The sequence below is a fragment of the Desmodus rotundus genome, chromosome 5, assembly GCF_022682495.2.
Source record: "Desmodus rotundus isolate HL8 chromosome 5, HLdesRot8A.1, whole genome shotgun sequence".
Classification (NCBI taxonomy): domain Eukaryota; kingdom Metazoa; phylum Chordata; class Mammalia; order Chiroptera; family Phyllostomidae; genus Desmodus; species Desmodus rotundus.
Window position 1 is genome coordinate 102,793,680 of NC_071391.1, and position 71,266 is coordinate 102,864,945.

At 47.3% G+C, this 71,266-nt stretch overlaps 1 protein-coding gene and 2 pseudogenes across 5 annotated transcripts; all 3 read left to right on the top strand.

Moving 5' to 3' along the window:
• Nucleotides 1-17,687: 17,687 nt before the first annotated feature.
• On the top strand, nucleotides 17,688-43,787 carry LOC112319424 (MAL-like protein). Of its 5 annotated transcripts, XM_045184909.2 has the most exons (6): nucleotides 17,732-17,882; nucleotides 18,995-19,108; nucleotides 37,343-37,510; nucleotides 40,071-40,193; nucleotides 40,464-40,558; nucleotides 41,091-42,366. In XM_045184909.2, exons 2-6 carry the CDS (start codon nucleotides 19,067-19,069, stop codon nucleotides 41,224-41,226), a joined length of 564 nt encoding a protein of 187 aa, XP_045040844.2. In that variant the 5' UTR covers nucleotides 17,732-17,882; nucleotides 18,995-19,066; the 3' UTR covers nucleotides 41,227-42,366. The 5 variants fall into 5 exon arrangements, 4 of the variants coding, with proteins under 4 accessions (XP_045040843.2, XP_045040845.1, XP_024432494.1 ...); XM_045184908.3 differs by lacking the exon at nucleotides 18,995-19,108 and having other exon boundaries at nucleotides 17,688-17,882; nucleotides 41,091-42,363; XM_045184910.2 differs by lacking the exons at nucleotides 18,995-19,108; nucleotides 41,091-42,366 and adding an exon at nucleotides 42,374-43,787 and having other exon boundaries at nucleotides 17,700-17,882.
• LOC128781063 (myb/SANT-like DNA-binding domain-containing protein 3 pseudogene) lies at nucleotides 33,193-34,533 on the top strand (annotated as a pseudogene).
• Nucleotides 43,788-70,873: 27,086 nt separating the features above from the next.
• Nucleotides 70,874-71,266, top strand: part of LOC112319408 (calponin-2-like) — an 855-nt pseudogene continuing 462 nt past the window's right edge.

A 71,266-nucleotide genomic window follows, 5' to 3' on the forward strand; every position in this document is an offset into this window, starting at 1 on the left:
GCCTGCTGCATACACCGTGGCAATCTCTTATCTCTTGTCTGTTCCTTGACGTATGATGGCCACCAATTGTGGCCCAAGGGCAACAATCCAAAAACGGTTTGTCAGATAAATGAACTGAACTCTCAGGGGAAGGTCAGGGCATGCCTGTCATTTTTGTTTAATTTGATACGTACCATCTGCTGCATAAATAGCAGTTATTTGAACCAGATGAAATCTCCAATTTTCAGCCACTTTTTCATCTTCAAAATGTGAGTTTTATAAAAAGTTCCACTTGCTATATCAAGGTCAACAACTATTAGAAAACCTCTATGCCTACCAGGCAGATGCTCAGATAGCCTAGTAGCGGGTTCAGGGGAAGTAGGACCCAGGTCCTTGGAGACATGAAGAAGGCAGCAAATGAGGACCAGGAATTGTTCCATTAAAGAGGTGCTGGCTGATACCCGGCTGGGGCCATGTTGGATTTTGACAGGCTGAGATGGGAGTGGAAGACACTACAGGTGGAGGGCTCAGCATGAACAAACATTTTGTGGACAGAAGGACAACAGAGTGTTCTTGAGCAGAGCAGTGACCCCGTGGGGCAGGCTGAGTGTTGCCAGTAGATGGGCACGGCCTGTGTGAGTCTCGTGTCCAGGTGCGGAGTGTGGGAGGGGTGGGTGACCCGTGAAGGTTTTGTCAGGAAAACTCCCGACAGCACAGAGAGGTAGAGGAGCACGCTTGCAGGAGGAAGGTGAGCTGTGTTGGGAGGCGACTCCTGTTGATAAAGAAGGAGGTCAGATGAGCCTGACAGAGACATGGAGATTTTTATGAGACTTTGAAACTGATTTCATGTGCTGGTTTGGCTGGTGTGGGGGTGTCAACAGTAACAATGAAGTTTTCAACAAAATCACTTCAAATGTTCAAGGCATATGATTCCCCATAATTTCAGACAAATTCATTTGGCACTGTAGTTAGATAATGCAGAATTTCTCCTTCCCTTATAAAGTCAGTAGTATCATAATGTGTATTCGTTATACAGAACATACATACATTGATTCATTTGATAAAGATTTCACGAGAGCCCACTGTGGCTGAGGCACTGTGCTGGGCACTGGGAGGTTTCTCTAGGTGTGTAACAGTCACAGAATCTGGGCGTTGGTGTTAGCAGGGGCCAAAGGGCTGGTCTAGTCTAAATTCTGCACTTCCTGATGAGCAGACAGCTCAGAGAAGGGCCATGACCTGGCTGGCCAAGCAGCACAGCTCCGGGTGCGTCCAGATGTGCCACGGGCTTTTCAAGTTGGGCGAAGTTGTTCATATATACTATTATGTGGAAAACAATAAAGTCCATTTGTTGTATAAGTCTATTTAAGTATATACATTTATGTTTATATAGCTGCCTGTGAACAGGTCAGGGAGAATAGACTCTCCCTGACTACCTCTGCATTTTCTTAATTTTCCGCAGCAAATTATTTGTATAATAAATGATAACACAAAAGAGTAGTTTGTTCCTACAGTCATTCTTGTGCCTTCTCTTGGTGGCACCTTGTATGACTTGGGAGAAGCTAGGCTGTGTGTGATTGCTAGCTCAGGTTTTTCTCCCACTCATGGTGCCTTCCAGCATGGATCTGTGGAAGGTCCTGCACACAGTCACCCAAGGGTTCAGGCTAATAGCATCATGTGCACGAGTGGCTCCCTGTGTTCCCAGCTGCCCCTCAGGAAGAGAGAATGGGGACTTGTCCATGGGCTTCCCTCTGCCTGTGCCCCATGGTGGCATGAGCAGCTCTGCTGGCATTTTATTGACCAGAACCAATCACACGGCCCCACTGAGCTGGAAGGGAGCTGGGAGGTGGTCTCCTGTTTGCTCCAGAGGAGGGGGGAGCAATCCTTCCCTCCCCCATGCTTTCTCTGTTCCTGCTGAGTTACAGTAGGTGAAACACCAGCTGCTTGCTGGTAACTCAGTGAAAAGTGAGCTGGGACCTTGACACTTAACTAACAAATAATAGGCAAATGTCACCAGCTGGTAATAAGTCTAAAGTTGCTGAGTGCTATTCGTGTTAAGTCAGATTCCTCACAAAGTTCATGCTATGCTATGTGTGAGCTTCCTACTGTTAACTCAGCAAAGTCCAGTTTGTGGTTGGCGCTTGGACGCTGATGATGGCACCTGGCTTGTTGAGTGAAGCACTCTGGGCTCTAAGATCCTCTCCACACTCTCCAGGCCCCCTGGGTGCAGCATCAGCAGGTTTAGGAGAATACCCCTGAAGGTGGCTCCGGTAGGGAGTCACAGAACTTTCTAGGGAAGGCCTCCCTACTGAGGAGGGGCTGATGCATCCATGGAACCCATGTAATCAGGCGCCAGTGGGAGGACACATGCCATGAGCCCAGGATCCAGCAGCTAGAAGCCAGGCACCGCCTTGCTCACAGTGTGTGGGGCCGGCACCGGGAAGCTCGATCCCGACTTCTGTGGGACTAATGGAACTCTGGGATTTCATTTCTTAAAAAAGCATTGATGAAGCCTTGTGGACAGATTGAAAGTATTTGCTTGCAAAGCTGTGCTGCATTTATGTCACCTGAACGTTGTCATCCTCCCAGCAGACACAATTGTAGACAAATGAATTTTCTACCATCTTTACTGTCTCACCTTCAAAACTTGCTAGTGTTTAATTGTTTAGGTGCTGTGTTTGTGCAGTTTTAATACATGTGTTAGTCTTACACTGATTCTGCTCTTAAACTAGTTTTAACTTGTAAGAAGCATGCACTTCTGAGGCATCTCTCCCTCCCTGGCCAGTCTGGTTTCAAGTTGTTAGCAATAGATACTCACAGATTCAGTTTTTTGTTTTTGTTTTTGTTTTAATTTTCACCCAAGGATATTTTTAGAGAGAGGGTGGGGAGAGAGAGAATGAGAGAGAGGCATGGATGTGTGAGAGAAACATTGATCAATTGCCACCCGTACATGCCCTGTCCTGGGACCCAACCTGCAACCTACATATGTTCCCTGACTGGGAATTGAGCCCTCCACCTATCAGTGCATGAGATGATGCTCCAACCAGCTGAGCCACCCATCCAGGGCCACAGATTCGGTTCTGATGTGTGTCAGTTCTCTACAACACTTTAAGCCCCATCCATAGGTTCACTTACAGTAAAGTTTCAGGTGTGTGGCAGACTTGTGAATCCTCAGATTAATATAATATTTCTATTTTTTTAGAGTCCATGGGCTAAGAAAGAAAGTACATTAAACAGATCAGAGAAAGTAATATGCTTTTCCATGAGAATATCATATATGCAGTGTCAGTTTGTGCTTGCACAGTCTAATAATGGCTCTTTTTTTAAAGCAAAAGTAACTGTAGTCACAATCCCTCTTAATCTGTTAAAACTGTGTCATTATGCTCACAAAGACAAATTCCAGAAAGGTCTGGGTGATGGATTCCTAATGTGAAAAGCCACTTGATCAGGTGACATTGCAGATCACTGAGTTCATTTAGCTGACGGGAAGTTTGTAAACCAGTCTCCCAGTTGGCCATCACATTTTTCTTATTTTTAAAAAGTTCCTCTGGCTTTTAAAGTCTATATCAGAAGGAGAAGGAAAAAGAAAATTGGCCCCAGCTATGTCATACATTGAAAAAAACACATGTTAGAGACCCAAGATGGTAGAGGAGTAAGTAGAAGCTATACTAACCTCCTCCCAGGACTAAATTGGAATTACAACTAAATTATAGAAAAATCATCCTTAATAATCAACTGAACACCAGCTGGAGAGAAGCCCTATATAACCACAGACAGATGGAACAAGCCACATCACCACAATGAGACTGGTAGGGAGTGCAGAAGAAGCAAGAGGGCTGATTGGGCTCCCATGGGTGGCTGCTGAAGTCCTGGGCTCCCATAGGTGGCTGGAGGGTTCCCCCTGAGAAGTGTGGGGTCTAAACCCAAGCTGGGCTCCCCAGCCTATAACACCAGATCCAGGAAAGTAAAACAGATAACATCCAGCAGCAAGGTTTCTGTGAAAAGCAGCAAGGTTTCTGTCCAGGGAGAGACAGTTGGGGACACAGAGAGCCTCCTAAAGGGCCAACACAAAAAATTTTGTTTGCAGTCACTTAGCTTGGGCTCTGCAAGAGGGAGGGCAGAGTGGACTAGAGACACATGAGGAGAGTCTGGGGCTGGTGGCTCTGGGGAGAGAACTGAAGGAACAGCTGCCAGAATCCCTGTGCTGAGTCATTCCCCATACTGCAGGAACCATCTTTTCTGGCAAAACACTCCTCTCCAAGTGCTATCATCCTGAGGGGAAGCAATAGCCCCCCACAGGAATTACTCTGACCCACCCAGTGGTTCTTAAGCCCTGTTGCTGAGGAGCACCACTAGAAGAATTTCACTCTTTGAGCCTAACAGAAACCCTGCAGGCAGAGGAGGATCTTTGGGAGCTCTGAGGCTTTAGCTCAGCCTCCCTTGGCTGTGGTGTTGGTAAAAGCCAGCCCTGGTGCACAGTCTGGTTCTTTCTGCACACAAACAGGCCCAGCAGAGGGAACCACAAGCCGTGGATTGCTGATAGCTCCAAACAAGTTGTCCAGGGTCAGTCACAGACAGCATTTGACATAGGGCTGAACCAGAGTTTTTGCAGATCTACCTAATACATAAAAACAAACACAAAGAGGCAGCCAAAATGGAAAGAAAAAGAAACAGGTCCCAAATGAAAGAACAAGAGAATTCTCCAGAAGAAAAACTAAATGAAATGGAGGCAAGCAATTAATCAGAAAGAGAGTTTAGAATAATGATTACAAGGGTACTCAACAGCAAGAAAAAGGACGTAGAAACCATAAAAAAGGACCAGTCAGAACTAAAGAATGCAGTATCTGAAATAAATAATACACTGGAAGAAACAAACAGTAGAGTAGATGAAGCAGAGAATCAAATCAGTGATTCGGAAGACAAGGTAGAAAAAAATATTTAAGCAGAGCAGCAAAAATAAAAAAGAATTTTAAAAAATGAGAGCTTAAGAAATCTTGGGAACAGCATGAAGTCTAACAATATCCACATCATGGAAATACCAGAAGAGAGTCAGAGTGTGACCAAAGGGTCAAGAACCTACTTGAAGAAATAATGACCAAAAACTTCCCTAATCTGGTAAAGGAAGAAGACACACAAGTGCAGGAAGCACAGAGAATCCCAAACAAGTTGGACCGAAAGAGGCCTACGCTAAGACACATCATAATTAAAATGGCAAGACTTAAAGACAAAGAAAGAGTCCTAAAAGCCACAAGAGAAAAGCAAGTAGTTACACACAAGGGAGCACCAATTAAACTGTCATTTTATTTCTTAACAGAAACATTTCAGGTGAGAAGGGAGTGGCATGAAATATTCAAGGTGATGAAAAGCAAGGACGTACAACCAAGGCTACTTTATCCAGCAAGGCTATCATTGAAAATCAAAGGAGAGATAACGAGCTTTGCAGACAAGATAAAAGTGAAAGAGTTTGTTAAACCAAACCAGTATTGCAACAAATGTTAAAGGGCTTGCTAGAAGAAGAAGAAGGACAAGAAGAAAGAGGAGGAGGAGAAGGAAAAGGAGAAGGAGAAGAAAATGAAAAAAAACAGAGGAAAATAGTCTCACAATAAAATGGCACTAAAAATGTATCTATCAGTAATCACCTTAAGTTTAAATGGTTTAATGCTCAAACCAAAAAACACAGGGTAGATGAATGGATTAGAAAACAAGACCCATATATATGCTGCCTCCAAGAGACCTGAAGAAAGAAATTGAGGAAGACTCAAATAACTGGAGCACACACCATGTTCATAGTTAGGAAGAATTAAGATCATTGAAATGTCCGTACTGCCCAAAGCAATCTGTAGATTCAATGCAATTCCTATAAATTATTCCAAAGACGTATTTCACAGAAATAGAAAAAATATTTCAAAAATTTTCACAAAAGGCCTCACATAGCAACAGTGATCCTGAGAAAGAAGAACAAAGTTGGGGGACTCGTGCTACCTAATAACAAACTATAATATGAGGCCATAGTAATCACAACAGCATGGTACTGGCATAGAAACAGACACATAGATCAATGAAACAGAATAGAGAGCCCAGAAATAAACCCACACAATTATAGTCATTTAGTATTTGACAGAAGAAGCAAACACATACAATGAGCTAAAGATAGTCTATTCAATAAGTGGTGTTGGGAAAATTGGACAGATACGTACAGAAAAATGAAACTAGACCACCTTCTTACAACACACACAAGAATAAATTCAAAATGGATGAAAGACTTAAATGTCAGACCTGAAATCACAAAAATCATAGGAGAAAAGATAGGCAGCAAAATCTTGGACATTGCTTGTAGCAATATTTTATCATATATATCTCCCCAGGCAAGAGAAACAAAGAAAAAAAAAAAAAACAAATGGGACTACATCAAACTAAATAGTTTTTGCACAGCAAAGGAAAATATCAACAAAATAAAAAGACAACCCACAGAGTGGGAGAACATACTAGCTGATACATCTGGTGAGGGGTAAATATCTAAAATTTATAAAGAACTTACACCAAAAAAATCGCTGAACAACCCAATTGAAAAATGGGAAAAAGGCATGAATAGACATTTCTCCAAAGGGGACACACAGATGGCCAATAGACATATGAAAAGATGCTCAATGTCACTAATCATCAGAGAAATGCAAATTAAAACCACAATGAGGTATCATCTCACACCTGTCAGAATGGCTGTCATTTATAAATCAACAAACAATAAATACTGGTGAGAATGTGAAGAAAGGGAAACACTGTGCACTGATGGTGGGAATGAAGATTTGTTGTAGCCACTGTGGAAAGCGGTATGGAGATACCTCCGAAAATTAGAAATGGATCAGCCTTTTGACCCAGAGATCCCACTTCTGGGAATATATCCAAAGCAACCAACACTAATTTGAAAGAACATAAGCACCCCTATGTTCATTGCAGTGTTATTTACAATTGCCAAGATATGAAAGCAGCCCAAGTGTCCATCAATAGATGAATGGTTAGTAGATGAGACATTTACACAATGGAATACTTCTCAGCCATAAAAAAAGAAGAAAATTTTACCCTTTGCAACAGTATGGATGGGCCTGGAGAACATTATGCTAAGTGAAATAAGCCAGTGAGAGAAAGACAAATCCCATATGATTTCACTCATGTAGAACCTAATGAACAAACTGAACAAGGAAAATGGGGACAGATTCATAGACAGCAGGATGACAGCTAATGGGTAGGAGAGGGTAGGAGGTGGAGGGAATGAGCAAAAAGGAAAAAGGACTCATGGACATAAACAATAGCGTGGTGATTGAGGGAGGAAAGAGGGTATAGGAGACTAAATGGTAATGGGAAAAATACAATTAAAAAGAGAAAAAAGAATAAAAAGAAAAAAGCGAATGGCTCGTGCTCACATTCCGCAGGAGCACGGTCATTGCAAACCTGCAGCACCTGCCCTCGTCAGTGAGCGGCGGCTCGTCTGCTCCAATCTAGGGTTCAACAAACGTTTTCGTGAAGGGCCACATAGTAAGTATTTTTGGCTTTGCAGGCCCTGTGGTCTCTGTCACAGTGACTCAACATTGCCATCGTAACCCAGAAGCAGTTATAGGCAGTGTGTGAACATTTGCGCATGGCATCTCTATAGAACGTTGTTTATAAAAAGAGGCAGTGGACCACAATGGACCCTCGGCCCATGGTTTTTGGACTTCTAATCTAAAGTGTTAATTGTCTACAAACTAAAAACCCTGAAAGTTAAATATATATATATATACACACATAAGAGGGGGGACCCAAAAAAACCCAGCTTTTATTTATAAAAAAGTGTATGTTTATTCTTACATGTTTAAACTTCAGTCACCTTCAAAGTACTCTCCATCTGATGCAATACACCTATTGAGATTTTTTTTCCACTGCTCAAAACAATTTTTTATCTTGTCAATTTTGATGCCTTTTAGTGCTTCTGCCATTTTTTGTTTTACCTCTTCCACATCAGCAAAACATTTCCCTTTGAGGACTTTTTTTCATCCAGGGAAACAAAAAAAACATCGCTCAAGGTGAGATCTGGTCAATAGGGAGGATGGGGGATGGGGGTCATGCTATTTTGGGTCAAAAACTGCCAAACACTCAGCACAGTGTGGGCAGGTGTGTTGGTAAATCACCCATCATGAAATGGGCAAATAAGTTGAAAGAGTCTTCCAAAAGCATTCACCAAAGCCTAATGCATCTTCTCACAACAACGCCAGCTGGTACACTGATACGAATGGGTTCCTAGAACACTCACTAGCAGGGGAAGACTGTACTACAAGCGGCCCACCCTCCAGAAGATAATTCTGGTTTTCGGGGGATACCCCCTTGTACTGTACCCTTATTTGAGCTTCCCTCTGACCAGCACTTCTACATTGACCTTTGCTAGAATTGGCAGATTTGAGGCTGTCCTGGTACAGCTGTGAATAAGTTGTGGGGCCCGAGCCTGTGGAAATTGCCCTCTACACACAGGTGTGCTGGGAGGGGCGGCATCTGTGTGCAGACTCCGCTGTGTTTGGATGCCTCGTCCTTCGGGCTGCGTGCTCTGTGATTCCCTCTCAGCCTGTCGGTGTCAGGGGCTGAGCGACAGTGTCTACACTGCAGACTCTTGTTATCTGGGGAGAGTCTCACGGCAAATCTTACTCCTGGGGTCTGCTTTCTCTGAATTGCATGCGGACCACTTGCTGCCCTTCCCTTACAAAAGCGTGACAATTCTCTGATGTGCTGTAATCGAGTTACGCGGTTACAGACAACGTCACATTGTTGCATTTACTTGGATGCACAGCCCTGACATCAGGATTAGACATCAGCACCCCATTCTCCTTGATGGCAGTTGTGACACGCCCTCAGGGGGGCTCAGGAGAGCCCGGGCCTTGAGGAGTCCCCTGTAGACCTAGGGAGAACTGCTCCTCTCTGCTCCACCCTGACTTGGGGTCTCGTTTCCTGACTGAGTCCCTGGTGTGGAGCCCATGACCTGCCAGGCACTGTCACCTCCACCCCACCCCTAATGGCTTTTAGTTAACAGAGCTCATCGATTTAACAATTAACAAATAATGATGCTGATCTATTCACAATTATTTGTGGTGGTGTTTTTCCAGAGTTCCTGAAGACTGTTTCTCCTGGTTTACCACAACTACTGGCCCCCATTTCCTCTGCCCAAGGCCCTCCGTGGCTCCTGCTCCTGCTGGGCAGGAGGCAGCGAAAGTGTACAAAGGACTTTAACCCTCCCTGTCACTGAGTCCCTGAGTTGCTTCCACTTAAGCCCCTGCAGTCCTGTCTAAAGGGAAGTGAAACCACGTCATCCCCACTGTGAAGTCATTTTTCTGTAGAATCTTTAATTTCTAAGTTCCATCTTTTTAAAAAACCTTATTTAGCTTATTCTTAGCATTAAGCCAGAGTTGGGCACTTCGAATGAAAGAAACTATTGCTGGTGAAGGCCTTTTAATGAGTGAAGGGGGAGAGCTTTCTTGGATGTGTTTTTACAGACTGTCTTCCCTGTTCGTCTGAAGGTGTCATGATTGACAAGTGTGGGCCAAAAAAATGAGGCACCTCGGCAGTTAGTGTAAAAGAAGGGGACAGACACAGGGGTGAAAGTTGCTCTTTCAAGACTCATGTTCTCTCCTCAGTCAGTGAAATCATTCTTTTTAAACAAGGAAAACTCTCTGGCTTTGAAATGCTATGTTTTAGCTTCCAAAACAGGAAGAGGTTGTCAAGAGCCAAAAACATCCTGGAAATGAGTCCTGGGGGCTGTGTCAAGGAGCGTGACTCACTGACACCAAATTAATCAAGACAGCCATGCTGGGGACAGCAGCAGGGAGCCCAGGCACACAGGGCCCACCTGCAAGGTCTGGGACTCCCCATGTCAGAACCACGTGGGGTGGTCAGGGCAGGGATTCTAACAGTAAATGATGTGGCCCACTCTCCCCAAACTCCCAGCCTCTTCTTACTGCTTGAGTGTTGTATCCATCAGGCCTGGAGGTGAAAATGTTGCCATAATACAGCCATTCCCTCACCTGGGTGCTTGGATGGCAAAGGGACAGGCATGTACCACAGATCAGGGACAATCTCTATCTTTAACAGTTTTATGGTCTAAGGTGTGGGTGTGGCAGAACAACTCACAAGAAACCAGTTGAGGTACATAATACACCACATACACACAGAGCAGGTATGACCCACAAACCCAGTAGCACTTGGGAGACCCGTCGTGTAACAAGGGAGGGAGTGGGAAGTCATCCGCTGGCTGAGGTCTTTGTCAGTCTGCAGCGCCACGGGTGACCCTTAGCCGTGGACTGGCTCTGCTTCCTCTAGGGAAGTATTCAGGAAGGGTGGGCAGATGGGCTAGGTGTCTGTCACCTAGCTGCTATGTGAGGCTTCCTCAAAAAAAGAGAGTCCTAGGCAGAACCCGACTTCCTAAGGCACTGATTATCAGAGCTTTGTAGATGTCCCCCACTCATTCTCCTAGTCAATGTGTATTCATGGAGCCCCTGGCACAGCATCAGGCCCAGGGAATATGGTGGGAATGCATGAGGTGGTTGGTAATCCCACAAGGGAACCGTAAAGGGAGGGTACAGACTGCTAGAGAGCATGTCATTGTGTCTGTTTATTGCCGCTATCGTATTTAAATCTGGAATGTTCCTAGCACTGAGCCAGCACAAAGTAAGCCGTCATATACTAAATATGGACATTCCTTCCTGTCCACACTCTCCCTCTCTGCACCTTGCTACCTGTCTTTGGGGACCTAATCATAGAGAACGGTTTTTGGATGGGTCCCTCATTGTCTGAACTCCCAGCACTTGCTGTCTCTGAAACGTGGATGGAGTAGATAACATGGTACCTCTCAACCCCAGACTTGCTGTCTGAACTATCAGTGTTTAAATGCAGGAATCAATAGATTTGGAGAGAGAGGGAGGGCTGGGTGGAGTCATAGGTGAGGGCCAGTGAAGGGCTGTGCCTCTCAGGTAGGAAACTGGGGCCTCAGGCGCTGTGACTCAGTGATGACTGACACTGAACGAGGCCTGCGGGACTGTTGGCAGCAATATAAAACGGAAATCATTAATGGAATACGGCTCAATCTCAGGACTTCGGTCGTGTGGCTGTCATGTAGTCCATTTTTCAGGCTCTAGAGGCAGGCTGGACCTTAACCTGCTCATTTGTGCCTGGCTTTGCCAGCAAAGATAAATTTGCAGAACTTTGTCCTTTTGAAGAGGCCACCTTGGGGGAAACAGAAAAGGCCCCTAGCTTTCTGAGCTCTTCTCCAGGTAGGTATCTCTGGATGGCCTTACCCATTGAGTCTTCCTTCTTTCTAAGCAGCTCTGTGTGCATTGGGGTAGTGCTGAGCGAGGTTAAGAATGAAGCCAACTGCGGTAACAGTGACAAGCAGAGCTGACGAACACAAAGGGTCAAGGTCCTCAGTAGCATTGTTTGAGTTGCTGGATCAAGTCTCACATGAATCCACTATTCCTCTGAACTCCAGACTTCCCTGAGGTAGTAAACTCCCTCCATGGTTAAAGCTGGAATCGGTCTTTCTAACTGTTCAATGGGAAGACTCCTAATGGACACGTGTCTTTCTTTCCCCAAGCGTCTCAGGATTTCTCTTGATTTGCCCCTTATTTGACAGGAGACTAATAAATTTTTCTGAAAAAAGGTATAAAGCAATTTATGGCAGGGAGAGAGTTTGAAGAGGAGGAGTCAGAAAAGAGAGAAGCAATTGTCCACAAATCTCTGTGATTGAGAGGGTAGATTCAATTGTTTGAAAACATGTATTGAGGGTGGGAGGTGGGGATGGGTGGGGTGGCAGGGAGGGGAGGGGCGAAAATGGAGACAACTGTACTTGAACAACAACAACAAATAGTAATAAAAAAGAAAAAGACAACACGTGTTGAGTGCCTACTGTGTGCCAGGTAGTATTCACTATGCACCAAGTTACTGTTCTCCCAAAGCCAGCACCCTGGAAGGGGCAGGGTTGGGAGACACAATATACAAATGAATCAATAAACACAGGGATTGGGTAGTGACAGCGCTGCACAGAGAATCACAACAGGCTGGTGGCGTTTCTGTTCTAGTCAATAGGGGTGGATCTACCACACTTGCCGCCCACTCACTGAGGGCAGCCAGAAGGCACAGGCAGCTATCTGAGGACTGGAGCAATAAATGGGAGCAGGGAGATTTGCGAAGGGAACCAGCATTCAAAATACTACTGAACTGCTAGAGTATCTCATTTTCCTTCCTCTGGTGTCTCTGGGCCTAGCCTCAGAGACAACATGGAACCGGAAACTGCACAGAAGACAGACAAAAACGTCTCCAGAAGAAGCCCTCGATTGCTCGTCTGAGGAATGGGAAAGAGCCCTGACAGTCAGAGAGAGTATAGAAAACCCGGGTTTATTTCTGTGTTTCCCATCTTTCCTGCCCAGGTCCCAGGCAGTCAGTGACCATAGTGATAGCAATGGCAGTGGCAGCCAGACCAATGACCAGAGCACTGGGGGAGGGGACCCTTCGCTCTGCCCAAGGAACTGCAGAGCGAAGAACACAGGGGAATTCCTGTAGCTTTTTTTCCCTCTCCCTCTCTATACATCTCATGTTGCTTTTTGACAGAGCAGGGAAACAAAAACCCTGACTTTTTAGCCAAAAGATCAAGGTGAGGTTGGAGGGGACAGTGTCCCCTAGAACTAGAAAGTGTTGGGGACCTCACGGAGGAGAAGGGCTAAAGAAAGTGACCCCATAATGTGGTATATGAATGTCTGAACTCACCCCAAAGCTGACCCAGTGTGGCATAGCAAAGGATTTAGAACTGAGCTTCCAGATCCAAGATTAGCACACAAACCAAATGAATTGGAATAGCTCTGTGAATTCCTTAAGAAGACATTGTTTAGTGGTTATAGCCCAGAGAAGGCAGACAGAAACTTGCAGCCTAAACTTAACCAAGCTCATTGCCTGATTTTTAAAAAAAATCAACATTTCCATAGGATTTAAACAAGACCCTCAGTCCCATAACAATGTGCAAAATGCCCAGGGTACAAAACAAAATTATGTGATATCTGGAGACCCAGGAAAATCTCAGTGTTTGTCAAGGAAAAAGACAAAAGGACAATCAAGAGACAACATGTTTGAGATGACGTAGTTGGAACTGAGACATTAAAGCAGCTAAAATAATCCTAATCCAGGAAGTAAGGGCAAATATCCTTGGAATGAGTAGAGGGATAGTCTAATCAGAAAGACAGGTGATACAAAAAGAAACAAATTTAAGTTTTAGAAGTAAAAATATATAACCAAATGAAAACAGTCATTGGATGGACTCAATAACAGAATGTAAAAGACAGTCAATAAACTTTAAAATAATTAAATAGATCCATATAGGTAGATCGATATAAATTGATCTATGGGTCAACATAAATTATCGAGCTGAAAAACAGAAAGGAAACAGATTGAAAAATAAATCCTCAGGCACCCGTGGGACCATGCCAAAAGGTCTTTCTTGTCATCAGTCTCAGTAGGGGAGGAGAAAGAGTATAGTACAGAAATTTCTTTTTTAAGAAATAATGGTTAAAAACTGCTTACATTTGATGCAAGACATAAAGTTACAGATTCAAGAAGCTCAGTGGGCACCAAACAAGATAAGCTCAGGGAATTCCAAGCCCACCCATATCATAACCTACTCAATGGAAAGACAAAGAATCCTGAAAGCCAGAGAAAAACAATGCATCAAGTATAAGGGACTCTATTTTAGTGACTGTGAGTTTCTCATGAGAAACCAAAGGCCAGAAGACAGTAGAACATTTCTAAAGTGCTGGGAGAAAGGGGGAATAAAACCTGTTAACCCAGAATTCTATATTCTATAAAAATATCCTTGAGGAATAAAAGTGAAATAAAGACAGTATCAGATTGTGCTTGCTAGGCAGCACATACACTAAAATTGGGGTGATGCTGGGAAGGGCAGCCGGCCCCTGCAGAAGCGTGACGAATTTGTGAAGCGTCCCACAGTTTACAGTATACAGCATGGAAACTATAGTTAATAATACTGCATTGCATATTTGACGGTTGCTAAGGGTGGTCTTAAAAGTCCTCGTGACAAAAATTTCTGTAACTGTGCAGTGGCCATTTCACAATATATACCAGTCTTGAATAATTATGTCGTACACATGAAATTAATACAATGTTGTAAGTCAATTATACCTCAACAAAAATAGAAGACACTCTCAGATGAAAACACAGAATTCATTGTCAGCAGACTTGCTCTAAAAGAAGCGCTTAGGGAAGTTCTTCAGACAGAAGGGCTATGGTCCTGGAGGGGACGCTGGAACACTAGGAATGAAGGAACAGCAGCAGCGGTGATAAAAATCTGGGTTAATGAAATAGATTATTTCTTCTCTTAAGTTATGCAAAATAGATATGATGGCTGAAAGCAAAAATTATTACATTGTTTGTTGGGTTTTCAATTTATGTATATTTAACATATATGACAATTACACTTGGAAAGCAGGAAGGTAAAGGGACCCATATGTCTGTAAGTTTTCTACCTTCCATTTGAAGTGGCAAAACATTAATTCTGATAGACTGAAAAGTTAAGTATGTATACTGTAACTCCTAAAGCAGCTTTACACGTCTAAACAATGCAAAGAAACATAGTCAAAAACTCAATACATGAATTAAAATGGAACACTAAATATATTCAAAAAATTCAAAAGAATGAGGAAAGAAAGACAAAGAAATGAAAAAGCTAATAAACAAAAACAAAAAATGGTAGACCTAGATCCCAACATATCAATAATTACATTACAAGTAAATGGTGTGAATATGCCAATTAAAGGCAGCAAATTTCAGGAAGATTTGAGGGGGTAGAGAGACCCAACTATATCATAACAACAAAAATAACTTTATAAATATAGCTACATTGGTAAGTTAAAAGTAAAAGGGTTGAAAAATATGTACTCTGTGAACACCAAGTGTGATAATATACGCGCAAACACCAACCATAAGCAATGGGATTTGACTATGTTTTTGCTGGGACTATAAATGATTTAACCACTTTGTAAACATGATTGACATTATCTGTGAAGAACACATACCGTGTCACCGGCAGTCCCCCTCCTAAGGTATCCCCAGTAGAAATGTACACACAGGTGTACCAAAGGACTTGTTCCAGAATGTTCACGTCCATGTTATAACACCAAACCGACAGAACTCAAGTGTCTATAAACAACTGAATGGATGAAGTGTAGTTCATCCACCACTGAATATACTCTGCAGCGGTCTGTAACTGAAGCACCCACAACGACATGGATGAGTTTTGCGGCCATCTCGTTGGGGGACAGAAGCCAGACACAAAGGGGTCCACTCAGACAGAGACAAAACCAGCCTATAGGGTTGGACATCAGGAGAGCAAGTGTTTGGGGAGGAAGGTAGGAGAGATGACTGGAAGGAGACTGGATATGTTCCACTTCTTGCTCTGGGTGGTAGTTTTATGGTCTGTATGTCTTACGCACTTTTCTGTAAGTGTATTATAAATCAATAAAATTTTGAAAAAAACTTTGAAATTTAAAAATTAGCATGGAAGATTTAACAGAAGAGGTGCTGATCTTGCTGCAGGAAGAAAGAAATCCAGAAGAGAAGTGATTTGAGGATTAGAATTAGGTAAACAAGTACTTATGAAGCATTTGCCATAAGCCAGAAAAGTCCCACCCGGTTTTTATACCTATCATCTTATTGAACCGGTCCCAGTCAACAAATGAGAAAATTGAGACTATGATTGTGATCAAGTGCTGTTCAAGTGATGTTCCAGATTAACTCTAGTTCTCAGTGCCACGAGGTGGAAACCAGGCCCTCTTCTCTTGACATCCTCCCCAACCCCCAGCCTCATACCACATTCTGACCTTGTATCCAAGGGCATTCATACCCCCCAGCCCCTGAGACGCATTGATTGTCCTGGAAGGCGAAGATGTTCCTACAGCTCTAACTTGCATCCTTTCTGGAATCTCGCTGCCTACAGTGCATTGCGATTTATATAGTTTTCTTGCAAATAGCCTAAGGAGAATGTGCTATACTTTGTTGCATATAATAAAACTATCACTTGGTTAGCTGTAAAAGTTTAAAATATGCCAAATTTTTTATAACCTTGTTTTGTGACACCTTCATTTAATATATTTAGTGCCTCAGGAGGCAAAAGGGGCTCAGGTCCTGCCAGCCTCTCAGTGGCTTTAGTCTTATCATTATCTCTGCTTCATGGATAAGAGATAAGCCCAAGAAAGGCTTCCCTTTTTGCTTTCCCTTCCGTTCCCACTGTGCCATGCTGTCAGTGGTCAAGTCAGTAGACCCCACAGAGTTCATTACAACATTCAGAAGAGGAGGCAAGGGTGGGACTCCTGGCCAATGCCTTCTTTGGGATCATTGTGCAAACAAGGTGAGGCTGATGGCAAGTGGCCCTGGTCCTCACGTCCTCCCTGGATCTCCACAGGCCTGGGAGAAAGGTGGTGCCAGGCTGATTTGGGATTCGCTTTGGGGTTCACTTTGTGGACCCATTGTTTTTCCTTACAAGGCTTTTGCTTCAAGCTTTGCTTTTACTAAACCCCCCTCCCCTGACTCTCCCCAGATCAATCAAAAGCCCACCCAATCTGTGCCAGGGAGGGCAGGCCTGGTCCCTTGTAGAGGACATCTAATTACCCTAGCACATAAAGCAGTTCTCCCCAAATCCCTCCATACCAAGGACTGAGGCTGAGGTCATGAAGGCAGGGAGAAGGGACACAACCCCAAGCAGCCCAGCAAACTTTGGATGCCAGGACCCAAAGTTTTGGGTGCAGCAGGCAGTCGAATCTAAGGTAGAAAGAAAAGGGCTCCTTGCCAGGACCAGCCTATAATGGGAAAGGAGCTGCCTGGCCTCTGGGTTACAGTCCCTGTGCTGGGCCAGCAGTAGAAGGAACGCAGGAAGGAACTGCTTGGCCTGAAGCCCAGCTCCTGGTGGCACTGGCTAGGGGGCCAGGGCAGGGAGAGAAAAGAGGTGGGGCTTGGGACAGCACCCAGCCAGCTGGGCCCTGCTCAGGTGCCTGCTGATGCAGATTTCTCCCAGAAGGTAGTCTAATACCTACTGTGTTAGGAGAAGAGGAGAGGAGGATCAGGAAGAGGGAGGACAGAAAGAAGGAAGCACCAAGTCCAGGAGGACAGGAGCTGGAAGTGAGGAGTGAGGACTGCTTCTTTCCGTCTGGTTTGAGGTTGAGGGTGGCCTCCCGGGGCAGAAAAGGAGGGAGTTAAACAACAGGTGCAGATACATGTGAGACCCAGCATATCAGTGACAAGCACTGTGAACTTGACTTGACCTAGCAGATTCTTGGTCTCTGCTCTTGAAAGGGCTAACTAGCTATGTGCAGTGCTGTGGAGAGCATCAGAGTGGTCTGCATGTTGCTTGGCTCATAGTAGGTCCTAAATAAATGGTCTTTGTCACAGCAAAGGTCTTAGCCTATACTCCGGGCACAGGGTTGGGGGTGGTGGCTGTGGCTGGCATCCCTGGAGTAATATGCTCCAGGATTCAAAAATTCCTAGGAAGGAAGAGACTAGGAAGACTAGGTGGCCCGCCCAGCTGCTCTGGCTCTGCAGGCAAGGCCTGTCTGATGCACAGGCTGACTTTCGCTGAGGATTTCTGGCTGGAGTAAGTGGAAGGACCTGCTCGGCTGGAACGTTTTTTTGTCCCTCCCAGGCTACGTCTGATGGGTGTGTCAGACAGGAGGTGATATTTGACGGGCTTCGGGCTCGCTGCTTCAGAGCCCGGTGCCAGGCAGGGTGCGAGCATGGCCTCCCCAGACCCACCGCCTGCCACCAGCCATGCGCCACCCGATGTGCCCCCAGGGTTGGCCCTGTTCTTCACCATCCCCTATGCCTTCTTCCTGCCAGAGCTGGTGAGTAACCCCTGCAGATAGGCTGGGGGCTAGGGCTGCGGTGCTCCCCTCCCAGGGGAGGAAGCGGGACCTGAGCCAGAGCTGTTCCATGGGGCGACCTGGATACTCTTCACTCCCTCCTGTGCTTCCCTCTGCCCCTGCGGTGAGGGGGGGTGGTGACAGGGAGGGGGGGTGGCGGGCAGTGGTGCTGATATTATGGACCTTTAGGAAGGTGTTGGGAACTTTTATTTTATGGCTTCTTTTCTACAACTACTTGTTTGTGCTTTTCTGAAGTTCCAAATGGGCAACTCTGTCTTTCCTCCTGAGAGAGGAGGTGTTCTTGTCAAGTCAGCTGACTTTGAACTTTGACTTAGGTGGACTCCCCACAGGAGGCAGCTTATGAGAACCTTGGCTATAAAATAGTTGGGGGAGCTACCCTGGCTGCACCTGAGAACCTGTTACCCCACTGATCACTCTCTGGGGCACCCCTGGCTGAATTGTGGTCCAATTCCTGCCAGAGCTGGAATGTTCTGCATGCAGCGTTCACTGAGCTCGGTCCTTTCCAAGCTGCCGTCATCATCCCCTCGTCACTGATGGGGACACTCAAGTCTGGTGAACAAATCAGGGCAAAGGAGTTTGTTTTTCCAAACCCTTCTTAAATACCTAGCTTGTGGGTGATATTCTCTTACAGGTTCTGAATGTGGCAGTGCTGCCCGGGGCAAAGAGGGAGAGATAGAAAGTGGTTCCAACTTTCAATTGGACCTGGCTAGCCCTCTCACTCTCGTCCTCAGCTTGGAAGGCTGGGCCCAGTTGAGTGACCTTTTGGCAAACTGGTTAAAGGGCGCCCATTAATGACAATCAGAAAGGGAGCTAGGCAGGGCGGGCCCAGAACTTGGGTGGCTCCAGCTGAACCTCACCCAAAAAGCAGGTTTCTGCCAGGCCTGCCCTCTAGAGGACAAAAGTGTGGGCGTCCTGCCAAGCTGATGACATCTTAGTGCTCCTGCAAGTTCACTGTGCCGGGACCGGGTACATCCCTCACCTCAGAACAGCCACAAGAATTGCCAGGATAGTGGTGGACTCAATCACATGGCTAGTGTCCAGCAGGCATGCCACTGGTGCCATTGCCTTCCCAGGGTCCCTGACTGCTGGAGAGAGACTGGTGAGCACTTCCTCCTCATAGTCAGACTGTGCTGAAGGAGGTGACCATGCAGGGCTGTGGCACAAGCAAGGAGAGGCCATCTGACCTGGTAAAGTTGGGGAGTAGTCTTCATAGAGAAGATTACTGTGCATTTGGATCTCAAAGGATAGGCTAAATTTCCAGGCCGGGGCGGGGCAGTGCATGGGGGCTGGTGGCTAGCTAGCAAGGAGTGGGGGAAGGGAGAAGTGGGAGGAGAGGGAAAGGCCCAGGGGCAGGAAATACCAAGGGGCAGGAGGCTGGAGGTATAAGCCTTCTAGAATCCAGAAGGTACCAGGGTGAGAAGGGCCATCCCTTGCACCCACCCCCACATTGCTGGCTCCTGCAAGTGGAATTCCGGGGGGAGCCCAGTGCATGCTGTGCCGATTTCCCCACTGACTTCACTTTTCTGAAAACAAAAGATCCAGGAGGCAGTGCTGGATTCCACATTGCATTTAGTTGTCCTGTCTCCTTTTCTCCCTTAACCTGGGGCAATTCCTCAGTCTCTGTTTTAACACTTCGGAGATGACGGACCAGTTATTTTGTACAATGTTCCTCCGTTTGGCATGTCTAATGTTTCCTCATTACAACCTCATGTCCACTTCCCAAGTGATCCATACTCACTGTTGAAAACTTAGAAAACACAGAAAGAAATATAATGTATAAATTCATATGTATACAGTGGTCCCCCTTACCCATAGTTTTGCTTTCCGTGGCTTCAGTTACCCATGGTCAACCATGATCTGAAAATATTAAATGGAAAATTTCAGAAGTAAACAATTCATAAGTTTTAAATTGTGCAGCATTCTGAGCAGCATAATAAAGGCTCTCGCTGTGCCGTTCTGTGCAGCCCAGGACAGGGATCACTTCTCCGTCCGGCATCTCCACACTGTACACATTCCCGCCTATTGCCGCTGACTTGGTTATCAGATGAATGGTCACGGTACCCCAGATAAAGTCACCTTTATTTTACATAAGAATTCCAAAACACAGGGGTAGTGATGCTACCAATTTGAAGATGCCAAAGAGAAGCAATAAAATTCTTCCTTTAAGTAAAAAGGTCACAGTTCTCAATTTAATAAGGAAAGAAAAAAAAGAGTATGCTGAGTTTGCTAAGCTCTAAAGTAGGAACAAATCTATCCATGAAATTGTGAGGAAGGAAAAGGAATTTTGTGCTAGTTGCTGAGAGAGATTAATTTTATCACAGTATGTTGTTAAAATTGTCCTATTTTATTATTAGTTTCATTGGTAATCTATTACTATGCCATTTATAAGTTAAACTTAATCATAGGTATGCACATATAAGAAAAAAGACAGTATATGTGTGGGGGGGAACACAGATAAATGTAGATGTAGATGTACATGTAGATGATACAGATACATAGATATAGACGACAGACAGATATAGACAGGTGGTTCGGTACTGTCCTGTTGAGGTCCTAGGCATTCACTGGGGGTCTTGGACTGGGGACCCCTGGGGTGGGGGGCACTGCTGTACACATGGACGTATTGGTTGGGTTATTCTGCACATGCTGCTCTGCACTGGCTTTTTCCTTAAATAAGCCTTCCTAGCACAGAACACAGACTCAGGCGTGCCTCACATCTGGGGAGGGCTATGGGCAGGTAACCAGGGCAGGAGGGGAGAACGTCTAGGTGAGCGGGTGATTCTTGACCCCATGGAGCAGAAGACATGCTGGGCTGGAGAGGAAAGTGCAGAGTCAGCCAATAGAGGCCCCTCTCTGTCCCTGGTCTCCTGGCTATGCTGCCCACTGCCACCCACTGGGGCTGACCGCAGAGCACCAGACGTTGGAGTCCCAGTAGATTCTCTGTCTGGGAGCCCAAGACATCACAGACAGGTGTATATTTTTCTAAGGACAGCGAAACAAGGCAGAGGAGGCAAAATCTGTAGCCTGAACTAGGTGTCATCCACGGAGTGGCCCAGAGCAGACATGGGTGCTGGCTGTGTGCACATGTCCCTTCAGCCACTGTCCCCTAAGTGCCTGCTGTGAAGTCTGGAAAGCAGGACCAGTGCCCAGCATGTTCCCATGGGAGCAAGAAGAGCAGAATTAAACAAGGAGTCCTCTGAGACCCCAACTCTGCTCCTCAGACCCCCACCCCCCATGCCACCCCTGCTGCCTAGACAGGGGCAGCTCTTCTGTGTTTGCGGGTGACGACAGACTTGGATGGCCGCGACTCCAGGGGGTCTTATGTTCTCTGCCCGCTGTGCTCCCTGCAGCCCGCTCTCACAGAATCTTTGCCTAAGTTGCTTTATTTTAGAGTCTCTAACATTAAAATTCACATTTTTAAACTTGATTTTACAGTAAGTATAGATCCATAGGCAGTTGCAAAGCTGGTTCAGGGAGGTGTCCCATGCCCTTCACCCAGTGTCCCCGTGGTTACAACTGTGAAAACACTAGTAACAGCATCAAACCAGGAAAAGGATGGTGGTGAGACGTGTCTGTGTAAGTGCATGTGTCTACATTTTCATTCTACAAAAGGTACATCAGTACCTGTTTTCACTAACCAAAAAAAATCTGAAGAGGACTTTTGCTTTTATAAAAAAGGCAAAAATAGTGCTTAGTACTAGTTCTGCAGCAGCTAGTAGAGGCAGCAGCCCCCCAGCATCGAGAGGGGCCCGGCCACACTGCTTCCCCAGAACCACCCTCGGCACCTCAGCACCCAGCGCCAGAGCTCTGACCATGTCTGGGAGTGTCCGGGCCTTACCTCCATTGACTCTGTGTGTCTGTTAGCAAAATGGGTCCTAACGTAACAGAAATGCCTAAGAGACACTCATTGGGGTGTTTCATGTACCATAAAACTGGACGTAATTAAGCATATTTGGTACAATTTGGTAGGGTATTTTGGGGGTCTGTGAACACTCGAAAAGTTTTCGGTATAAATTAATGGCAATTGCTTCTTTGCTTTATGCCATTTCGGCTTTCAAAGTTTTCATAGGAACTTCCACCTCCAGGTAGCAGAGGAATGTGTCCTTCTGTGTCATCTTCTCACGTGAGCAGATTCCTGTAGCCACAATCAAGATGCGGTGCAGTTTCGTCCCCACGAAGGCCTCCCACCGGCTTCCCTGTCACAGTCTCTTCCTCCCCACTCCAGCCTGCTCCTCCCTCTCCCCTCCTCAATCCTGGAAACCATTAATTCCATCTCTGTAATTCTGTTATTTTGAGTAAGTGAGATAAATAAATGGGTCACAAAGCATGTGGCCTTTGAGAGTGGTTTCTTCCACTCAGCATAGTTCCCTGAGGTCCATCCAAGTTGTTGTGAGTGTATCAATGGCTCCTTCGTTTTCATTGCTTCATAGTGTCGCCTGGTGTGGACCTACCGCAGTTTGTGTGCCCACTGGCCCGTTGAGAACACGGATTGCTTACAGGTGTGAGGCTGCCAGGAACGCTCATGTGCAGGATTTGTGCGGACGTGGTTTTCCCTGCTCTGGGAAAACGCCGAGTGTGATTGCTAGATTGTGTAATAAGTGCATATTTGGGTTTTTATAACTGACAAACCCTTCTCAGGAGTGACTGTACTATTTTAAATTCCCACCAGCAACAGAGAAAGATTTTTGATATTTCAACATTCAAATTTGTATTTTATTTGGTTTATAGTGGAATTCAGATTTCTCCCTTGAAAACAATATTGATTTCAAAATATAATCTCCTTCACTCACTGAGTGTGGGTGCCTGCTGATGCCAGCACTAGGCAGGGCCTGGGGACCATATGACTCACCCCCACTCCTTCTCTCTTTAGAGCAGACAGCACTGGGGGTGGTGCGGGGAGAGGGTGACCCCGTGATTGCCTAATTCCCTGTATGACTCCTCAGCTCTTAGCTCTTTTACAAGCTGAGAGGTGACTCTGGGGACCAGGACTGAGGGAGTATTTTATGAGTAAGAGTCCAGGGAAGTCTGTGACTTTCAACCTTTTCACTACTTAACTTACAAATTAGACTTTTGACTAATTAAAAAAAAAATAGCTAAGAAGATTTCTAGAGACTGGGCACGTTGAAAGGTGAGATGATTCCCTGGTGTTTGATGTTTTCCTTTGAGCTTCTTACCTGGTCTGCATAGTGGTCAGAGGAAATGCTCTTGCTCCAGGCAGGGGCTTCCTGCTGGGGAAGCAGCCGCAAGCCCCTTTGTCCCCTGATGTCAGCCTGCTGCTCTTTTACTCTGTCTGTACGCAAAAGCCTATCTGAAACTGACTGAGACCCGAACCTTGGGCCAATGGTGAGGGGCTGGGAGCAAGATTAGGGCTCAGTTAGGACAGGCTTAGGGTAGGCTCCTTCCCCTTCATTACAACATTGCCTTAGAAGTTGAGTTTTCCAAAGGAAAAATCCTTTGCTTTGCTCATCTCTGCGCCCTTTCAATTCGCCATGCTTCTGGAAAGTAGCAAAGGTTAACTTCATGAAGCATCATCTCAGCGCTTCTGTCCCTCGTTCACTTCCTCCTCACTGTCAAGCAGAGTTGCCTGGCTCCTGTAGTACCACTGAGTCCATTATAAGAACACCCAGGATGCCCCTGGAAAGTGTGCATTGGTGGGGTGCAGGGGCGGGGCAGGCGGGGGAGTAACATGACACAGAGAGTGGGCTGGGCAAGGGGGTGACATGGACAGGATTGCCTGTCAGCCCCCCATGCTGCCTGCACCCCTGTGGCTCCCCTGCACCAGGCCCAGCCCTTAGTCTGGGAGGTCCCCAGTGTGTTCAGATGCAGTAGAATAGAGTCCGTGGGACAGGACAGTTCTTCTACCTAATCGCTGTGAGACCCCAGGCAGGTCACTGAACTACTCTGAGCCTCAGCAATAAGAGAGAAACAATAAAGACGTCACAAGACAGCTCTGTGGTTTCCATAAGGGTTTTCACAGGAAGTCGAAGGACAAGAGACTGCTCTAGAAATGTCACCTCTTACTGTTTTATTGCTGTTGGTCATCTGGACCTCTTCCTAGAAAGCGGGGTCTGTAAGCAGATTGCAACTGTAAATCCACAAGTGTTTCCGAAGCCCCAGGCTTTGCTCCTTAGGGGGAAAGAAGAACAAGCAGTGATAATCAGGGGTAATGTCTAACAGTGAGGTGACGTCCACCAGTGGGGCCACCATAGCAAGATGGTATCTGAAGGCTGAAGAAGGAAGCAGGCAACTCTTTAGAATATAACAGAGTGTACTATGGGGCCACTTACTTGCAGGGTCAGAGTGGACAGATGGTCCAGCACCCTGCACAGGCTATTGTCCATTACAGTACAGTACTCTACAGGCCCATTAGAGTACTTTTTTATACAGTAACACCAGTACTGACAATTGACAAGGCAAAGGGACAAGGAATGCAGTAGTGCCGGGAGCCAGTTTGATACTTATCTTAGTTGTCACACCATTGGCCATTGCTAACAAAAATATGTATGGCCACATCTTAAGGGACACAGATAATCATCAACTACAAGCCTTTGACGTGCTTGCTAAGAACAGTAGGAAATCCGGGGAGTTAGTTAGGTTCACATCCAGTCTGTACAGATGAGGTAAGACATAACCTCTGCCTTGCAGAAGTGATGCAGGAACCTGTGGAGAGCACCTCAAGTTGGGAATTGGGGGGTACTCAGCCACAACGGCCAGAGGCCCCAGGGGCTCATCAAAATGAGCTTACTCAAGGGCCTAGCACTCCGGAAGGGCTTGGATTGAGGGGTGAGATGTTTGCTGAGGACTGGGCATTGCCCAGGACTAGGAAGTAATGTGTAGAGAAGGTCAGGCTGTGAGAAAGAGGGAGGTGGCCCCCTGTGAATCTCCTGTGTTCACTCAGCAGACGTTTAGTGAGCAGCTAATCTGTGCCAAGCATGAGGATGTAAAGCTAAGAAAGCAGACATGACCCTGCCTTATGGAGTCTGGAGCCTCACTGGGCAGATGGAGACTAGCCAAGGAGACCGGTGCCTGGTGCTGTGCCCAAGAGGGTGCGGGAGGAATTGAACACCACAGTGGGTGCTGCACTCAGAGGGGGCTTTAGTACAGGGGACTGTTCACGCCATTGTTGAAAGGCTGGAAGAGCAGAGGACACTCTGAAGCCAGCAGACAGCGATAAGCACACAAGAGGCCTCCAGGGTAAGCCCCACCCAGCTGGTACTGGAGCCTTTGAGGGCGGGGGTCACCCTAGAGAAGGAGTACAGGGACCTTGGGGTTGGAGCCAACTGCCACCACTGCTAGAGTAACAGTGACAGGACCTGTGAGCCAGGAACTATGGTTGTAGAGTTCCAGCCTGCAGCAGAGAAAGAGAGGCTTGAGCTGAGAGACCCTGGGAACTAACTGGCACCATCCATGTCCACAGCCTCCCCGCCCATGTCTGGACTCTGAGTCCTATTCTTCCCCGGACTGTCCAGCCAAACCATGAGAAACCTTCCCTGAACTGGTTGCCTCTATCAGGTCCCACGAGAAGGGCAAGCAGACCTACCCAGGCAGGTCAGCCCTGCAGGGTTTCACTAACTAGCTAGTGAGTGCTCTAGAGGAGATGACTGAACTGGGGCCTCCTGCAGAGGTGGTAGGGAGGAGCCAAGCACATTCTGACCCACTGGGCCTGGGCAGCTTCAGATAAGAAGCCTCACCGATAAGAAGTGCCCCACCCGCACCAGCACCCTTCCAGGGGCTTTTCACCTGGAGAACTTTCCCCTGGGTCACTGCAGATCTGCAGGAGGCCAGAGAGCTTTCCAGAATATTGTACAGATTGACAAGCAGAAGGAAGGGGCCAGAGAAGGGAGGGGTGGAGGACTCCGAGCCAGGTTCCTTGGCCTTTTTGCCTCTTACCTCAGACCAGCTCTCTGCATCCTCCCGTACCTGCCAGCCAGCCAGGTCCCTCAGCTGTTACCACCTGGTCAGATCTTCCCCATCTTGACCAAAGTGGTCTGCTGCCAGGGGTCCACACAGGCCTGACCCCGTAGCAACAGAGCCACCTTCACCCACGTCACACAGCTACTTGATGCCCAACTCCCCACCCTCCTGCCTCAAGCTGCACCTAGAAGGCACCTGGGGGACCCAGGAGTAGGGCTGCAGTGGCTCCGCATCCAGTGGAGCCAGATATCATGGGTCTCAGGCCCCAGAGTCTCCTGACCTATCTCAAAGAAATCCATCCATCTCAGCCCCTCACTGTGGCTGGAGTCTCAGAGCTTTGCTTCGCTGCCTCTGCCTCTGCTCTGTTTGTGTCCCCCACCTGCCCATCTGGACCCTCTCTCTGCCCAAGTGATGTAGGCTGAGGGCTGTGGGGGGTGGTGTTTATTTGAATATCACCTTCTCTGCCAGCACATTTTTGCGTAGTTCTTCGTGTGTGCCAGGCTGTGTGGTATCGTAGGACACGAAGGGTGAGGGTGGGGTGGGGAGGAGGCGGGGAGATGGGAAAGACTCTCAGCAAATCCTGTCTGTAGGTGATGGCACAGGAGTTGGGTGAGGATGAAACCAATGGTGTTTGTCCTCCTTGGTCCAGGCTCCTGGAGGAAATGTCCATCTGTGGCTAGGCCACAGTGGCTGGCCCAGAGGTGTCAGGTGGTACCATCTGCATGGGAATCAGGCCCAGGAAAATGAGATTGAACAGCGAGTAGAGAGTTCAGCAACTGCCTCCTGCCTCCTTCCTTGAGTTGGTCAGCTGCTCCTATCAAGTACCTGCTTTGTGCCAGGCTCTGTGCCCCACACCAGGGACACAAAGACTGCAGGGCAGAGCCCTGCATCCAGGAGCTCAGGGTCTGGGAAAGAGGCAGTGAAAAGAGATGGTGACCATGAGGAAGGCCACCAAGGGGTGCCTTGGGGACTTGGTAGTTAGGAGAGGCTTCCTGGAGGAGGTAACACTGGTCTGGCCCCTGCACTTGAGGGTCTGGTCATAGATGGGGTGGGGGAGGGCGGAGCTGAGCAGGCTGTTGACTGGGACTGTAATGAATGTTGACGTCCTTGAGTCCTCAGTGCCTGACAATGGGCAGGAACATGGTCACTGGTCACAAAACATCTGTGGATTCCTAGGGAAAGGAGGAGGTGGGGAGACCTTCCTAAGCCCAACTCTAGGACTCATCTGGTGACTTCCAGGAAGCATGTGAAGGGACATAAGGTTAATGAATATAGAGGCCAGAGAGGAGACCAGGGTAGGAAGCCCCACGAGTCGGGGAGCCTTCCACTGGCCTCTGTGGGGACAGGATGCACTGTCCTGCTTCTTTGCATGTTTTCAGTACTTTCTAACTTTTCTAAGGTGCATAAGTAAAAAAAAAATTTTTAAGTTAGAAAAGAAAATCTTGCCTCCCCCAAATGCTTAGTTTGGGGTTTGTTTTTTTTTTTAAGAGACAAGAAGGAAGAGTCCTTTAGACTTTGGCTGGATGGGAATGTTTTTATTATTCTATTTTTATGTCACACTGTAAACCTGGACTGTTAGTCAGTAAAAGGTTGGGTTAGTGGGAGCCAGGGGCTGAATGAGTGGGTGCGGTCCTGGGAAGGAAACCGGTGGCTGGGCGAGAGGAAGGCAGAGGAGGCCTGGCTCTGACTCACCACCCTCCTGCTGGGGCATCCTGCCCCTCCTGACCTGAGCACGCCCCAGGGTGGGCCTGGATTTCCTTGGCAGGCAGCCAGCCTGGTCCTGAGAGCCCTTATGGGCACCAAGGTCTCCTCACATGGCCTGGTCAGCCCGCAGCAGCCTGGACAGAGCTCAGCGAGCACTATTGTTCCCGGTGTAGACCGGATGAGACAAGGGCCCTCACCGGGGTCGAGGGGGCCAGGCTGGCAATTTCCTGCAAGCCTTAAAGCCACAGAGAGAAATTCTCACTCTGTGGGTCAGAATGAGTAAGTGGGTATTTGCGGGTGTCCCGGGTTGAAATATGGAACATAGAACTTCCATATAAATGCCAATTGTTTGAGGGCCTTGAATTTGGGCCCAGGCCTGCCATGTCCCAGTGGGAACTGGGGAAGAAATCACTTGGCCTCTCAGAACTGTTTTAGGAGGTGACAATGCCCAGAAAGTGTCCCAAGGCTGCCGCTCCTCAGACACAGGGGCAGGAGCTGCCTGTGGGCTATAAACAGCACCCCGTGGGCATGGAGGTCTCTGAGCTGCCACATGGAGGCCTGCAGCAGGGGGAGGGCTGCCCAGAGTGCCTGGCTCCCTGGTGCTTGGCTTGGGCCTTTTCCCCCCAGCTAAATGTTTCTGAGGCTTGGTGGTGGCGGTACAGCCTGTATTCACCTGAGTATGAGGAAGGGGAAGGAGAGGCAAAGCTGTCATAAAAATTAAGACAAGTGGTAAAAGGAATGCAGTATCGATGGTGGGTGAGACCCACCATGCTGAAATCCTGCCAGCTATGCAGAAAAACCTGCCACCTGTATCGCCTGTGGAGCTCCTCCCTGGCTCTCAGCTCCTGGCTGGCCACACCTGAGCCCACACCCCCAGCCTTGGCTAGAAGCCTGGGCTCTGCACACCTGAGATCAGGCATCTTTAAGGCTTCTCCTTTATGCTTCACATGGGGTCATCGCTCGGGCAGCTCTGTCTTCAGAACTGGTGATGCTTAAAGTTCACTCTGCTGTGGCAGCTCAGCCCTGCTCATCAGCCTCTCAGCCCAGCTGCTCCATCCAGATGGACAGATCCCAAAGCAAAGGCAGTCCTCTCCCGTCTCTCCCATTCAAAAGTCTTTTGTGCGTCTCTGTGGTCCAGCACAGTGTCTTAGTGTCTTTCTCCGTTCTTTTTCAGTTACTAACTTTAGAGAGAGGAAGGCGGGGGTAGAGAGAGAGGGAGGGAGGGGGAGAGAGAGAGAGAGAGAGAGAGAAGCACTGATTTGCTGTTCACCTATTTATGCATTCATTGGTTGCTTCTTATATGTGCCCTGACCAGAGATCTAACCCACAACCTGCAACTTTGGCGTATCGGGATAACGCTCTAAACAACTGAGGTACTCGGCCAGGGCTCTTCTTTCTTTCCAAACTTACACGCTGGTTGTTTGGGGTTAGTGTAAAACCCTGTCACTGAGCCACACAGTTCTTCCCGGAGGCCAGGTCACTGCTTGATTGACTGGGTCTCGTTTCAGAAGTGTTCTGTGCGTCTATAGACAAGTGCACACACACAAACACACATGCATACCTTTTCCTTTTCTGCAGATCATAGCGCATTGGGCTCACTGGTCTGTGCCTCCCACAATTCTTAGACTTTGTTTCATTGTGGTATAAAAAAAGGTTTTCATTCTTCTGAAAGCTGCTGAGTGTCCCATTGTGCAGTCCTCGTTGCTCTCACTGGTCCCTGCTGGGTGGACATTGAGGAAGTTTCCTCTCCCCTCTGTAACTGGCAGGGCTGCAGTAAACAGCCCTGTGCATTTGTTATTTTGCTCATGTGCATTATTGGCAGGACAAATTCTCAAAAGTGAAATCACTGGTGGAACAATGTGTGCACTTAATGTTTTGATTGATATTGTCAAAATGGTAAAGCAGTGTGTGGCACCATTATTTAACCTGAGATGACAATGGACTTCAATCTGGGGACTCTAATTGGACTTGAGTGTCTGGGGGTCCCCAGATTTGTAGACAAAAATTGTGCATATACATAGGTACATTTTTTAGGTGCCCAAAGCCTTCATCAACTCTGCATGAGGTTGTATCCTACTCACCCTGCTGATTGGTCTCCAAGCTCCTCCAGAGTCAACTTCCCATCCACCAGCCTTGGACATTCCCCTCCTCTGAGTCTTTCTTAGGGAACATCACCTCCCATCTTCTCCGTCATTCCAAATGATTATGGCTGGCATGGCCAACAAGGTTACCCAGCCCTCACCATTCGCACAAGAACCAGATGAGAAGAGTCAGTGCGATCCCTGGTGCCTCTATCACATGGGTGTGGACATGGAGGCACAGAGTTAAGTAACCTGCCCAACAGCCAGCACTGGGATTCAGACCCAGGAGGAATGGTGCTCCCCTGCTCTGCAGTGGATTAGAATGGGAATGAGGAGATGGGCTCTGGGGGTCCTTGTCCCAACAGCATCACTGGGGGAACATCTAACAAGGCACCCTCACAGATTCAACCAGAACCTCTGGGCAGAACCCAGACCTGGAGGTTTTCTCAAAGTCCCCAGTGATTCCAGGACTTTGAGGAAGGGAGGCAGCACTCAGTGTGCTGCTCTGAGGGGAAGACTTGGTCTCTGTGAATTTCTGAAGCTCCTTATCCTTGTGCCACACTTCTGGCTTCTTTTCCTTTAGTAAGCTCTCCTCCCACCCCACAAAAAAAGTAAGGATTGATGGTGTAGTGGTGGGCACAGCTGTCTTCCAAAGTAAAATCCCCTATAACTGACCAAAGAAGGGTGTTTTTTTAAAAAAAAAAAAACAACATTGTTTTCAACTCATAGATTTCAACTTAATTGATGTAAATACTTCTATACATTGGGGCTTTTATACTTATTTGAAACTCAATTGTCCCACCTTTGGTCAGCAGGAAACTTCTGAGACTTTTGACCAAACCCAGGAATCTTCGAAAGTTTTTTTCACTCTCTGGTATGATGAGCTGTCTGGGCCCCACGTCCTCACCCTCCACCTGGAATCAGCCCTCTGCCCCAGACTCCGCCTGGGGGCTGCTGCTCCAGTGCTGACATTTAGGTTCTTCAACCAGCTTCCTAAACAGGAGGGAGCTGTTCCCCGTGTCCTGGAAGAAGACAAGTGACCAGACCTGTTGTTAAGCTCTATCCTCCCTGAAGAGTTTCTATCAAGTTTCAGCTCAGCCTTGGGAAAAATGCATAGATGAGCACTCTGTGTTGGTCCACAAGAAACAGACTCTGCCTAAATTGTACTTGAAATATGCTTGATCGCCACATCCAGCAATAATGCAACATCCTTCCACCTCGAGGGCCAGCCCCAAACATCTAAAAATGTCTCCTGCTCATGGGAAATACAAAATGGGGATTAAAAGGAGAGAACAGTTGAGGCTGCCAAGAAAATTTGGAAAGCCTAATGGGTTTTTTTAAATGGGGGGAAAGACAAACAATTGACATTGCCTAACTTGTAAAGAACCAACCAGACCGCTTGACACAAAGTGAGAAAACACACTTGACTGGGCTTCCCTTCACTGGGGTTTGTCCTTGGCCCTGATCCCTTCTACCGTTCAGAAGGTGGAGGGCATGGAAATGAAAGTCAATAACATTCCTTTGTGTCTCATGGATTGGGCAACACTGAAGCCACTTCACTAGATTCCCATACAATCCAAGTAGATTCCCAAATGCTCAGAGGCCAAGTGTGAAATCTGATTGTGTGCAGAGACCCTCGGTGTCCTGCCTGGTGTCCTGTGTGACCTCAGTCTCCTCCAGCACACCCCACTTCACAGACTGTGGTAAGAGTTAAGTGCGGACATGTAAGTAATGTGTGTCTGGTCAGGGCAGCCTCTGATGGCAGGTGGAGGCAGGCACTGACAGGCATGGTGGGGCGGAGGCTCCCTTGCCCACCTGGGCCTGGCACAGGTGAGCTGGCATAAGTGGCGGCAGATATCAAGTGGCAGCTCTCCGGTCTTAGAAAGTTTGCAAGGGAGTTAGAATTGCTGTGCAGACTAAATGAGGTTGTCTGAGTGAATGCACTTTACAAACTGTAAAGCACCTTGTGAATGTGAGGTGGTGGTGCTGTTATCTCTATTCATTCAGCAGAATGTTCTTTGACCCCCTCCCCACGTTCTTTGTTCCAGGACCTAACTGGGCACAAGGAGTACAGATCATTCTCTTCCCTCAGAGGTCTAATGTGAGCCTAAAATATTACAGGTTCTGGTGAAGTCACTAAATCCTGACTGCCATCTCCACTAAGAGCCAGCATTGTTAGGGTGTTGGCTGTGTGACAGCATTTGTATGCACTTCCCATGCTGTGGCAGGCAGGACCCCTGCCAGGTGCCCTAAAGCTGAGCCCTGGCGCCTCCCTGCAGCATCAGCAGCCCCTGGCACTGGGATTGACACGCAAGGACCCAGTTTAGGGGAATCAGAAGCCCGGGTCCCTCCACACTTCCTCCTCAGGACAAGGCAACACTAACTCTCTCACAACCTAGGCCCAGCCTAGGGCTTCCAAAATCCAGTTAGGATCTGGATTTCCGGTTAAAGTCTCCCAGGGGGTGCTTCAAGAGATGCCAGGCTTCTGGAGATGTTGCCCAGCCCTGTAAGAGCCTTTGCCTTGTAGTCAACCTCCAATTCCTTCTCCTTCCTTTAGAGCCCATGGATTTTCCATAAGTTCAAAAGCTCTTTCCTCTCCAGGACAACAGCAGTGGAAGCCTCATCAGGGACGGGTGACATGTCTAGGTTAGTGTGTTCTGGGGTTTTTTTTGTAAGGTCAGAACTGCTTGTCCCAGAAAGCCGGGGGCATGTTATGAAAAGCAGGACCTGAAAGTGTGTATCTTTCAGCCAAGCTGTGCAGAAGTGGCATCATCAGTCCAGAGGGTCTCTGAGAGCGTCATTCAGAACCGAGCTGCCCCCACATCATGTGCTCACAGCCCAAGTCCACCAAACATAGAAGGGAAGACCTGAACGGGACTGAACGTTCACAAAAGCCACAAACTACAGAAGCAGGCTACCAAGCCTGAGCTAATGGTATGATCAAATACTGAATGTAAAGTGAATACAAGCAAAGTTAATAAAGATCCCCACACCTCAATACATTGTCTCACCACCGCACAAGCTGCAGAACATCAAAGAGAGAATGGACTCTCTAAAAGCACCAGAAACCAAGAGCAGAGTCCTGCAAAGGGGCAGCAGTTCAGCAGACCGCAGCAACAGTGGAGGCCCAGACACATCGGAAAGGTGTGGAAAGACGCAGAACACAATAGAAAAACATCTAGAATTGATGAGAGCCAATAGCTGTCATGGGGTGGAGTGGTGTGGGGCGGGGCAATACGGACATTTTCTGATAAATCAAACTGCCCACTAACAGCTGACCTCCCTAAAGAAACAACCTGTGGCAGCTCCGGGAGGTGGTGACTGCCCCTAGCCGCGCTCCTGCCCACCAAGGCGGTTGCCCACTGACCCAAGGCGGCATGCGGCTCGCAAAGGGTCGGCAACTCCCGAGCCTTGTGGCCCTGGCGCCTGGTGCTGCGGGGGCCCACGGCCCTCCACGCGGCCCAGACTGCAGAGAGGAGCCGAGGCCGTCCGTGGTGCTCCTTGCAGGCCTCTCCCCTGTCACTGTGCCAGAGCTTCAGTATAGCTCATAGCCAGGAGAAATAGAGTAGAAAATGCAAAACAAAGAAATTATAAAACCTGCCACATACTTCTCAGAACTGGGAAAGAGTATCCTGTTTGCTTTAGTAGAAAAGTACAGGTATGTGCTGGTATGTAAGAAAAGTGAAGCACAAATTATTGCCCTCAAGCAACGTACCTGGCAGGCGCTTGCTCACCGATACAACTCCCCGCCAAACGTGTCACTAAGGGATTTCAAACAGCTGAAGAAGTGCTGGGAGAACATCAAGGCTCGGACTGAAAAAAACTACGGCCCATAAAGGGAGACAGAAAGTGAGACGGAGTGTCAGCGGGCTTCCGAGACCTCACGTCCTAGGGAAGGAGAAGATCGCCAACGTGCTGCCAGGCAGCTCTACTTACTGCGGAGCCTGCGGGAGAAGGGCCTGGGCACTGCAGCCCAAGCAACTACGCTGTTTCCGATGAAGAACTGTACGATGAGAGTGAGTTCATACATTTTCTGGCATGTGAGGGGACCTCTCAACCTGAACCCTGGTGTTCAGCTGTCGGAATGACCGCCAACAGTACAGGAGCAAAACCTCTCAGGAAGGTGCTTTGAAAAAGTTGCATAAGGAAGAACACCACCATCAACAGCTGCAGTGGATACAAATGAATGAGGGGCACGGGGCCAAAGTCCTGCAGATAGAGCCAGAGTGTGAGAAGGCAGAGGAGGAACCCGGATAAAAATGGAAGTGCTCAAAAAAAAGATGGATTTGGAAGGAAAACTAAAACTTTTACCAAGGGTTGGCCTGTTTCTTCATTTAACAGGCCCTTTCCCAATTCATCCTAAGACTGTGAGGGTGGCTCACTTGTAATTAATCTGTCTTGGCAAAGTAAGTCTGGAACATGAACTTGAGCTCAGTAACCTCTAACAGAGCTACAACTAGGAAAATTAGAGTGGTAGCAGTCACTCACTTACTATCACTCAGGTAGCCCTGACCAGGTAGCTCAGTTGGTTAGAGCATCGCCCAATACATCAAGTTTTTGGGTTCGGTCAGGGCACATACAAGAAGCAACCAATAAATGCATAAATAAGTAGTATAATAAATTGATGTCTCTCTCTCTCTCTCTCCCCTTCCTCTTTCTCTCTAAAAATCAATACGCTGAATTTTTTTCTTTCTTAAAATATTTCATTTAGTTAGTTTTAGAGAGAGGGAAAGGGAGGGAGAAAGAGAGGGAGAGAAACATCAATGTGTGGTTGCCTCTTGCACACTCCCTACTTGGTACCTGGTCTGTAACCCAGGCATGTGCCCTGACTGGGAATTGAACCAGCAGCCCTTTGGTTCACAGGCCAGCTCTCAATCCACTGAGCCACACCAACCAGAGCCAAAAAATTTATTTTAAAGAACACATTCAGGTAAATAGGTGTACCCTCTGTACCCCTTAACTGGCAAAGAAGCTGTTAATAGTCTTCTGAAAATTAGCACTATGAGTACTATAATTCTGAATGTAATGTTCCCTAATTAGAATTTATAGAAGAACGAGAAAGAAAGAAAGAAAGAAAGAAAGAAAGAAAGAAAGAAAGAAAGAAAGAAAGAAAGAAAGGTTTGTACTTTAGAGAGAAAGAAAATATTCCCAAAGCAATATCTGAGATGCAAGAATATCCTCATAACTCAAGATAGGAAAAGATTTCTTAAACTTAACCCAAAAATCACAGTATATAATGGAAATGATTAGCATATTTAATTATATTAAAATTAAAAACTCAGTTCATCAAAAGATACCACAAACTGTGTGAGACATGCTGGCAGAATGCATTTGTGATTTTATAGTAGTCAGCGAGAGCCACATTATTAGAAGGAACCTTTGTGAATCCATAAGAAAAGATAAAATAAGGAGTTTGGAAAAAATTTAAAATTTCACAGAAAAGGAAATATGTGAAAATAAGCTCAATCTCATTAGTAATTATACACAGAAAATCCCAAGGAATATACCAAACCACCACCAAAAAGACGAAAACAAAAACTCCTCTCGAACTAATAACAGTGAGTTCAGCAAGTGGCAGGATACACGGCCAACACACAAAATTAACCCTGTTTCTATCCACTAGCAATGAACAATTGGGGAATTTCTTTAAATGCTAAGCAATGTTATTTGCAGTAGCTCCCCCAAAATCAAATACTAAGGCATAAATATAAGAAAATGTGCACAGCATCTGTAATGCCCCAAACTAAAATATATTGATTTTAAAAATTTAAAGAGCATCTTAATAATTGGAGAGGCATGCCATGTTCATGGATTGGAAGACTCGATATAGAACAGATGTCAATTCTTTCCAAATCGATTTCTAGATTCAACACAATCAAAATCCCATTCAGACATTGGCAAGCTGATTCTGAACTTTGTGTGGAAAGGCAACAGACCTAGGAAAGAGGAGAGCTGTCTCCGGAGGTGGGCAGAAATGTGTCACCTGCACTGACAACTCTTTTGATTGCAGTGATTCTATAGAAAGTTCAAAAGCTGGTGATGTGACTTCTCCAAATACAAACCCAAGAGCCATCCTTGGCTCCCCGCCATGACCCCAAATCTCCAGTAGTCACACCCAACAAGGTCTTCTTCTCTGTTGAATTATTTTATTACTTTATAAAAGATAAACTCCTATGTGCTCACTGTGCAGTGCAAACAATGGGACATTATCAGTATCTTTGGAGGCCTCTGTACACCCATTGCCAGCTCCATAGTTCTTTCTCCCTCAGGAGGGCCATTCTCAGCAGACGCTGGAGAAGGTGGGTTCTGAAAGAATTTGGGAGTGACAACGAGTTCAGGTTTTGTACCTGTTGGATTTGAGGAGCTTGAAGAATAGGGCCAGGTGAGGCAAGTGAGGTGAATGAGGAACTCACTCTCAGCATCATGCAAGTACAGGGATGGCCCCTACAGAGAGTAGAGACATCCAGTAGGCAAATGGGTGAATGTGTGGGGCCGAAGGTCACTGAGAGAAATGGGCTGGCAGTTGGTTCCTGGGATCCAGCCTGTGTGGTCCTTTAAAGCACAGATTTAACAGAAGTGAAGAGAGGGAGAGGCCTGGCTGGGTAGCTCTGTTGACTGGAGCATCATTCCAGACACTAAAAGGTTGCGGGTTCAATCCCTGGTCGTGGCACATATGGGGGCAACCGATCGATATTTCTCTCTCACACTGATGTTTCTCTCTCTCCCTTCCTCTCTCTTTCAAATCAATAAACATACTCTCCCGTGAAGACTGAAAATAAAGAGAAAGAGAGAGAATGAGGAGGCTAGCAAGGACATCCTAAGGAGGCCCCAGGAAGGAGAGTTACTCAGAGAATCAGAGACAAACCAACAACAAAACCACTTGGAGCCTTGTTGACCATCTCCTCAAGGTTTCTAACTAGATACGCATCCAGTGCACATGTAGTTCCTCCCCGGCCTCACCAACAGGGGTACAAGCCCAGTCCAAAAGCAAAGGCAGAGCCCAGAGAAGACAGGAAAAAGGTTTTGTTCTCCACCAAGCGGGCAGTAAATGACTGAACACAATTGAGAGGTGATTGAACTGGAACTGTATTGTCCAGCTGGCAATGGACCCAAGGGCATCAGATACTATAACCTGGGGGGAGGGGCACCAAACCAAGTGCCCACAGGGCCAAGCAGGCACTCTCAGTGGGTAAAAGGAGCCAGGAGGAGGAGAGTACTCTTCCACAGTGAAAGTGAGAGACAGAACAGTGCCACACAATGGCATGGCATTTCAGGGGAGGGGCCTGTGGTCCCCTGAGGACACTTGGTCATTTCAGCCTATTCTTGCCTGGGAAATGGGTTCACTCGAGCCAGAGCTATGGATTTCTCAAGAAATGTCTGAAATCTGGATTTCTCATGTGAAATGTCTTATTTTAAATGTTGGCCATTCATTCAGACACATTTAAAAAATAGTAGATGCCAACACTGTTTGGGCCAAGAAGACATGTCCACAGGCCAAGTTTAGCCTAGTCCTTCTGTAGGCAACCTCTGTGTCAACCCCTTGGGTTTTCTAACAAAATTTCCTGTGACTCAGCAGGGCAGCCTTCCTCCCCACTTCCCTCAATTTCCATCTAACTTCACCTGAAGAGCTTTTAACCAGAGACAGTGGAGAAAGACCCTGCATAGGGAAATGCACCCCACACAAGCAAATGAAGTCTCTCCTTCAATGGTTTTCTCTTACAGGCATCTGGGTGCTGGGTCTGGATCCTGGTGGCCGCCACCCAAGTCACACACCCGCTGCTGCAAGGATGGGTGATATACGTCTCACTGACCTCCTTCCTCATCTCCCTCATGTTCCTGTTGTCTTACTTGTTCGGATTTTACAAGAGATTTGAGTTCTGGAGAGTCCTGGTAAGAGCCAGCAAGGGGACAGGCCCGTGGGCTCCTCCCAGACTGGTGTCCTGGGTGTTGTGGGGACAATGGGCCTTCTAGGTGCAGAGGGAGAAAGAGGCAACTTTCTGGGGTGGCCCCCATAGAACCAAGACTTTCTGTGTTAATGCTTTTACTACTAAACTGGAATGAAAGCACTGCTCTGCCAGAGCAAATCTTATTGCATTCCCCTCCTATGACTTCCTCGACAGGCATGTACACATTCCGTATACAGTTGACCCTGAAAGAGCATGGGCTTAGGTACCCTGAGCTCCCACACAGTTGAAAATCTGCTTACAACTTTTGACTCCCCAAAATGTAATTACTAATAGCCCATTGTTGACCAGAGTCCTTACTGATAACACAGATGATTAACACATAGTTTGTGCGTTATATGTATGATATACTGTATTCTTACAATAAATGAAGCTAGAGAAAAGAAAATGTTATTAAGAAAATCATAAGGAAGAGAAAATACATTTATATGATTTATGGAGAAGAGCCCACGTTTAGGTAAGTGGACCCGAACAGTTCAAATCTGCGTCCGTCGAGGGTTGACCGTACTCCTGTGTCACGCACGTCCTGACACGTTTCCCTCAAACTTTACTTGGGTAAAATCCGTGGAGCAGCGTCAGAGGAAATGCTAGCAGGAGAAAAGTCACCCCAGTTTCAAGGTCCTATCACAATCACTGGGCTCACTCTTCCATATTCCTCACAAGTTTTGTGCAAAATGTGTATATATTTTAATCACACTGAACCAATAATTTTGGGTGTACATTCTTTAATTTAATACTACATCATTAATTTTTTCATGTTATCACAACATCTCAATAACCATTAAATTTTTTCTATATTGAATAACTTAAAATATACACAAAAGTATAGAGGGTTATATCACAGGCCCTCATGTCCCATAACCCCGAGTCCAGCATTATCAAGATTTGCCACATTTTCTCTCCTTGCTTTTGCTTTTCTCTGAAGAACTGTAAAACTAACCCCAAATCTCATGTTATTCCATTCCACACACTTCACTATACCTCCAAAAATATTCAGCTTTCTTACATTTTCACATGTATACAAAGTCAACAGTAATTCCTCGGTGTCATGTAACACCCAGGTCGCTCTCAGATTTCCCCAGTCATGTCTGAAACATCTCTTTTCACGTTGGCTGTTTGAGTCAGAATCCTCAGCAGGCCTATGCATCACACTTGGCAGTCACAGTTCCTTGGTACCTTCAGTCTGGAATGGCTCCCCCTGCCCGTGACCTGTTGAAGAAATCGGGTCAGTTGTCCTGTAGGAGTTCCCCCATTTTGGGATTTGTCTGTTTGCTTGTGACTTGACTCGTCCCTCTAGTCCCTAAACTTTCTGTAAGCTGGAAGTTAGTATTAAAGGCTTATTGAAAATGGGTTGAAACTTGCTGGCAAGAATGCCTCACAATTGATTTCAAGTCACATCTCGCACCGTTGTCTGCTGACCCTTCTCTTGGAAAGTGTGACAGTCTTACCCCATCAACTTTTTCTCTAATGCTTTTTTTCATCTTCTGATAAGTTTTCCTGAACTGAATATTCCATTCAGAGATGCAAAATGCCAATTCGCCTATGATGACCTTCCTTCCAGAAATGATAACCATTTTTAATGGCTGCGTGACATTCTTGTTGAGCTAAAGAACACTGGTTAGAGTTCAGTGTAGAAGTTCCAATATTGAAATCTCAGATCAGATTAGCCAACTCCACCAACTCTCCGTGTGTGAGCCAGCCTCAATTTCCTTCTCTGTAAACAGAGATGATAGTGGAGCAGCCTCATGAAATTAGCAATGAAATGAAATGAGACAACATGTGTGTATTGTTGGGACAGTGCCCAGCACACAGTGGGTCTTCATAACACTGATGGTTAAGAGTATAGGCTTGGAGTTAGTATGGCCTGGGATCAAATCCTGGCTCAGCCATTTCTTTATTTCTTTATTTCTTTATAATCCTCACCTGAGGATATGTTCATTGAGTTTTAGAGAGAGAGAAAGGGAAAGAGAGAGAGAGAAACATCGATCAGTTGCCTCCCATATATGCCCCAACTGGGAATTGAATCTGCAACCTAGGTATGTGCCCTGATTGGGAATTGAACCCACAACCTTTTGATGTATGGGATGACATTCCAACCAACCAAGCAACCCAGCCAGAGCTCAGACATTTGTTCATTGACCTGAACCTTGTTTCCATTTCTTTGAAATGTCACTAATGATAAATAGGAACTACCTCATTGCTGACAAAGTTAAATGAGAGAAATGAGAAAAAGGCTTAATCTAGAGTTCAGCACAGAATAGGCTGTCAATCAGTGTTGGATAGTACTGATATTATTACTGCCGTTTATTAATCCACTATTATTCATTACATAGATATTTCATTAGAAACACTGCAAAAAAAGGGGGAGGGCAGGAGCTGGGGAGCATGCCTGTCTCTTTTTCTCACTCTTCCCAGCAGTGTATTCAGAGGAAAGTGCTCACTGGCATAAGTGCCCACATGATGTGGCCTCTGCTCTGCCCTTCCAGGACAGCCTGTACCATGGGACCACCGGCATCCTGTACATGAGTGCGGCTGTCCTGCAGGCCCATGCCACCATCGTTTCTGAGACCCAGGACCTGCACAACTACTTCATAAACACCGCAGCCTCGGTGGGTGCTGGACCAGAGACCTGATGGCCGCGGGGAGGGGTGTCAGGAGGCTTGGCTCTGCCTCCTGCAGAACAGACCACCTGAGCCCTCAGGCTGATGGAGGCCTGGAGGACGGGAGGAGGTGTGTGTGTTTGTGTGTGTGTGAACATGCACGTGTGCAAACACGGGTTCCAGGTCCACGTACATGTGTCACCTCTTGTCTTCCGTTTTTCCTGCCTCTGACTTCTTTCATCCATTTCACTGCCCTCAGATTTTTTTTTCAAAACACAGATTGGAGCATCTATCTCTCCTACTGAAGATCCTTCAGTGGCTCTCACACCTTGTGGAGTGGAACCCAGGTTCCTCAGCATGGCTGAACTGTCCAGGTGTCCTTTTATTTCACAGCGGTAACATATCAGCTGATGGGACCCAAGGCAAGCTGGCCCAGCCAAATGGTAGGACAAGCAGGACCCCTAGACCTTAGGTCCAAAGGACCAGACTCCAGGTCCCTTGCCTTCCCTCCCTGTCTCTCTCTCCAGCAGCCTACTTTCTCCCTTTGTGGAATGGCGCCCTCGTGTGGCAGGAAGCTCACAGCCAGCAGATTATTCTTCCAACAGGCCTAACCTCCCTTAACTCCACCTTGAATACTTCCAAGGCAGGACTCTAGTGCCCAGCTGGCTTCAGGTCACTGTGACCAGTCATTGTGGCCAGAAAGTTCAAGTCTGTGTCACTGGGGGCTCCCATAGGATTAGGTGGCAAAGGGTACAGCATGGGGTGCTATCCCAGCATAAGAATGGGGTGCCAGGCAAGCACCATGACCCACTATGGTGGCCACAAGGATTCAGCTGCCTTTCCAGCCTATCTGCCTGCTTGCTCTTCTCACTGAACTATTTTACCTCCCTTAAACTGCCCCTCCAGCGACGGGCCCCAGCCCTTCATGGCCTGGCCCAGCACCACTCACTCTCAGCTGCTCCAGCCACACTTGGCCTCCTTGCTGCCCGTGGAACACACAAGATGTGCTCTGGCCTCAAGACCTTGGCAAGGACACCCTTGATCCTGGAAGACAAGAGTTTTTGAATGGTCATTGTCACAGCTCTGTAGTTTTTGAAGTAGAGCAGGTGCCTAAAAGATATCTGTTGAGTGAATGAATGAATGGGAACAGAGTGTGAGTGGACAGCAGGACAAAGGCTGGAGCATTTGGCCAGGCCTTGAAGGTGTGTTAAGGGCAAGGGCCTCTATCCTGAGAAGTGGGGGTCATCATAAGGATTTTTTAATATTGATTTGAGAGAGAGAAATATCGATTTGTTGTTCCATTATATTTAAGCATTCATTGGTTGATTCTTGTATGTGCCCAGACCAGGGATCAAACCCGCAACCTTGGGATATCAGGACAACACTCTAACCAACTGAGCTACCAGGCCAGGGCCCATCATATGGTTTTAATCACATGCTGGTTAAAGCTCACATGCTCATTTTGGGCAGATTGGAGGGGCAGAGTGGGCAGAAATGGACAAGTGAGGTCATGAGAAGTCCCAGCGAGGGATGATGACACGGAGGCGACAGAGAAGTGGACGTACCATGAGATCATCAGGCAGTGCAGTCAGATGACTTTTGACTTTGGCCGTGGTGGGTAGGGAGGGAGGAGTGAGTGGGGGCAAGGTCACAGATTTCTGGTGTGTGGAGCTAGAGAGGATGAGGGTCCTGAAGTTGACTGACTTTTCCAGCTTGTGGGGAAATCTCAGGAGCTCATTCTGGACCATTGCGAGCTGAAGGGGCCTCTGAGACTTTGTTGAGGAGCTGATCACAGGCTCTCAGCGTGGGCTGGTGGGTGAAACTGTGGGAGTCATCAGAGCACAGATGGTGACAGAAGGTGATAGGGGGAGACACTTTGACCAGAGGACAGCACGAGAGAGAGGGCCCATGGCAGGGAGAGAGACAAGCTGCTCCATGGCAGGTAGGGAAGCACAGGTCTGCAATTGAGGCCTGAGCAGGATGCCGGGAGTGCAGCCTCGGGGTACCCACGGTGGGCATTTTCAGGGAGGAGGGAGCAGTTGGCCAGTGGCTGCTATCCTCAGGCAGACAGGGGACACAGCAGGGTCAGAGCACATGGCCACCCAGGCTTCAGGGGCTAAGCGCCCCTCGAAGGGGTGGGCAGCATCCGGCACTCTCTGTCTATAACAGTTATTCTCATCCCCTTCCAGTTCTTCGCCTTCATAACCACCCTGCTCTACATCCTCCATGCCTTCAGCATCTATTACCACTGAGGAACCAAGGAGTCCTGGCCTGTGCAAAATGCTCTTTTAAAGCCTGGGTCATTGGCTCCCAAAGGTCATTTCAGCATTCGCCATCTGGATGATGAGCAGATCAACGAAACGTCAGTGGGACTAACAGACCATCTTTTCAGACTGAGTGATGAAATCACACTTTGCATGTCCTCTTGGACATTTTAATCCATTACGATGAGTATGAAAAGGCTGTTATTGTCTTTTCCCTGGGAAAATAACCAGCTCTTAGGATTATCTGACAATGAATGTAGCTCTCCAGGAAACGAGTCTCCAAAGCCCTTACCATTGAGAATCCTGATCCACCAGCGTCACACCTTGACAGAGACTCTGTCTCAGCAATTAGGGTCCCCAGAGCAGGTGTATGGGAACATTCAGTCTTAGTTGCTTAAAACCAAAATGGTGCCCTCACCACCTCCACACCTCTGCGCAGATGCAGTCCTTCCCCTGCCCTGTGGTTCAGCCGATTTGCAGCAGACTGCCACCCCCCTCCCATGTCCCCCCCCCTTTCCTCCCCAGCTCCGGGATCCAATTTGGACAGTGGATTTGCAGGAAAATAAGTGATTGACTCTACAAAATTGTTACACAGAGAGACTGGTGGGGAGGGGAAGGGAGGCCATCTCAGAAAACTGCATGACTGCCAGACACCTGAGCCGGGCCTCCAGGACTGCACCCTGCAAGGGCTAGAAGCCACTGTGTCTCTCGGGAACTTCAAGGAAGTTGGCAGGATGTTGTGTGCAAGGGTTCTCCTCTAGGCTACTGTCACAGTACGCGGGACATTTCAGGAGGCTGAGAAAGGACCCCCACTCTGCTGCCTCCTGAAGTGAGGGACTCACACAGGCTGGACACATGACGGCATTTGACTTTTGGACCATTCTCAACAAAAAGACTGGTGTCGTGCACACAGAAACATAAAATCGAGGTGCTTGGTTTCAAAGTAAATGTTTTTCATGAGAAAGCTGTGCATCTGGGATTTCTCCACCCTGTTCAGCTCCCCCGTGGGTCTCGGCCTTGCGAGTTGGGCATAGCCCGTGTTTGCATGCACCTGCTGTCACTTTGAAATGAAATAAGTTATGACGTGGAGTGACTTGTCTTAGCTAACTCAAGGGCTCACAGTTACTATCCTCTTCTATCTGCTCCTGGGGTGGGGAGTGGGGGACAGGGAGTCACTGAAGAGAAAACTGGCTTCCCTATTACTGACTGCACTTCCTAATTGCCCCTCTGTCTTGAAAAACCACCACTTCTCTCTCTTGCCTGGCAGTTGTCTGGGATGAGCACTGTTCAATACTTACTGAGTAGCCATATACAAATAAAAGGTGTTTATATAATAACACATACTGAGTGGGTCACTACGGCAATGTTAAAAGCCAGAACCGGCCACTGTTTCAGGTCCTGACAGCAGTTTCCACAGAAGCCCCAGTGGAGGTTTCCAAGGCCCAGTCCACTGGTCAGCCACGTGGGGAGGCCACATTTGTTTCCGGGGTTTGGGCTTATGGCAGCATTTTTACCTTAGGAAGGATAGTTTGGGTACAAGTCCCAGAACCAAACTCATATAGCTGAGGCAAAGTTGGAGGCGCACTGCTGGGTCGGGGCCGGGGGGGCGGGGTGAAGGAGCTTCAGTGGGCAGGGAGCAGGCCCTGTGCCAGCTCTCTGCCTGCTGCCACTGCTCTTCTCCCTGGGGCGCAGTCCTATCCCACCGCCCTGCAGGCCCCGCATTCTCTGGGCAGACACTATGGACCCAGCCCTGAGCCTGCCCACCCCTTCACCTGCAACTGATGTAGTTCCCAGCTCGTTGACACCTTCCTACCTCAGGGGGTGGTCTCCTCTCGCCCTCTCCAAGCTCCCATCTTCCACAGGGAAGACCCCAAGGCACCCCAGTAGGCGTGTACCCCATGGGCCAGGGCATAAGATTTAGCTCATCTGCACCCCACTTTCCCAGGGGGCTCCCGGCATCCTGCACCCAAGTCCTTGGCTCAGGGTGCCATACACCCTCAGACCAAGACATCCCACACCATTTCCTGAGCGCCACCTGTGTGGTCACAGGGGCCCAGCAGTCACACCCCTGCACCATGCTACGCAAGCTGGTAGCAGGTTGGATTCGTGACTTTGACCCAGACAGTCAGTAACTGGGCTACAATCTTTCAGAGATGAAACAATAATAAAACATTAACATGTGAAAAACAACATTCCTCTGGGGTTGGGCAGAGCTACACTGGAAAAGCCCTAAACCACAGGTGTGGGTCCCCTGCCCTGCCCCTGAATCTGCTGCTGGCCTCCGTGTTATGGGTGTGGAGTGGAGCCCAACTCAGGGAAAGCTGGACACTGACTTTGGAGAACCACACACAGGCTCCGGTAGACCTGATAGGCAAGGAGAAAGCCACACCAGTCTGCTGATTTCCCCCAAAACCTGCAGAGCTAGATGCTCCCTTGGTTGGAGTTGGTCCTTCCTAGGACGCTGAAGGGAGAGCAGCCCCCTGCTCCCACAGCCCTGGCCCTCTGTCACCATCCCCAGGCTGTGTGTCTTGGTCTCTGTCCAAGACCAGACAGTACACAGCAGCACTTCACCTGTCAGCAGCTCCCAGCTGGGTAAGGGCCTGGCTTATCCATGGTGATGCCGGGCCACCCTGGCAAAGGCTAAGCTCCAGGAACTCTTCCTGGCCTAACAGACCTCATCCTCATTGCGCTGGGGCTTATCTCTTTGTAGCTTAAGCCAGGACTGTCAGCCCGTCTCTGCCTTACATGTGTATTTATCACAGGAGACTGTTGGGCTTAGCGCTAAAGCACCTGGGGTGACTCAAAGCCCCACCTAGACTCCTCTTCACTGCGACATACCTACCAGGGGCATCCAAGAAGCACACTGGTTTCCACCAGCCCTACAGGGTCCCACTGACCTGAGTCCACTGACCCACCCCAGCTCCAGGGCCTGCGCCTGCATCTCCCAGGGGATATGAGCAGCAGGGCAGTCCCTGCCCATCTGCCACTCCCAGCCCTGACCCACTCCCCAGTCCTCCCCACCAGGCCCTGCTCCTGTGTCCCCTGCTCAGTGACACCACATCCTCACCTCACAGAGGAAACCATCCCAATTTCATGCCGGATGTTGCAAGTTCAGGTCATAAGTCAAGGCCTTAAATGTCAGTCACCCTGAGTGTTTCTCCACATTTTCTTCCTTGCTTTGACCCTAAAGCTAAGGAAAAGTTTTCAAAGCTTGGATCACAGAAAATATGACCAACTTATCAAAATATTCAGAATGCCATCCCAGGAAGGTCAACCAGCCCTGAGCCACTCTCTTCCCACTTTTGCATTAGCTCCGGGCTAAAAAATTAAGGTGTGTGACAAGCAGGACCCCTGACACCCATTTCTGGCTTCTTCATTGCTCCCTTGATCTTGCTATCAGTGAGGGTTCAATTCTGGCCACTGAGAAGGAAACGGACATCAGCAGGAGTTAGGGCGGGGGTAAAGGGTCTGGGAAATGTTTGCTTTCCTGATGAAGGGATCAGACATGACTGTCTGTCTGAAATTAAGTTCCTGGAGATAGACTCTAAGCCTGGGGCTGTGTGTGTCCAGGTTTACTGAGGAGCCTCTGGGGAGATGAGCCTGGGACAGGTGAGGAAGGTTGGACAGCAGAGGGGGAGCTGGCCTGCGGTGAGGTTGCAGCCTCGACCTACCTGCCCTTGCAGAGCTGTCCTGCCTGCCTGAGTCACGAGGGCAGAGTCTTTGTCTCCCGCATCAGTGTTGTTGGTGCCAGGTCGTTTCCAGGGATGGGAGCACACAAGGCGTCAGTGGCAACTGCCCTCCCCAGCACTGGGGGGACCATTCACCGGAAGTGGCGACCTGGGCAGACACCATCACACCCACCACTCTGCCCTCTCCTCCCCCGCCTTGAACAAGGACGTCACGACCCGGCTACCACCGAGGAGACAGTGTAGACTCTGGTCAGGCACTGGCAACTGGTAGACCAGCACCAGCCACTGCTCTCCTCTGCATTTTTGTTTTATGTGAGGAAGGTGACTCCCACTGTGGATGGCTTGCTACGCGGCAATGAACGCCCTGGCTCTGAGAGGTGCCCTCTTTCCACCTTCCACTCCTCTTCCAGAGCCCAGCCTTCCCTCAGCCTGACCCAGGAGGCCCCACCTGCTGAGGGGGCCTGGAGTCTACCTTCTCCTTGCTACTCTAGGTCATCACTGGAATCACACATAGGGCCTGCATACCGCCAGGTACCGCCTTTAGAAACCCCCAGCCCATCCCCCAGCCACAGATCAGATTGTGTCTCTCCTTGGCCCAAAGTCCTCCACTGCCTCCAGAATAAAAAGTCCAACCTCCTTGAGAAGTGGGCCCTCAGTGCAGGTATGACCCTGCCTTGTGTCCAGCTGCATCGCTGCCCCACCCCCAGCCCTGACAGTCCTTCCTGAGTCAGGGTGGCCACTGAGGCCGGCTCAGCCCTGCTGCTGTGTCTGTGCACGTGGGGGACATTCTGTCCCCTCTTCCTGGGCACATGAAGCCCTGAGCCTCTTGTTGACATGAACAACTCTTGTTTGTCTTGCATGTCGTCTTCCCCAACTCCTCTCTCCCCACCCACCCCCTCTGTGCCTCTGCACCTTGGTATGTGCTGCTGTCCCCCACTGGCTATATGTTCTCCAAATCTGGGGTCTGGCTCTTAGATGTTTCTATTGTCTTAACCTGTCCCTACCCTCCCTGGCCCAGCCCCACCAACCTCAGCATCTAGGGCCCTTCCCAGCACTGTGGACAGGGACAGGAACTTGCAAAGGCCATAGCCAGCCTGCAGGGACTGGATCTACCCTCCCAGTCCTCGCCTTCATCCCGCGATCTGACATTCTGGGAGAAAAATGTGTTCTATGCCTGTCCCTTTACTTCCATGTGGCCATTCAGCTCCTTCTACACTCAACCCTCATCTACAATGAGGAGGAACCCAGCCCACCACCACCAGGGCCTTGGCCAACTCTGGTAGCCTCTTAGGGCCCCGCTGCAGGCTGCACCATGGACAGCTGGAGCTACCAGGGTTGGCCAGCATGCTTTCCAGGCCTACCTTGGTTCTGGGCCCAGCACACAGTAGGACTAATAAACAGGCACTCGGTGCCCCCAAGAACCCCACAGCCTGTGCGTAAGGGAGCTATTCTAAGGGAACTGCTGAAACCACAGCTCTAAAATGTCACAAGCAAACTGGAGAGGGACATGGACTTGGGACCAGGAGGGACAACTGTGGCCTTTGAGTGTAATGGGCAGGGGTTCTCTCCACACTCTGTGTGGAGGAGGCTGGCAGTAGGCTGCTGCAGCTCTTTTCAGGACGCCTTCTGCCTCACACCGTTGTTTCTCTACGTGGAGACCCACTCTCACCTCTGGGAAGAAGGGATGCTACAGACGACTCCTGGGGCCAGCTTTGCCGGGCTACCTGCTCAGCCCACTGTGGGGACCATGAGCGCAGAGGAGGCTGTGAACTCAGGCAAGGCACATCAATTCTTCAAGACTTGTTTCATGCCCACAACTTGGGGTGATGCTGCCCCTACACTGTGATGATGTCCAGGTACAGGTACTTCACCATGGAGATAGGCCAACGTGGATGATGTATGATACAGTTTGGTCGTAGTGCACAGGTGGCAAACACAAGGCCCATGGGCCCAAGCCGGCCCTCCACCATGTTTTATCAGGTCCAGCACCTTGTTTCTACCCAGTGACATCACTGAGCTCTCTCTTAACTGTTAAGCAGTAGTTACATTTATAGTCCTAAAATTACATTCAGCCCTTTGAAGGCAACCATGAGGCTGATGTGGCCCCCGGGGAAAATGAGTTTGACACCCCTGTTATAGTGTGATTATGTGCCGAGTTTAGTAATGTCAGGTGCATTTGTGTCACCTCTCCAGGTGCACTGAGGGGATGGCAGCCATGACACGCCTGTAACAACCACGGCTGCAGGTTTGGGAACCTGTGAAGTGTGATCACCAGTGACTTGCATGATCAAACCTGGAGGGAACCCTGGGGGTGCCAGGTAACATTGCTCCCTTCAGCAACCATAGGGAGCAGTCCCACCACCATTAAGATGATGGAACTATTTCTCCTCTCCGAATTAAGACTGCATTTACGGGAAAATAATTCAGGAGCCACCCTGAGGTGGGACACCAGTTGACAGTTCAGTGCAGTTACCTGAGTTGCTCCACTAGGTGGCAGATGGGCTGCTCAAGTGCCAGAGGAGTGGTCCTCCAGGTGATGTAGGGGGTCAGGGCTGGAAGTGGTGGGGCCCACTGAGGAGGGGCCTTGACCCAGGCAGGGTCCTAGGGAATCTTGCCAGGGAAGACTGCCCCTGCCAAAGAGGGTGACACAGGGATGCCCCTTGCTTCACACACATGGGGAAATTGAGGCCCCAGAACAGAATGTTCCCAACCCAGAATGTTGAATCAGGGCTGAAAGAAAGGGGCTGGTACTCACAGAAGACTCCTCTGTCCATCCCCTGTTGCTGTGGTGGGGTGATGGCTGGGCCCAAGCCAGGAGAAAGATCTGCTTTGTTTGGAAGGGGTCAGGAGGGGTAGTGTCTCCACCACGTTTTCCCCTTTGTGCTCAGCTCTGCTCACCAAGTGCCCACAGCCTCCTGGGCCCCTGAGTGAGCCTGTGTGGCAACAAGGCATATGCTAGGCAGGAGCTGAGCTGTGGCAGCTCCCAGGACACCTGAGGGAGAAAGGAAAGGGTGAGGCTGTAGGGTTACAGGGTTATAGGAGAATTGCAGCTGTCAGCACATTGTTAAATGCCAACCTGTCCCCTTAATCAGCCTCTGCCTGTCCAGTATACGCCCAGGCTTCCAGAAACTTCCAGGGGTACCCCTGACCTGCCTAGTTCTCCAGCCTCCTCAGGGACCCTGAGAAGACAGGTTTATGCAGGTGATCAGGACCCCAGCCCTGTTATCTGGCTCTACTTGTTGCTGAAATTCTGCTGCTGGATGTGTAAGGACTGTCCCAGCTGCACTAATGTCCACAGTCCTAGACACCTTGCTCTTTTGGTGCCTCAGTCTATTTCTCTGTGGACTAATGTGTATGCCAAGAGGCCCTCAAAGGCCCTCTGATGCCACAGTCCCCTCCTAGAGAGGGGGACTGGGTTGGTGGAGAATAAAATCAGTGGGGGAATCCAAGCAAGGCCACTTTTGTGCAGTGAGAGGTTGGGTCATGAGGTCCAGCTCAAGCCTGGGGTCCTTCCCTGACAGGCTCCCTTAATGTGGATTCAGGAAACAGGGGGTCATAAACAAGGAGCAAAAGTCTGCCATGGTATGTGCCTTTTGAGAGCCTCCACAGTGTTTGCCTTCAGCAAAACTCGCAGGTTTGGTTCTGTTGCATGCATGTTTGCTGAGGGGATGCTCTACGCCTGGGCCTGGGCAGATACCCCATCTCAAGAACCTGGATGTGGGGTGTGGCAGGGGCCAGAGGGTTCACATCTTAGTATAACAAGGCACTGATGCCAAATGGAAGTGGAGGAAAGGGATTTACAAAGGGCTTCCTATAAAGTGGGGCATCCAGAAGTTACCAGAAAGATCAGCAGTTTACTACATGCCCTTCCCCAGCCTAATGTGGCCCTAGCTGGAGTTCTAAAGGGTTAGATGCAGCCAGCTGTGAAGGGCAGTCATGCTGGAAGCTACATAAGGAAAAGCTCCTAGGCTAGAAGCAATTGTGATTTTAGGAGCCAATAGCAGCCAGGTTGGGGTGACTGGTGACAGGATCTGGGCTGTCAGAGAGTAGATGTTACTATGATTCTATAGAGGATGAGGAGCTCAGGGTGGAGGTGGGCAGTTAAGCAGGGACTGGCAGATCCTTGTGCCTACCCTGGCCACCCTGGCCTCCCGAACAGATGGGAGGACACTCAGAGAGTTGACCAGAGCCACTTTGGGGTCTTGTGTCCATGTCAAGAATCTGTGTACCATGAATTCTTAAAGAACTAAAAATTGTCATTTTGGATTCCACATCATGATGCATAAATAAGAAGGATTATACTTTTCATATTAGTAATAAATTTATTAGTACTAAATGAGTAAATCTTTTATTTATTTATTTATTTAGAGAGAGGGGAAAGGAAGGAGAAAAAAGGGGAGGGGGAAACACATGTGAGGGAAACAGATCAATTAGCTCCTGCACGCCCCCAACTGGCCCACAACCCAGGCATGTGCCCTGACAAGGAATTGAACCAGTGACCTTTCAGTCTGCAGGCTGTTGTGCAATCCACTGATCCACACCAGTCATGGCTGAAACCAAATGTTAATCGACAGCCCATTAGGAGTGATTGTTGGCTGTACACTAGCAACGAATAACTAATACATAGAAACAAAAACAGGGAGGCCACCAAAATGAGGACACAAAGAAAAATGTCCCAAATTAAAGAACAGAACAAAACTCCAGAAAAAGAACTAAACAAAATGGAGACAAGCAATCTATTAGGTGCAGAGTTTGAAACACTGATTCTAAGGACACTCAATGGATTTAGCGGAAGAGTAGTTGTTCTTAGAGAGAACTTCAACAGCATAAAAAAGGATACAGAAACCCCCCAAAAAGGACATGAAAATTATAAAAAAGAACCAGTCAGAAATGAAGGATACACTAAATGAAATGAATAATTTATAGGGAATCAACAGTAGCATAGATGAAGTCAAGAATCAAATCAGCAATTTGGAAGATAAGGAAGCAAAAAAGCACCCAATCAGAACAGTAAAAATAAAAAAGAATTTTAGAAAATAAAGAGAGTGTGAGGAGCCTCTGGGACAACTTCAAGCATACCAACATTCATATTATGAGGGGTGCCAGAAGGAAAAAAGAGACAGCAAGAAATTGAAAGCCTACTTGAAAAAAATAATGACAGAAAACTTCCCTAACCTGGTGATGAAAATAGACATACATGTCCAGGAAACACAAAGAGTTCCAAACAAGAACAACCCAAAGAGGCCCACACCAAGACACATCATAATGAAAAATGCCAAAGGTTAAAGACACAGAGAGAATCTTAAAAGCTGCTAGAGAAAAGCAGTTAGTTTCCTACAAGTGAGCTCCTATAAGACTGTCAGCTGATTTCTCTACAGAAACTTTGCAGGCCAGAAGGGATTGGCAAGATGTATTCAAAGTGATGAAAAGCAAGAACCTACAACTAAGATTACTCTACTAAGCAAAGCTGTCGTCTAGAATGAAAGAACATGTAAACAGCTTCCCAGACAAGGAAAAGGTAAAGGAGTTCATCACCACCAAACCAGTATTACATGAAATGTTAAAGGGTCTTCTTTAAGAAGAAGAAGAAAAAGATAAAAAATATAAACAATAAAATGGTAATTAATACTTATCTATCAACAAATGAATCTTTAAAGAAAACAAAATAAAGAAGCAGAACAGAAACAGACTCATAGATACAGAGAACATTTTGTTGCTTGCCAGATGCATGGGGAGTTTGGGGTGGGTGAAAAAGGTGAAGGGAATAAATTGGTTATTACAGAATAGTCATAGGGATATAAAGTACAGCATAAGGAATATAGTCAATAATATTCTAATAACTATGTATGGTGTCAGATGGGTACTAGATTTATCAGAATGATCACTTTGTGAGTTATATGATGTCTGATTACTGGGGTGTACTCTTGAAACTAATATAATATTGTATGTCAACTGTAATTGAAGAATAGGAAATAATTTAAATTAAAAAATAAAAATTATTTTGTAGAAAAATTTAAATAAACAAAATTAGGAAAACAATTCTATGTACAGTAGCATCATAAAAAAGAATGAAATACTCAGGAATAAATTTAAGTTAAAAAGTGCAAGACTTGTACACTGAAAACTACAAGGCATTGTTCAAAGAAAATGTAGAAGATCTAAATAAATAGAAAGACATCCTGTGTTTATGGATCTGAAGACAATATTGTTAAGAGGGCAATATTCCTCCACTTAAACAACACATTGAGTGCAATGCCTATCAAAATCTCACTGACAGTGTTTGCAGAAATTGAGAAGCTGACCCCAAAATTCATGTGGAAATGCAAAGAACCCAGAATAGCCAAAACAAAGTTGAAAAAGAAAAGCAGGCCCTGACCAGATAGCTCATTGATTAGAGCATTGTCCTGATACGCCAAGGTTTCAGGTTCAGTCCTTGATCAGGGCACATGCAAGGAGCAACCAATGAATAGATAAATAAGAAAGAATTGATGATTCTCTTTCTCCATCTCATTCTCTCTCTCTCTCTCTCTCTCTCTCTCTCTCTCTCTCTCTCTCTCTCCCCCTTCCCCTTCTCTTCAAATCAATAAATTTAAAAAAATTTAAATGGAAAGAAAAACAAAGTTGGAAGACCCACATTTCCCTATTTTAAAACTTAATGCAGCCCTAGCTGGCTGGCTCAGTTGGTTGGAGCATCATTCCATACACTAAAAGGTTGCAGGTTTGAGTCCTGGTCAGGACACATACCTAGGTTGCAAGTTCAATCCCCAGTCAGGAATACAGGAGGTGAATGATAGATGTATCTCTTACACCGATGTTCCTCTCTCTTCCACCCTCTTCCCCTCTTTCTAAAATCAATGAACATATCCTTGGGTGAGGATTTTTTTTTTAACTTAATACAAAGTCAGTAATCAATACAGTATGGCTCTGGCAAAAGTTTAGACAGATTGAGCAAAGAAATAGAATTAAAAATCCAGAAGTAAATCTTCACATTTGTAGTCCATTGATGTTTGGCGTGTGTGCTAAAACAATTCAAAGGTGAAAGAATCGTATTTTTAACCAGTGGTGCTGGGACAAGCAGATTTCCACATGCAAAACAATGATGGTGGAGCCCTACTTCATATCAGATAAAAAAATGAACTCAATATGGATCAAAGACATAAATATAAAAGGTAAAACTACTCAAGTCTTAGGATAAAACATAGGAGTAAATGACCTTTTATTAAGCAATGATTTCTTCAATATGACATCAAAAGCACAAGCAAAAATAAAAAATAAACTGGACTTGGTCAAAATCTAAAATGTTATACTTCAAAGGACACTATTAAAAGAGTGAAATGACCACCCACAAAATGGGAGAAAGTATTTGCAAATCTTATATCTGATAAGAAATTTATGTCTAGAATATATAAAGATCCCTTACAGCTCAATAATAAAAAGACAAAATCCAATTTAAAAAGTGGACAAAGGATCTAAATGAAAAATAGATGTACAAGTGGCCAATAAGCACATGCAAAGTTGTTTAACTTCATTCACTAGTAAAATACAAATTAAACCCTCGCATCTCTCAGAATGACTAAAATTTAAAATAATGGCAACACCAAAACCTGGTAAGGATGTGAAAAAAGTGGATCACGTATGCACTGTTGATGAGAATGTATGTAAAATGGAATAGCACTCTATAAAACTAAACGTGCAAATGACATGCAAATGATCCAGTAGTTGCACTCCTGAGAATTGAACAGACATTCACATAACAACCTGTTCACTAATGTTCACAGCAGCTTTATTTGCAACAGCCCCAAACTGGAAAAAACCCAGATGTCATTCAACAGGTGACTGGGTAAACCAGCTGTGGTACTGCTTGATAATTAAAAGGAACAAACTATTGATACACATAAGAACCTGAAGAAATCTCTAGAGAATTATGTGGATTTAAAAAAACAATCCCCAAATACTACACACTGTATGATTCAATGGAACTAATATTCTTGAAATCACAAAATTATAGAAATGGAGAACAGATTAGTGAGCCAAGGCTAAGAAGGGGGGTGGGGCAGGAAGGATGTGACTGTGATTATAAAAGGGAAAAGGAGGGGTGGAAGTGGTCTGCATCTTGTGTCTGACAGTAGGACAAAGGCATAATGGACACTGTAATGAGAAGGTAACCTCAGACCAAAAAATGAAGCAAGCAACTACATAGAATATAACAGAATTTATTATGGGGTCATTTACTTTCAGGGATGCAGGGTCAGAGCAGACAGATGACCCAGCACTCTGCACAGATTATTCTCCTCTACCAGATCTATTATTTGTTTTCTGCAAAGGATCTTGGGACCCAATTTTTTACATTGTTGTTCAACTACAGTTGTCTCCATTTTCCCCCCAAAACTTCCCCAGTCATCCCCACCTCCCACCCTCAATCCTACCCCCCTTTGGTTTTATCCTTGTGTCCTTTATAGATGTTCCTGAAAACCCTTCCCCTTTCCCCACCTGCCTTGTCCCCTCTACCTCCGCGCTGGTTACTGTCAGTTTGTTCTTAATTTCAATGTCTCTGGTTATATTTTGCTTGCTTGTTTGTTTTGTTAATTAGGTTCCATTTAAAGGTAAGATCATATGGTATTTGTCTTTCACTGCCTGGCTTATTTCATTTAGCATAATGCTCTCCAGTTCCATTCACGCTGTTGCAAAGGGTAGGAGCTCCTTCTTTCTTTCTGCTGCATAGTATTCCATTGTGTAAATGTACCATAGTTTTTTGATCCATTCATTTACTGAGACTTAGGTTGCTTCCAGCACTTGACTATTGTGAATTGTATTGCTATGAACATCGAGGTGTATAGAATCTTTTGAATTGGTGTTTCAGGGTTCTGTTTCTAATATTTCATTGTTGGCATACAAAAATGCCTTTGATTGCTGAATATTGACTTTGTACCCTGCTGTTTTGCCAAAGTCACTTATTAGATCAAGTAGTTTCTTGGTGGAGTCTATAGGATTTTCTATATACACTATCATGTCATCTGCAAACAATAACAGTTTTGCTTCCTCCTTTCCAATTTGGATGCCTTTTATTTCTTTTTCTTGTCTGATTGCTGTGGCTAGGACTTCCAATACTATGTTAAATAGAAGTGGTGAAAGTGGACATCCTTGTCTTGTTCCTGATCTTAGTGGGAAAGGTTTTAGTTTTTGCCCACTAAATATGATGTTGGCTGTAGGTCTCTCATATATGGCCTCTATTATGTTGAGGAATGTTCCCTCTATTCCCACTTTGCTGAGTGTTTTTATCATAAATGGGTGCTGTACTTTATCAAGTACTTTTTCTGTATCTATTGATATGATCATGTGGTTTTTGTCTTTCATTTTGTTTATATGGTATATTATGCTTCCTGACCTGCTAATATTGTACCATCCTTGCATCCCTGGGATGAATCCCACTTGATCATGGTGTATGATCTTTTTAATGTATTGCTGGATGTAGTTTGCCAATGTTTTGTTGAGGATTTTTAGCATCTATGTTCATCAGTGATATTGGTCTGTAGTTTTCTTTCTTCATTGTGTCTTTATCTGGTTTGGGGATTAGGACGATGCTGGCTTCATAAAAAAGTTTGGGAGTCTTCAATCTTCTTGGATTTTTTTGAATAATCTGTGAAGGATAGGGGTTAGCTCTTCCTTAAATGTTTTGTAAAATTCTCCAGTGAAACTGTCCAGTTCAGGGCTTTCATGTGCCGGGAGTTTTTTGATTACTGCTTCAATTTCATCTGTTATTTTTCTGTTCAGGCTTTCTGCTTCTTCTTCATTCCATGTTGGACAGTTATATTTTTCTAAAAATTTGTCCATTTCACCTAGGTTTTCAAATTTCTTGGCATGGAGTTCTTCGTAGTCATTTATGATGGTCCTTGTATTTCTGTGGTATCAGTTGTAATCTCCCCTCTTTCATTTCTGATTGTGTTTATTTGGGTCCTCTCTCTTTTTTTCTTGATGAGTCTGCTTAAAGGCTTGTTGATTTTGTTTATCTTTTCAAAGAACCAGCTCCTGGATTTATTTATCCTTAGGATTGTTCCTTTAGTCTCCATATCATTCAGTTCTACTCTGATCTTGGTTATTTCCTTCCTTCCTTCTACTTTCTCTGGGCTGTCTTTGTTATTGTTCCTCCAGTTGTTGTAGATCTAGGGTTAGGTTGTTTATAACAGATCTATTATTGTACTTTTTTTAAAAAATTGATTTTTAGAGAGAAAGAAAGGCGGGGGGAGAGAGAGAGAGACCAATTTGTTGTTCCACTTATTTATGCATTCCTTGGCTGGCTACTTTATGTGCCCTGACTGCAGATCCAACCTGCAACCTTGGTGTATCGGGACAATCCTCTAACAAAATGAGCTACCTGGCCAGGAATACAGTCTTTTTGTTGTTGTTGTTGTTGTTGTATAACTCAGGTATTAATGATTGTCAAAACAAAGACTATAGTATGCACTGGGGTCTATACCTCCTGAGGGTCTGGTGATAGATATTGTTTCTAACTGATACCATCATCAGTTTGATATTTATATTGGTTGTCATGCCATTCCAGTCCTTACTAACAAAACTATTTATGGACGCATTGTATAAGTTTCAGGAACACAGGTAATCCTCAACTTGGGTGTGCTTCTTAAGGACAGTGAGGGATCTAGAACAGAGAGATGGAGCCAAAACTATACTGAGTCTGGTGGTAGATACACTAACCCATGCATGATAAAATTGTAAAGAACTAAATACACATACTACATCTGACTTCTGCACATGCACAAACCCTCACACAAATAGTGATGAGTGTAATGGGAACAGGATCAGTGGACTGTATCCATGTCTGTATCCTGGTTGTGATGTTGCACGATGTTTTTGAAAGATGTTATTACTGAAGGGAAGTGGGCATAGAGTCCACAGATCTCTCAGCATTATTTCTTACAACTGCAGGGGAAACTACAATGACCTAAGATACAAAGTTACATTTTTCCATGGCTGTTCCATCAAGTCACTGTGTGACCCTGGGCAGATCATTTCCCTGTGTTTCTGTGTTATTTTTGTTTCCTTATCCTAAAGATGAAGGTTTAATGTCCCAAAGGTGTCCTTCATGTGGACAGTCTGGAGTCATGGCTGTGGTGTTGGTGTGGCCTGAGGCCACAGGCTCCTTAGGTGTACAGAACAAAGAGGCTTACAGGGCATGCCCTGTACTGAAGCTACAGAGCTAGAGAGGCAAGGGTGTCTCAAGGCCAAAGAGTACTAGAGATCAGAAGTCCTGGCCAGAGGGCTCACTTGCTGGGAAGGCAAGGCTGGCCTGGGTCCAGAGCTTTGTATTAAAATTACATACCTGCTCCCTGTGGGAGCCAGCCAGGAGCCTCAGGGTGGAAGGTGAGAAGAGGACGCTGAACCCACACGGCACTGTTATTGGACATGGACTGGAACCAAGGTAGGTCTGCTGGACTGGTCTGAAAATGGGTTCTTGTGAAGTCACAAGAAAAGAATTTCAGGGGCTTATTCATAGGAGGATTTGAGTGGGAATGGCAACATTTAATGGAAGGGTGCACAGGGCATAGATGCCCCTGAAGAGGCTGCCACACTGACTTCAGCCATGACCAGGTGGCTCAGCTCTGTCTCACTACATAAGAAGACCAGCCTTTGGGGGCCCACCAAGCCCAGCAAGAGGGCCAGGACCCGGACCTGCCATGTCATTACCCTGGCACTTGAGTCTAGTGTCCAGCACAGTCTCTCTTCCCACCTGGCCCACTTTTAGCAATTTGCTTGTCGTGTGGCTGCCACACCCAAGGCCACACTCAGCTGCTATGGAGAGAGAATGCACCTGGGGCCTTTGTTAAACGTTGATTACATTTTCTTGGGCTTGGGAGAGAGCAGGCTTTCTTTCAAACTAACCAATTTTCTTCCTAATCCTTCATAGGCTTGTGCTAGGCCCTTCACCTATCCAATCCCTTTCTTGGATCTTCTGGGGTTCCATGCCCTTAACCTATCCAGTCTTCTTCCCAGGTTTTCCCAAGCTAGCTCCTCCTCTTTATGGGCTCCATATTGTCTCCTACTGCACAACCCTCACAGTTCTGCTTTGTCATCTGACTTTTACTGCACTCAGCAAAGGAATTTCCCCTTTACCATTTATCCTTCCCCACAACCCGTCCCCCATGATCTATGGTAAAGGGCTGGTTGTTCTATGGGAAGATTGGAAAGTGGGCCTTTTCGGGACTTCCAGTCAAGATGGCAGTGTAGGCAGACACAGCTCACCTCTTAGCACAACCACATCAATATTAAAACTAAATTATAGGACAACCATCACGCAGAACTGTCAGAAACTGAGTTGAATGGAAGTCTGACAAATACAAAATTAAAGAACCCACATCCATATAGACTGGTGGAGTGGTGCAGATGTAGAACAGGTTGGTCCCACAGCCACATGTGGTGGATAAAAATTCAGAAGGGATATCTCAGGAGTGAGGAATCCTAATTGCACACCAGGCTCCCCAGCCCAGGGTTTCAGTGCCAGGAAAATAAGTCCCCCCAACTTCTGGCTGCAAAAACCAGTGGGGATTGAGTCAATAGAAGAAACTGCTGGAGCTGCAAGCAGATACTCTTAAAGAACCCACACACAGACTCACCTACTCAGACTTACTCCCTCTGAGCTCCAGCACTGGGGTAGCAACTTGAAAGGCACCAGTGTCATACAGGGAAAAACTGAAGTGTCTGGTTTAGTGCGTGGCCCCTTTCCATCCACAATGGCTTCCGTGATCTGTCTGCTGAATGGCGTTGCTGTGTGGAGAGAAGCTGAGATTTCTCCCAGGAGCCCGAGGAAGGGCGCTGCTGGGAGGGAGGGAGGAGGAATGGCTTTTTCTGTTCCTACCAAGCCCAACCCTTCCAACCAACTGTAATATTTATCCACAACTTGTGCAAAGCAATTGAAAAGCAGCTGGGTGTTAACATCCCTCTTGGCCTTTAATTCACTCTTTGGGGCTGATTCTTGGAGGAAAATGTGGACAGGTTGTCAGGACCTTCTGAGGAGGTGAGGTCTGACCCTGACATTGAGTCCCTTCCTACCCTCCACCCCTATGCTCCCCCAACCCCAGCTCGCTGCAACAGGGGTTAGTGACCTCTGCGGGTGAACAGGGAAGCGGAAGAAGTGGCAGGGGGTCCAGCATTGTGCTCTGGCACTGGCAGAGGTGGGAAGCAGCCTCTTTCTCATATAGTGTGTTTTCATGACTTCTGTGGAGAGTCGCCACCCCACCACCTGCCCTAAAGGTGGTATCTTTGCTGTGTATCTCTGGCTAGCGGACCCTGAGTGAGGGAGGTGGCTCTGTCTGCCTTGGCTGCTAAAGAAGGCACCCCTTGGCAGCCAGCCACACCTGCAACTCCTCAGTGCTGTCCTCTTCCCACAAGACCTAGGGAGACCATCAGCCTCCTCCCTCACTTTCTGGCCCGCATCTGTTCCGAGGCAAATCTCTGGCATTCTTACCCTGGCCCACAGGGCTCCAGCATGACGGCAGGCACCCACCATCACTCACTCTGGGTTTTTCAAGCTTGAACCTGGGACCGGTCCCTCTATATCTCAAACTGGGAGGACAGCGGTTATATTCTTCAAGCAGACTCCTTAAAGCCCTTGATTTGACACAAAACATTCATACCCTCTCCCTCCCCTTGTAGATCAGCTGGATCCCAAATAGCTATTCTCTAAAAAATAAATAAATAAATAAATAATAAAAATAAAATTATTGATTGATTTGAGAGAGAGAGGAAGGAGTGCAAGGAAGTTCCCTGGGAAAAGCTCTCAGCACCCGCTGGGAAGCCCCCACATTCCCACTCTGCCATCAGCCTGCCACAGGCAGCTGGGACCCCAGCCCAGGCTCTCTGAGGTCCATGCTGTCCCACCAGGGTTGCCAAAAACTATAACCAAACAAATGGATGTTTGGCTGCCTGCCACAACAAAAGCCAAACTAATGAGGCAGGTGCTGGTGCAAAAGGAAAAAAGTTTTATTCAGGTGCCATGCAACCTGGGAGAATGGTGGACTCCCATCTCCAAGACCAACTCTTCTTCCTGCTCAAGCCTGCAGTGTTCTTATAGGGAGAGAGAGAGGAGGGCTTCTTTTTCCTATCCAGTTTTCTTTCTGCCTTTGGTGTGCTTGGGGCCCTATCCATTCATCTTTCTAGCTTTTGGCAGCATTCAGTGTAAGAACCTCTCCCTGCTGAAATCTTGGCCGATGGAGGAGACTCCCTAGCCCACCAATGGACTGTCTATAGTAACAGAAACTATTATATTTGTAAACTCAACTTTAAAAGCTTAAGGGAATTTAATTATCAAGAAATAAAGGCACTCTTAAAATGATTGCTAATATGTAAGCTAAAATGTGTAAAATTCAAACATGTGTTGGCTGAAATTAATGCTTAAATAAAAACTAGGTTTTTGTGAGTTTAATGTATTGGCTATTAAAATTGTAAAGCAGAATGACCTCTGGCTAACATTTCTTATACCAAAACCTCCTTCAAGGACAGTGAAAGATACCATAGTAGAGGTCTCCTTTGGGGGCCTCATGGAAGGGAACCAGAGTGACCCCAGATCTATGATTAAAACAGGGAAAACACAGTCAAGATAAGACTGATTTCTCCCTAGGAGTCGGTTTTATATATTGCTCTAATTTTGCATTATCGAGGCAATCATTTCTTAAAATCCATTATTGGTGTATTCTATTATTTCATAAATCTACTCTTCAGTTATTTCTAGGATTTGATGGCCTACACCAAGAGTAAGGAGGATTTCCCATGAGGCTGTGAGGCCTCCCCACAGCCCTGGGAGGCAGCCCTGGCAATGGGCTCACATAGTTATGTTTTGTGTTAATTTGCAAACACTGAGTGTACAAATAACAATTTTAAATTTGGATTACTGAGACCCAGAGGCCACTTCATTGGTTTGGGGCAGAATATAGCACTGGGGTTTAGACCATGGACTTTGAGGCCCGTTAGAGCCAGGTGCAAATCCCAACTGCCACATTGTAGCTGTGTGATTTCAGGCAGGTTACCTCATCTTCCTGTGCTTCCGGTTCCTTGTCCTTATGCAGAGCTCATATGGCTCATCTGCACCTAACTTTATAGCACAGTGGCTGCTGCAGAGAACACATGGAGCTCCTACTGTTGTTGTCTTACAGCAGAAATCAAAGTGGGGAGGTCTTCCCCTGTGTGAGTCAGCTCCATTGTAACGAATACCTTAGACTGGGGGACTTAAACTGCAGACATACTTCTCACAGTTCTGGAGGCTGGAAGTACAAGATGGAGGCCCCAACAGTTTCTGTTCTTGGTGAGAGCTCTGGTCTCATTGTTCAGGCACCTTCCCTCTGTCCTCACATTGTTACTGAACCCAAGGGGTTTGCCACTTGGGGTGCTCTGTTTAAGAACCGGATGGGGTTCTGGCAAGGTAGTTTTATTTCCTTGCAACAAGTAAGGAGAGGAGATACATATCCAAAGTTCTGTCTCCAGGAGGGAGGCTTAGCCATTGTTTCTATATACTATTTGGTCAATTACATGTTGATTTCTTCTTTGCAGTTGGATACATTTAACCTGTTGAGTTCTAGGCAGCTCATACTGTTTACAGCTGCATCTGCAAAATACTGTGCTATATTTTAATATTTAGTAAGATCCACCCAGACCTTGAGACCCTTGTCCTAGTTAACAACATGGCAAAGAGAACGTGCTCTGGTCTCTTCCTTTTCCTATAAGAGCATATCCCATCTCACAACCTCATCTAATCACCTACCAAAGCCCCACCTCGAACTACCATCACAGGCCTGGCAGGTGTGGCCCAGTTGACTGGGCGTTGTCCTGCAAAGCGAAAGGTCTCCGGTTCAATTCCCCATCAGCGCATATGCCTGGGTTGCAAACCAATCTTTCTTTCACACATGGATGTTTCTCTCCTTCTCTTCCTCCCTCTCTTCCTCTCTCTAAAAATAAGAAGAAAAATAAATAAAAAAGAATACCATCACAGTTGGGGTTAGGGCTTCAACATGTGAATTTGAGGGGAGCACAATTCAGTCCATAGCACCCTGGCAGCTGAAGTCTTCATGAAGGTTGAGTGTGGGGTGAGGGTACATGGCAAGGAGCAAGAAAGACATGAAGAGGAGAAAGTGGAAGCGTGTCCAGAAGATGACACCAGCCCCAGGACAGGGCCGCATGGGGGCTTCTTCAGTCAGGAATCCTCTTGGACTCCACACTGCTGTTTGGCTCCCACTGTGGACAGTGTCTCAAGTGAGCGTCTGCAATCTGTGCCCTGATGAGGCAGGAGACAGCATAGGACGTACTCTGAGACTGTGCTGCTGTTACTGGCCAACATCTGGCATCCTAGTTGCCAGGAAACGCCTTTTAGCACTGAGGTAGAATGAACAACGAACCAAGGCAGGAGGAGGAGGGAGACATGTCTCACACTCTAACTCACCAGTCCTGGGCCTGGTCCAATAATATTGTAGGTGTTCCAACATCACAAGAAACACTATGTTAGCAAGAAAGGAGGGAAGCCCTTGGAATTCTGTGTAGCATTTCCACTACCTGGGAAAGAAAGCCTTGAAACTGCTTTCATCCCAAGGCCTGAAATGCCAGAGAGGGTCCACGGTGCCCAAAGAAGCCCATAAATAACTTTGGGTAACTGCCTCAACTTTAATTAACTGTCTCCTGTCACCTATCTGTTTTACAAGATGAACAAGTAGAGTCGGAGCAAGATAAGGATTCAGGCTAACAGACCCCCACACATACCTAAGTTTGGATAGTCACGTCCCCACCCAAGAAAGTTGGCACTACATTTACCAGCCAATCAATGTAAATTTTTTTACTCCCATCCTGCCAACTCTATAAGTCCTCAGAATGAAGGACTTGCTGCTCTCTTAGCTCCCTTGGCTCTCTGACCACCAGGCTTCAGGTCACCCTGCCTCTGGCGCCCAGGGCTTTGTGACCCCAGCCTTCAGCTGCCCTTATTTTTTCCACACTGCTTTGCCCTGAACCTCTGCCTTTCACCCTCCACCGCCACCTTAGCTAGGCTTGTTCTCTTCCATGGGAATGGACCACTGATAATAAACTGATTGCACGTTAATAGATTTGCTGATCTGTAATTCTTTACATGTGTCAGCAAGAAGAACTAGGTCTCTCCCGTCAACTCTGAGGTTCCTGCAGGCTGGAAGGCCGAGGGGGGAACTTGAAGGAAGAGCAGGATTTGGGGGTGGAGAGGAAGGGGCTGTCCCAGACCAGGACATGGGGAGGGCCCAGGAGTGGGAATACAGGCTTGGGGGGATTGCGCAGAGGGGGACAGGTGGGAAGGCATCTGGGTCACAACTAGGGCCTTTATTAGCCATTTCTGTGGAATAGGCTTGAGGTTGGAAAGACTTGTGTAATCCCTCAGCAACCTCAAGGGAGGCACCACTGTGTGCCTGCTTCACAGTAAGGAGACCTCAGCTTAGGGGAGTTAAATAACTTGCCACAGCTTCCAGGGGACAGAAGTGGACCTGACTTCATGCTATGTGACCCATCATCTGTTCCTCAGGCCCCCTTTGTTGCTGACCACAACAGCCACACTGTCCGCTCCAAGAGGCCTGTAGCTAGAACAGGCCTGCCTGTGGGCATATCATCCAATGCCTTGGAGCCTGCAGAGCTGTACAGAGGGCCCCAGCTCTCCCTGAGTCAGTCAGTCCCACCTGGCGCTCCAGGCCCACCAGTCCACCATGGCATCCAGCCCAGCCCAGGCCAGAGATGGCCCAGCATGTTCCAGCTATGGGATGATGGAAGCCCAGATTACATTTCAGGGTCTTTGGCCAGGCTACAAAGCCTGAGCCCACTGGTGGCCCCACAGTGTGTGGACGCAGCCACTGTGCACTCCTAGCTCTGGCACATTGGGGACCATGAGGGTAAGAGGTCTTCGGCACCCTGGATTTGCAGTAGAGGAGATGAAATGATGGGGTTCTCTATGATTTTCTTGAAGCCTAGGGCTTGACTCCATAACACCTTCATCAACTCTGCCTCCTCTTTTTCTGCAAAGTGATGGAGGTGAAGTTAAAGGGTACTCCCCCAGGAGACAGGCCACGTGGTGGTCAGGGCTACTCTGGGCAAGCCCCAGACGTCTCAACTCTCGTGAGCAGCACTAGCCCCACTTTACGGAGGAGGAGACAGGCTCAGGGATGAGGTAATGACCGAGCCTGCCCTTGTCACCATGCTGACTACTGCGACAGCTGCCCGTGGCTTTGGATACCCAGGCTGGTGGCCAGGGAAAGAGTGGGCTCTGCACTGTGGGTCAGATGTGGGTTAAATCAGGCTCCACTACTTCCTTGGTGTGTGGGCCTATAGTAGTCACTCGGCCCCACTGAGTGTCACTTTCTTTGTTCATGAGGATGGTTGTGAAGATCATCGATCATGGGCAAACAGCCCTTGACATTTAATAAATGCCCACTTCCACCTCTATTCTCAGGAGAAAGGCAGGAGGTGGTTCTAGACACCAACAGAAGACCTGGCAAACAGTTTCTTGCACCAACAACTTAGGCCAGAAGGCATGGACTGCAAGGGAGACCCCAAACACCAGCCGGCCCACAGGTGAGCTCTCTCTGGCCCTGGAACAGACAGGCTGCAGGGCCTCACCCATCACAGATGCTCCCCCACCTCCTAGTCGCAGGGCCCTCTGTGGCTTAGGGGTCAGGTCACTGCTACCAACACTAGTCTCATGGTAGTCAGCACTTAGACCTTCCCACAGATCACAGGTCATTGGTGACACATGAGGGGACACTCCCCTCTTGTGTGGTTAAGTAAGGGTCCCAGCCTCTGACCTCCCCAGCTGCCAGGATGGCCCATGACTCACTTTAGCCCTACTGTTGTCTGAGTTCTGTCAGAGGCACAGCATCTTCCCAGAACACGGCACTCAGGCCCTCAGGGCAGGGTGGTCCCCAGCAGGCTTCCCCCAAGTACTCTCCAGGGCGACTTGAGGCTGTTGGGTTTTTGTATGAAGGTCACATCAGACACACACACACAGAGGGAACCCTGAGCCACTCTGCATTCCTGGGTTCTGCAGAGCGAGGGCCCCTGAAATGTACAGAACCATAGTGTGAACACTGAATCGGAGGGCAAGGAGCAGAGTCCCCAACCCAAAGCAGCTTTACCACTAAAAAATTCAGTGCCCTCGACCCCTGTGACCTCTGCGGATGGAATAGGGGCTGGGGGTTGAATCCGTTGCCAGTGGTCAATGATTTAATCAGTCATGTCTCTGCAATTTAGCCTCCATAAAATGCAAAAGGACGGCATTCACCAAGCTTTCAGGTTGGGGAACACATGGAGATTTGGGGAGAGTGGCACACCTGGAGAAGGCTGGAAGCTCCACTCCCTTTCCCCACACCTTGCCGTGTGCATCTCTTTCTCCTGGCTGTTCCTGAGTTGTATGCTTTTATAAACACTCAGCAATCTACTCGGAACCTTGCCTGCTAAGCTGAGCTGTCCCTCTTGAGCCAGAAACCCATGCAAGGAGCCTCCTGGAGGCCCAGGGATGGAAAGTCACCCATAAAGAGAGCAGTGCCAGTGGAACCATGCTGCTGGAAGCTCTGGATTGCATCCTGCCACCAACTCGTCCAACTGACAAGCCCCTGCATCTGCCCCGCCAGGATGTCTACAAGATTGGTGGCACTGGTACTGTCCCTGTGGGCCGAGTGGAGACTGGTGTTCTCTAACCGGCCATGGCAGTCACCTTTGCTCCAGTCAATGTTACAACTGACTGGAAATGCACCGTGAAGGTTTAAGTGAAGGTCTTCTTGGGAACAATGTGGGCTTCAATGTCAAGAATGTGTCTGTCAAAGATGTTCATCGAGTAATGTGGCTGGTGACAGCCAAAATGCCCCACCAATGGAAGCAGCTGGCGTCACAGCTCAGGTAACCATCCTGAACCTTCCAGACCAAATCAGCGCTGGACATGCCCCGGTGCTGGATTGTCGCACAGCTCACATTGTTTGCATATTTGCCGAGCTGAGGGAGAAGATTGATCTCGTTCTGGGAAAAAGCTGGAAGATGGCCCAAAGTTTTTGAAGTCTGGTGATGCTGCGTGGTCGATATGGTTCCTGGCAAGCCCTTGTGTACTGAGAGCTTCCCTAGCTATCCTCCTGAGATTTGGTTTTTCTTTCAACAGTGAAATGGCAAACTTAGAATAACTCAGACAGAGATCCCTGCCTGGCTTTCACCTGAGGGAAGAAAAAAAAAACTGGTGCATTCTAAACAACTAGAAGAGGAACAGAATCACGGAAACGGAGATCACATGGAGGGTTATCAGCGGGGAGGAGGAGCAAGGAGAATGGGGGAAAAGGTACAGGAAATAAGAAGCATAAATGGTAGGTAGAAAATAGGCAGGGGGAGGGTAAGAAGAGTATAGGAAATGGAGAAGCCAAAGGATTTATATGTACAACCCACAGACGTGAACTAAGGGGGAAGAATGCTGGTGGGAGAAAGGGTACAGGGCAGGGGGGAAAAGGGGAGGAAAAAAATGGGACAAACTGTAATAGCATAACCAATAAAATAGATTTAAAAAAATAAGAATTCAGTGCCCTCTCACACTTAACAGAAAACTGGAGGCATGGCACCTCGGGGCCCTTGGACAACCTCCCTGTTCTTTCCATGGCTTTGCCCTCGTCATCTCAGGGAAGCTGTCGCAGCACCGTCCTATCTTCACACAATAAGGCCCAAGGTCGTAAAGGAGCCACATCCTGGGGCCACCCCTCTGTGGTACAAGTCCTAACGCTGAGGCCCAGCATCATGTGCTGCCTTGCCATCTGATCTGGTGAAGCCAGGAGGGACTTGAATGCCTGACTGCAGCTCCCCTTCTCACTCCAACCCCATCCAAACAACCTTCTTACCAAGGGGACCAAGCACAGTTCCTGCCTATACCTGAGTACTGGGGTTTCAGTTCCAAGTGGTTGAATGGGACATGATTCAGACACCCTCCCCCACATTTTGGAGACCTCTCCAACCAGGGTGAAAGCTCCATGAAGAAGGGACTTTGTTCTGTCCAGTGGGAACTTCCTGGAGCCCACATAGTACCAACATAAGAGTAGGTGCTAAACGGATACTAGTAGAACTAATGTAGGAATGAAGACTGAACACATAATTTCATAATTAGCTGAGTTGTGGTTTGTGGCCAGGCCTGAACTGCAGCTTTTCTGTGACTAACCTAGAGCAGCTTCCGTGTCCTGTGTGTGTGTGCACAGGAGCTGGGGCGCAGGGCTATTCCCACCTCGGCTCTGCAAGAAGTCCCAGGTGCCTGCACAGTTGTAAGACACTTTTTTCAAAAATGCTGTCTTGACCCAGTTTTGAGGCCCTGGCTAGAGGCGGTCAGTGCCCTCCTTGAGCACCTGATTAAGCCCACCCCCCAACCTCTTCCCTTATGCGGCTCTGACCCTGTGTACTAGCCGGAATCACCAGGGGCCAGGCACTAGACAGCCAGGGACAGCCCCTGCGATGTCCTTCTCAGAGCCCAGCAATTATTCAGATCTGCCAGTCCACAGGGAGCTGGAAAATCCTAGCTGACCCCACCCCACTTGTCTCACAGCTGCCCCGACAGCTCCAGCTGCCTGCTACTCTGGTTTGGAGCTGCAAGTGACAGTCTGCCTTTCATGTCTCTGAGCGTCTTTGTGTTGTGTCCACCATCAGAGGAACCTTTACATCTTATAGAACAATCGATGCTCTGAGCAGGGAGGCATAGCGGGCCAGGACTGACCACTGGGTGGGGAGACCATTCTCCATTTATCCGTCCATTCCGGACCACAGCTAGAGGGGCTTGCACATCAGCTGTTAGCCTTGTGCTTGCTCTGTGCCTACGCTGGTCACCGCTGTCTTCTTCCCCCAATTCCCTCAGCGTGGGAATATTCCAGATGAATGGTGCTAATTGGGCAAACTCTGGGGACTGCACACCAGCCCGGGATGGAGCCACTTTAGGGCAATAGGAGTAAGGACTCACTTAACTAGCACTTCTCCAGGTTGGGCATTCCGACATGTTTCCAGAACAGCCAGTGTTTAGAAGAGGGCTCAGGGCTCACCACTTCTTCGGTGTCATTTTTCTTTATTATTATTTGGGGCAGAACCCTGGTTTGCCTATTTCAGGTGACCCCCACGTTGGCTGGGCTCTTCTGTGGTGGAGAATATGTATCAGTCTCACTGCCCACGTTGCTTATGCGGGGGTCACGGCCTACCTGTCATCTTTGTGGTTGCATGCCTCGCTGCTGCCACCTGTACAGCTCCTGCTCCCTAGATCCTCAGGGGTATGGTGAGTTACATCCTCGTCCCACCCCCATCGCCCTGCTACCCCTCAAACAACTGCAAAAAATGTTACACAATTTTCTAAAGTAATGCAAAATCCTAAGCCATTGTGCTTGGGCCTAAGTTAGCGCTCCACCTCCACCCCACACATAATATGAAAAAGGCCTAAGACCTTCGATGGGAGGCTAATTGCCAGTCCCAGGGGAGGCTGCTCTCATTCTCCTAAGTGTGAACCCTGATCTCTGGGAGGGGCAGCCCAGGAGGAGAGGGATGGCTGCAGACCAGGCAGGGTCTCCGTACTCCGCCCTTCTCCTGTGATCTCCTCGAAGGCCTCCACTGTGTTACCAGAGACAAAAACTAAAATCATGGCTTTAGGGTTCTAGAAGCACCCCCTCTCCCCTCAAGAGAAGAAAGAAAATCTGGATACATAGGGAGATTAGCAATAACAAATTCATTAAAATATACAGGGTGGGGCCAAAGTAGGTTTATAGTTGTGAGTACACAAAACAGTTTATTCTTGTGTTATTATTTATTAACTATTGTATTATTTTCCATACAAACAGCTACAAACCTACTTTTGCCCCAATCTGTACATATATACACACACATATAAATAAAATGTACATTTATACATGTATCTGTATAATTAAATTGAAACATGGGTCCAGAACATGACTGAACTGAAAATCTAAAATTTACTTTCAAAATTATGTAACAACAGCAACAACGACAAAAAGGGTGCTGACTAGCATTTTTGTCCCTACAACCTAGGTTCTAAATTTACTGTAACATTTGTTTAAATGTACCAACGGACAGTTTCACCGACTTAATACTTGGTCTCAAATTGCAGTTATACCTGTGGACCCCACTAAAATGAAACATGATATCCCCTATAATCTTAACAAAGTAATTAAATATAAGATAGGGAAAAAAACAGGTATGCCTCACTTTAACTGTATGTAGCCTTGGCTAAATTTGCCACAAATTTACCACCCTAAAACATTCCACAGATACTAGGAGACATAAGTAACAAGTTAACATTAAATTATCTTTGGCATTTACAAGTTGGTTTGACAAAATGAGACCCTGTGGACCCCCATTATAATTGTTAAATATAGCTCTAGGTAAGTTAAAACAAGGCTTTCAAGGATTAAAACTTACTAGATAAGATCTAATAATGAATGGGTGATTATCCCCGCTGCTTCTCCATTTGACAGCCTGATTTGCCTGCTCTTAAACCTGGAAAAAATATATGGCACCTCATGGTGAATTATCCATTAAAACACTCCACCCACTTCCCTGTTTGGATCCCCCACTCGGCACCACTACATGCCAGCTCTAATCGCCCTGGAACCAGGTGCCACAGGCACCTGCTGGCCAGGGACAGGCCCTATGCCCTGGGGCTTTTGATGCCAAATGATTCAGATCAGCCAGTCCACAGGACTCCCGTCCCCTTCGCCACACATAAGCTGCGCCTCCAGCTCCAGCGTGTGTTATCCTGCCCCAGGTGCAGCCTCAAGGAGCTGTAAGTAACAAAAATTTTGCTTTTCATCTGAGTGAGTGTGTTGTGCTCACCAACAAACCTTTAAATTTTATAAAACACTGGGTACACCAAATGCTTTCTGACTCAGGAAATGTTGGGAAGCACTGGGCCTGGGGATGTGCTATGGAGCTTTCGGGGCCCAGGACCCAACCAAAATCTGGGTTTTGAGCAAGGAAGAAGGCAAGATAGGGGTGGGGATGAATAGGCTGCCTCCAAGAACAGCCACAAAAGGCAAACTTTGCTGCCAGCCCACATCTGTCCCCAGCAAGTCCTGCGTCAAAACCACTATACAGACCCCATGACAGCCAAGAGGGACTGATCACTCATTCCCTCACATGCACACTCACTCACTCATGTACTCACAGACACAATCATTTACTTGTTTATCAAACATATGTGCTCTAGCCAGGGGTGTCCAACCTGCAGCCAGCAGGCCACATGTAGCCCAGGATGGCTGTGAATGTGGCCCAGCACAAAATCATAAATTTACTTAAAACATTATGAGATATTTTTTGTGATTACGTGTCGCACTGTATTTAATGCATGGCCCAAGACAACTCTTCTTCTCTGCAGTGTGATGCAGAGAAGCCAAAAGTTTGGGCACCACTTCCTAGGCCTTAAGGATCGAAAAATGGAATAAGAAGGAATTCATGTAAGCAAAATGCTGGGTGAGTAGAAGAGCTGCCCAGAGGGTGCAGGAAGAGGGGGCCACGCAGGTGGGTGCCTGGCCTTGAGATACATCAGGTGAGGAAGAGGGTGGAAGGCGAGTACACAGAGCGGAGAAGAGCAGGAAAGGTTCCTGCCACCTTGCTGAGGACCTGTGAACATAACATTAGACACCGGTTCTAAGGCAAACTAAGTGTGCAGTGAGGGGATTCCAACTGACCTCTGAAGGAGAGGACATGTGCATCGACAGAGAACAAGATGAAGTTGGTCAGAGACTTAAGAAAATGGGGCAGGTCTCTCCCGTCATCTACCGCTGCTGGCTTGAGCCACATGCAGTTCAATAAGGGGCCCTTGTATGGGTTTTCCGCCAAGGTCAAGAACTGGCTCCTGTCCAAATACTACCCTCAGAAGGAGGCAGAACTCCGCAGCTGGATGAAAGGACTCAAGGGCCTGTCTATTGGTCCTGACTTTCAGAAAGGTCTGAGGGTTGAAGTAATCCTGTGCGCACTCATGAATAAGCTGCAACTGGGCTCGGTCCCCAAGGTCAACTGCTTCATGCAACATTGGCACCAGTTGGAAAACCTCTCCAACTTCATCAAGGCCATGATCAGCTTGAACTCTGCAGACCTGAGGCCAATGACCTGTTTGAGA

Excerpts from the sequence above, each read along its gene's own strand:
- LOC112319424 (XM_045184908.3), top strand. The coding sequence starts at position 17,775 with ATGGCCTCCCCAGACCCACCGCCTGCCACCAGCCATGCGCCACCCGAT. Across the intron at positions 17,883-37,342 it reads CCTTCTTCCTGCCAGAGCTG|GCATCTGGGTGCTGGGTCTG; the intron begins GTGAGTAACCCC and ends TTTCTCTTACAG. Across the intron at positions 37,511-40,070 it reads TTGAGTTCTGGAGAGTCCTG|GACAGCCTGTACCATGGGAC; the intron begins GTAAGAGCCAGC and ends CTGCCCTTCCAG.